Source organism: Zingiber officinale, chromosome 6B (genome assembly GCF_018446385.1).
Source record: "Zingiber officinale cultivar Zhangliang chromosome 6B, Zo_v1.1, whole genome shotgun sequence".
NCBI classification, from domain to species: Eukaryota; Viridiplantae; Streptophyta; class Magnoliopsida; order Zingiberales; family Zingiberaceae; genus Zingiber; species Zingiber officinale.
The window spans coordinates 118888600-118959803 of NC_055996.1; the positions used below are offsets into that span (position 1 = coordinate 118888600).

Below are 71204 nucleotides of genomic sequence, written 5' to 3' on the forward strand. Positions count from 1 at the left end.
GTTAGGATGATTTACTAGTCGACTAGTATGTTTTAGTCGACTGGTGGTTGAGAACCAATAATTCAGAAGGATGCAGAATTTATGGTTGCAGAGTTACCAATCGACTATCACAAGTGCCAGTCAACTGTACCAGTCGACAGTGTAGTCGACTGGCAGCAAACAAAATGTTTCTATTCTCTTAGCCCATGAAGACTAGTTGACTGATAAGTATGGTAGTCGATTGGTATCGAGCTGTTGGAGTATAACAGTCGATTTTTTCATAGAGGTCAGTCTGTTTGTGACTTTACCAATCGACTAGTAGCAGGAAAACAGCTTGGATGTTTTCCCTCGAGCTCTATATAATAGAGCTTAGGATGGCTGGCTTGGGTAATAAAATAGACTTGGTTAAAATCTATTAGAGTCTTCCAAGCTCTTATGTGATCAAGCGTGCTTGTGCGAGATTATGGTAAGGTTTCTCCATCCACAAGGAGTTACTTGAGCTAGCTGGGATTTTTCAGGAAATCATTCACTGATGGATCGGGATCGTCCACTTTAATGACAACCGTAAAGTAGGAGTTCTAATCTCCGAACCGCGTAAACGAACGTGTTAGAGATTTATTTGTATTTCTTTATAGTCTTTATCTTTCATATTTGTTGTTTTGTGTTTCCGCTGAGCTAACAAATGTAGGAAGCAAACGACGTGGATGATCGACTATTCACCCCCTCTAGCCAAGCATCAAGATCCCAATGATTAGTATTAAAGCAAGGAGCGCTCTTGAAGGACTAATCGTCTAAAGGAGCAAACGTTAGAGGAAGAAAATAGAGTCAGTAGGACCATTGGGATGGGATATCCGAATCTCATCTCCTTACGATGGAGATGATTTCGAGTATAGGAGGAAGTAGTTTGAGACTTGATTCCAAATGGATTGGAACCATTGGACCACATTGATTCCTTTCAAAGTTTCAACGGATAAGAAAGGGAAATGTCTCCAATCTCAATATTAGATTAAGAAACAAAGAAAATAATTGAAGATGAATAAAAAAGTAACTAGATTATTACTAAATTTATTATCTTTCAATATTACGTCACGTATGGATATGTATAAATATACTCATGACCTATAACATATGATTGCTCAATATAAAAATGGTATACAAGTCCAAGAAGCGGAGCCCAAGAAAACTCAAATAATTTTTTTTCTAATTTTAGATTGTGTAGCACTGGTTCACTAGAGTTGACAGCTTACGGCAACGTCTTCTCCCGCAGCAGCTCACGATGGCGGCGGTGGCCTCTTCTTCGGCGACAGCTCATGACGCGGGCCGGCGTCGCATGCGGGAGAGATGAAGAGTAGCCGTCACCCTAGCGGCCCCCTGATCCCAACCCCATAAAATTCTAGAGGAAGTAAATCACAGTTAATGTTGAGCAGGATAGGTGACTGGAGGTCGAAAGAATTTTTGGCACAGTAGATCAAGATTTTATCCCCGAGTGCAATTGACGACCTTCGACCCCACGACTTCAATGGTAAATTGTAAACATCTAACCAACTGATTCAGTCCGTGGGAGAAATGAAGAGTAGTGGCCCAGAACGTAGAAATGATTAATTTTAAATGATTAATTCTATTTATTTTTTATTAATTAATCTCCCCTCCTTCCCAAAGTAAAGATAATTATTTTCCTTCCCCTGCCCATTCATTAATTAACTTTTCCTCACCCATCCAACCAGAGTTTAACGACAAATAAGATTAAAATCACATCTACATTCTGATCAATACAAGTGTACTTACATTTTTCCGTTCTCATTTTTCTCAAACACAGAGTGGCAGACGTACAATAAGACTACGATGATTGGCAGAAAACACCTTTTGTTTCATCAATGATTAATTGTAGCGATAAGTTGCTTCACGATACATTCTTCAATCATACACGTTGTAAAAACCAAAAGAACCATCTGTACCGTGAATGAAGCTGCCGCTTGCACTAACAAGATGAAAAATAGCGTGTAAGATTATGCTCTTGTTGCATTCATGTTTTGACATCTTTTAACATTCCACCTTTATCAAGCTCTGCGACTAGATCTTTCAGTGATGGAACTTTACCGGCCAAGGTCCTGTACAATCTGGAATACCTGGCTCTTGTACCATCGGCGGTTCGTGCGAGGGCTAGCAAACTAATTGCTTCAGGCAATTGATCAAACACCTTTTTGATCTCCTCAAAACTAATATCAGCAAGAACAGAAGGCCTTGGAACAACTCTGATGATCTCACCGCCCTTGGGCTCATCCACACGCGCATCTGCTTTGATGACTAACTCAGAGCTAGAATTTGCACCACATTTCACAATGAAGGGGGCCGTAGAACCGGTGTTGAATTGTAACACATTCCACTGTGATACAACCTCTGCACTAGAAATCGAATCTGCTAGTGGTTGTAATGCTCGTGTTTCATCATCTAGGGAATCATCTCTTTCAGGGATCTTCTGCAAAATTAGGACGATTATATGTTAAACTCAGGAATTTGAATCATTGATCTTTACTGTCTTTGTCACTTCAGCTGATGTATTGATCATCTCCAACTCAGCCTTAAATTAATGTTCGCTAACAGACTTCAATACATCAAACCAATTGTAGAAAGGAATGATGAAATATAAGTGAACTCTTGTGCTCGACATACCTCGACAAGTTTACGAACATCTAAAATTTGCTTCTTAGCACATGGATGATCAATGTCAAGGAGTGATGGCATCCTCTCCAAAAGTTCATCCAGAGTTGCAAGCATCACTTTCCTCTTCGATTTATTAAGAAAACTTGTTGAGGTTTGTCTCATAATTTCCTGCAAGAAAAAAAGTAAATGTTTATTTTCAGCTGGGAGAACCACTATTATTCCTCCAGGAGGTAACCAGAAGTGAGAAAGGAGAAAAAAGGGACCTTGACTTCTTTTAAAATGGTATCCAACGAAATGAGAGATGCCAATCTCGCATCTTCAGCAGCTGTAGAAGGATTTCGGATAGGTGAACCCCCTTGTTCTTTTGTTAATAATGCTGAATCATTTCTCATTTGTTGCAAAATCTATGAAAGAGAAGCAGCAGAACTCAGATTTCTCTAGTGAGCAAATATTTTGAAAAAGGTAGCATGGATTTAAGAAAACCAAGCATGTATCGTCAAACAATTTGACAAACATGTTTTAGAGCAAATTAAGAACATTTCTTAATAACAAACATGAAGCACAATAATAGCAACATCATTATCAAAGCATGTTAGTCCCACTTGAACTTAGCTGCATAAAACTGATGCTCCATTGGGCTCCATCCTAGGGTATAAATCATTAGTGCAAAGACAAACCACAATATATTAGAGGTAATCATGATCTCAAACTGTCGATTGGTAAAATTAGCACAGTCAAAATATATCATTTTGACAGTCGGTAAATGTCACAATGTCACCCATGTCGACAATCTCGGTGGTATCAATTGCGACATGAAAGTTACTGTGATTGAACCTTTGCATTAAATTTCATATATATGGGTCACGAGGAGAAGAGAAAACACTATAAATAGGGAGAGGAGAAGCACCAATTGAAGCAGCACCAGCATCAACAGTGTCACTAGTGTCGAAAAAAATTTGATATGCATCCATATCTAATACTTGTATTTGTTCCAAGTATACTTGTCTCAATCACTTTCACTCTCAATGATTAACCATATATAAGAGATGTGGATAAATCAATTTTAATATCAAATGTCATAAGAACATTTGAAGATAAAATTTTGATTTAGTTAACTCTCTATGCTATACATTTGAAGATAAACAAGCTAAACGAATAGAAGAACTTTATAGTATTAAAACTCATTTAAGTTAATCTTGACATTAAGCATGTCAAACCATGACTATCACTGCAAACTCAACGATTCTGACACCAGAACTCAAGTAAAGTGCAATACTTTAACCTCCAAAGAAATTATTTCTCTATAGAAATCATGCTAAATTATTTTCAGCCATTGATACACTCAATATGCTATTAATTTCTTATTCTTTTCTAATTGGATAAAAATACAAAATTCTGGACTGAATTAATCACACTAATACAACAAGTATTTTTACATCTGCCACTGCCAATATTCATTCACAAAACATTAAATAAAGGGAAAGCCATTATTGAATCCCAGTTTTGTTTTTTTGGTAAGTTTTAATTAAGATAGGAAATTGAGTGCTTTAATACCTTTTTCCTCTTATGATCAACAGATTCCAGAGCTGATCGCAGCTTACTGACGTGGGCATGATCCTCAGCTTCCTCTGTTGCCAGAGTACCTGCTATATCCTGTTTAACAAGCATATAATGAGGAAAGTTCCAAGTAGGAAATTTACCAATTGAGAGAGAAATTGGAGTACTTCAACTAAGACTGATGGTTGAGCATTTTAAATTACTGAAATATGCACATTCATCGAGTATTAAAAGATGGACTGTGACCATGAATAACAGGATAAAACATGGAGACGTGTAAACAAGGATATTTCAAATTCCCAGTTAAAATTCATGTATAAAAAAGAATAGATACTCATGGTGCATTTGATTCAAAGAAATAGAACAGTTATTCTAAGGGAATGGAATGGACATAATATTTTATGAATAAAGATTCTTTGATTCATAGAAGAATAGATAAAGAATATCTAGCACTATGTTTATATTAGAAACATTATTAGGAATAGACAACGAGTTGTTTTGACAATGATAAAATAGCCCAAAATGAAATATTTAGTCAATTCATCTTTACGCTACCAATGATTGCCTGGTCTTGGTCCTGGTCCAGTGTTAAATGAAATATTTCAGGTGAGTAGACAATCACTTCAACCAAATTTGTTGACCTCAGTCAAACCAGTTCCAGCTCAGAAAAACACTATCCAAGCTACCCGAACTTAACCAAACCTCACTTTACTTAACTACCTTTGGACACATTCCTTATAGGTGACAACCAGCTCCTGAAAGAATGTAATTGGTCATAAAACTCTGGAAATATGCAATCATTAGTAAAGTAATAGTAGCACCTTTAAGTGTTGCAATTGTGATGAATAAACTTGTTTGGTGTATTCAGACAAAAGTTGGCCTAGAGCATCAGTACTTGGAGGCTGTGCAGTACCAAGACCGGCCATCCATCCATCCATAATAGCAGTCGACAAAAGTTCTAGTTGGCCAGTTGAACTTCCACTGACAGAATCAATACCCGCAACAGAGAGGAAATCATAATTCTCTGCAAGCCATGACCGAATTTGCCGCTGCAACTCGCCAGCTGGTGTATGAACAAAGAGAGCAGCAAGTGACTTATTTCCAATTGCAAAAGCTTTAGCCTCCTCAGTTATTTCCCGAAGCTTTCCTCCAGTGACATGCTGTCTCCATGTCTCCTACATTTATGAATTAAATAGTACTTAGAAAATGAAAATATGTCATCCAACAAACTAGACAGCAGTTTTTCCTTAATGTGAAAAAATCTGATACCTGATCAATCCCTCGAAGCTTCAAGACTATGGATGACAACTTGGACTTCCTTTCTTGCTTTATGTTAACCTTAAAACCATGGACTTCTTCAGGGAAAACAGTTCTCGAACCAGAATCATAGTGAACCAGAGACCTACTAGGACTGTTACCACGGCTGGAGCTATTATGGCCAGCATTAGCTTTTTCAAGGAATCGTTCTACCGAAGAAACCTACTAAAAAAGAGTGGAGACCAGATATAAAGGATTTTCACTGTTCTCAAGAAAGAGCAGTTCAGTTAGAAATTCTAGAGTTAATGTAGAAGAGAGTGGGATACATTACCTTGATAGACTGCAGCTCAGGTGATCTAGCAAGCAGAGATCTTATGTATAATATTCTGACACGTGAAACTAGCATAGTATCCATAACCCTCTTAGGTTCCATTTTGCGAATAAAGGAGAAAACAGCATCTCTGATCTCAGCAAGTATTTCGTGTTCCCTAGCAGCACCTGCTTTGATGACTGCAGCCAAAACCTGCAAGACAGTCTACGAGTAAAGACACTCCAGACGCCAAATACAATGAAGTACCAACTACCAACAATAAAAATACCAGCATAAGATAGAAAAGATGAACATTTATGATTATTTTACAGATTATGAGCCAAACAACTCATTGAATTTATTCATCGATAAATATATTTAATGTGTTAACTATATCAACAATATTAAAGAAGTAGATAACTCTATATTATAAAAAAAACTAATTTTTAGAGGTGCCAAAAATGAATCTGACCTAACAACCGGACCCAAGTGGACACGAAAAATATTGATTTAGGGTTGGGGGTTTTAGGGTTCGGGTCAGATCGGGTTGGACCTAAAATTTGATCCAGAAAAGAAATTTGGCTTGGGTTGGGTTCGGGTTGACCCGAAATCTGAACTCTGAGGTGTCTGACCCACATATTCTTGTAGTGAGCTTGCTCTGGACTTGAGCTTTCAAGACTGAAGACTTCCATTTTCTTTTCATTTGAGAAGTAAATCGTTGATTTTATTTTCTTCACCTTGGATTTTTCATCTATAAAGGTGAATTCTTTTGTTTCTCAAGTCAATACTTCATCCACATTTGATGTGTTTCCTTTTATTTCTCTTTTTTCATGTTTGTTGTCTCTGGCCCAGAAAAAGCGAACCTTGGTTTTAGTATGGATTTTATTGCTGGGACTAATTTAGTAATTTACTTCCTGGGATTTTTTCAGTTTTCTGAATTTTTTGAAAAGTGGCATGTTTAATTATCCATGGATGAAAAGGGTGGGGCTGTAATTTCTAGAATTTATCTCTCTGATTCTTAGTAGTTTAAGTTCCAGTAATACGTTTTTGTTTCCTGAAATTAGCTTTGTATTCAAGGTGTTTGAAACCGCATAAATTTCTTGAAGCTTCTGTTTGTTCCTTGTCACTATATTATATTTGGTTCATTTAGAAGGTGATTATAAGTATCCGGGTTGGTTGGGTTATTCAGTTGGTCCAGGTTTGGGTTTATAGTTTTCAAGTTGGTTTGGGTTCGGATTGGGTTGAAAATTTTTTTATAATACCCTTACTTTAACCCGACCTGAACCCACCCGACCATCCGAATTGACACCTCTACTAATTTTGTTCAGTAATAACCAAGACAATGTATACTATACTCTTTACATTAAGACTTTGGGGGACTACCCAATTTATACTAAGCATTGGACTATAGTTCTGCATAGGAAGGACAAAATTCACTACATAATTTGTGAGCAAAGATGATACATGCTGCATTAACAACAAGGATTTCTATAGGTTTATAGAAATAAATACTAGTCTAACATGGAACCAAGACAAAAAAAACTAGGCACAGACAAGATGCAGTTGACTCTCTCATGCCACCCAAAACATCAAACAAGCTATTACCACCTTTAGCGAGAGACACAGGCACAAATTCATATAGGTAGAGGAGACAAACTACTCTAGGAAATTCTAGGGTTTTAAGGTCCACTAGATTGAAGGAAGACGAGAAGAAAGATAGGAGGTTTTCATCTCATTTTTTTCCTTCTATTCTTTCCTCTCCTCTTCTTCTGTTGGCTCAGGGTTGCAAGATGACTAAGAAGAGAGGTGGGACAAAACGGACAAGTGAGAGAAAGTATATGAAGGAGAAGGGGGAGACAACACAAAGAGAACGAGAAGGGAAATAGAAATTAGGTTGGCGAGTATGATCTTGATCAGCATTGAGATGTATCGTGTAGGCATAGGTGATAAATTTTTATGAACACACTTTATCCATGTCAATAAATAACACATACCAGCATCAAAAGTTTATTAGCACCATCAGATATTGCAGCAAAACTCTCGAACTGGTCAGGATCAAAATCACCGAGTGCAACAGTAAGATATTCTCCAGCAGGTGTTGTCTTAATTTTCTCATTACTTGATTTTACAAGAGCTCCTGTATTTTCATTCTTATCCTGTGAACCAGGCAGTGATAGGGCATTGAGGGAAGGCAGTCTGTTGTTATCACCCCTGCCCAAATAGAAAGAATACATATATATTGCAGTCTTCAAAACAAGAACAGAATTTGAATGTGAAACGAACCTGTTCAAATCTTTTCCCTGCATGTCCACAGTTCTTCCAGTAGCAGGGCTCGACAGAATCTGCAGGGCCAAAAAAATTGAAGGCATTGAGATGGAATGATAGACCAAAAATAAAGTTTCTTTTGAGTTTATTCAGTTTGACAAATATTTATAATTCCAACCATGATACATTACATACCCCAAAGGTTGTTAAGATTGAGAACTTATTTAAGACAGCGAGAGGTTCACAGGATAGAAGTTTAAATATACAATTTTTTAATTTAAGAAAAATAATTTGTTTTGACAATGTCAAAATAATATGTTATCATCTTGTTACCAAGTCATATTTGTCCCATTCATTGGAATCGGCTAGTCAGCTATATTAACCCTAACCCAATGATTGAACTGAATATGATAATGCTATTATGTGGCAAAAAAAAGGTGAAACCGTCACCTCGGTGGCCCCTCCAGGATGGCCCCACACTTCTTGGAAGGGGATAAATCATGGGGACTTGACCAGCAACAGTAGTGCATGATATTAAAAGCAGTATTCGAAGATTTGAATATTTGATGTCCCCGATATTAAAATATAATACCAAAATTGATTGGCAAGCTACTTATGATCCAAAAGCTTGAGCTGCTAAGAAAGTGACCAATCTATATATTAATTTTCTTAAAGATATGAACTCGTCTCTACAGTCAATGTAAGGACATTTAATGAATAGCTCTAGTCAATAAAATTGCTCTCTTGCCAACAAGAGACACTGTGGTAAAGCATGTTATTGACAGAATGCTTTAGGTCCTCGATTTTAGTGCCTACACAGTTTGAATAGTACCAAATAACCCAAATGCCATTTGGAGTCTATTAGTCAAACTTCATTAGACTATATAAAACATGACTGAGACTTTAGATCAACCTCATTGAAATAAGTATAGGATAGAATGCCCAATTACTTGTCAAATAGATGAACCAAGCATCACTTAAATGGTAAAACATATTTGCAAAGTGACACAAAAGCTATATCACTTGATTCATGAAAGAAGTGCAGAAATGTGAATTTTTCTATTATGACGTACCGAATTGACTGACAAAAAAGAATGACGAAACTCTTAAGAGAAATGGAAAAAATAGATTGCAAGAAATACTACAAAAAGCTTTGTAAGGAACCTGAGGTGAAGAAGCAACTGATGATTTTTCTGTGAGCCTATCAAATAGCTTCTCATTCTCTTGATGCAATTTCTGCATTCAAAACAATACAAAATCAGAATTCAAGAGGATATTGGCAAACAAAGCAACAAAATAAATAAAAAAGAAAACCAAACTGAGTTAGCATATAATATAATAGAAAAGATAATCAAATACCAAATAATGCATCAAAACATGATATCCAAAATATTATTTTTCATCAAACAACTGAATCCAAAGCAATTCTCATCAGCATTATTCCACATCACCTAAATAAAAATATATCTTATTAACTGTCATGTAAGCATGGAGCTATAACTGAGGACAATAAATTAAACCAGTTTAATATACCTCAATAAGAGCATCCCTCTTTGACAGTTCCTCTTCAAGTTTCTTTGTGACCTGCAAAGACTCAGCAGTATCCTCTGTTCCCTTAGGAGTAGAAAGAACTCCAGTGGGGCTTATCTCAGATCTGCTAGTTGTATGAGCATCACTTGATTGGAGGGCTTCATTGAGTTGAGATTCGATACCCTTTAGTTTGGCCTAGCATGTGGAAGTGAAGACATTCAAGATTTTATAGATTCAAAAGTATTATTTTAGAAAACATGCAAAATCCACCACAAACTTCTTAAGATTCTTGATTGGAAAACTTTGGAGAAATTTTTTACAACATTATCTAGTACTTGAAACTTGCAACATGTTCATCACCAAAAGCTCTTAATGCAAGATATGTTGTGCTAATGTCAACAAAAATAAAGGGGCCAACAAGGCTCAATGACTCCAAAGTTTAAACCCAGTGATATTTCTCCTCCAGTTATGCACAACACTTAAGCCTTCACCGTGGCCACAAACTCTTTGCAGCAAATCATTCAACGATATGCAAAAACTCACAAATATAATATATTAGTATAATTGACCAGGAGACACATAATCTGTTTTCCTTATGTAAATTGTAAACTAAACTAAACCTTGTTCAAGTTATTGTTATTTTTTAAAAAAAATGAATTGTTGGAGAACCATAATTCGAAGGTAGCCGCTTTGTTTTTTCCATGAAAAAAAAGCTGTTCCTAGGCATGTTTAGTTGATGCAGTACTTAATTTTCAATTTTGAGCAAGCTCCAGTATGAAACTTGACGCGTTAGCCTAAAGAATGTTTAAGCCTAAGTAGAAAGTATGATTCTATGAGAAAAAAAGCAAATGAGATGAGTGGCAAAGGAAAAAAACAAGAAAAATATAGGCACATAATAAAATAAGTAGAAGTGGTAGAAGCATTTGCCATTTGGAAACAAAAAAGTTGTTAGACTCTGTACAGTCAAGTCTCTCATTTGGATCAGCAAGGTTAGACTCACTAATTCTGACAATGACAGTTTCGCCCAATATTTAACATGTAGAAAACACTAGTGGAAAGCAGAACAGGCACAAATAGGAGTCAAAGAAAAATAGCTTTGCAAAATCTGGCAAAAGATAAGAAGATAGAAGATGTGAATGCTAAAGGACCCAACATCAGAGCTAAACGTTCAAAATTGCAATCAGAATAATATGAAGGAATTGTTTCTATTTTCTGCAATCATTTAATATATCCAACATGAATTCAAGTAAAAGCATCAGTGATCAAAGATATTACTGGGGGAAAAAATAAAGATGGGTGAAGGAAGCTTCCCAACTTATATTATCATCTGAATGAAGATAAGGAAATAAAATACAAGATCATAAATCAGTTTTGTTTCAAGGTTTAAACCTGCAGTTTCTGAATGACTTGATCGCGTTCATGGATCTGGGTTTTCTGTTCTTGTTCGGATTGCAACAAGCGAGCAACCTGATTCCGAAGCTGAACATTCTGTTCTTCTTCAACCTTGTGTTTTTCTATCAGTGTTAAATTTTCTGCCTGCAAATAGAAACATGCAGTAGAACGTTACCAGTGGCTCTATACTCAACTGCATTAGCCATAGTAATCAAGAATTCGTTCAAACATGCACAAGTAGATATGCTAAAATGCAGTCATCAATGTCTGAAATGCACAGCAGGGTGTGAATCATCTAAGAATTCCTTAATTACTATCAAAAAATTAAAATTCCAACTCTTATTATAGGCTTTTTGATCCCACCCCGCATAAGATCCATAGTACTATCAAATCACATGGAGCATGGTAACCAAACATGGATTTGTTCGCTACCAACCAAATCCGACGGCATGGGAAATAAAACTCCAGTACAAAAGGAGGGCCCTTGCACAGGAAACTGAATTTGTAACATCAAGTACCAGCATAATGGTAACAACAATAATCATGATTTAAGGTACCAGTCTAACACCAACTTAGAGATCACAAAATGCCTTAAACAAAACTTCCATACTTCAGCTTGCTTGGAAGGTATAGAACTTCCATACTTCAGGTGTATCAAAAGTTGACTGCAATTTTTTGGAATCTAAACCATTTGATCACAACAAAATTGAACTTTGAACAACCACCGATTTGGAGATCAATCTTTTAAAAGGGACATAAAACCACAGAGACAAAAACCAAACCAAGACCTTTAAATCTGCTTGAACTGTCAAAGAAGCTTTCTGAGCTTTTTGAACTTCATTGAACAACTGAATGCATTGATCATTAGCATCTTTAAGAGCAAGCTTAAGCTCTGTGACTTCATTCCTAAGATCAAGAACTTCTTTTTCTTTCTCATAAAGTTCCTTTCGTGAATCATTTGCCTAGAAAATAAAATAATAATTTCATTACATAGCTCATCAATCCTATAACTATGGCAATTACTTCATAGTGTTCTTACCACATCTTTCCATTTCTTAATCGTATCACGATTACCAAGGTTCAATTCTGCATTTCTTGCTCTAGCAGAAAAGTTTAGCGTAGACAATGTTTTAGAAAGATTTGAAGCATTTGAGCAGACATGTGCAATCAGCAAGGTCTTTGAGCTACCACCTGCCACAGGAAAAGGCATAAAACGTCTAAGATTACATTAAAGAATTTGACAATAGGAAACAGAATGCAGTGAAATTAAAATGCAATGCAATGTGCACTGGTTCATCTTATTCATGGTTAATAGAGTAACTGTCATATGATGAAACTTTCTATTAAATGAATTGAGAAAGACACTCTTCAACAACATTATAAAATGGAGCCACAACAGCAGGAAATATTTGAATAGGATATGACATCTGAACCAAAAAGATGAAACATCCAATAGAGCCAATCCCAACTCAAAGAAGACAGAACATAATAACACCGTCTCAAACAGGCTTAATCAAAGTATTTTTATTTAAAAAAACACTCACTTTTTGTATGATCCTCCCCTAAGATAGAAGAATTCACAAAATATTGAGTATAAAAATAAGAATAAGCAAACAGATGATGGAAGGTCATAATCTAATGGTGAATGCTGAAATAGAAATACCGAGTCCATAAGGTGTTCAGTCGTCATCCCTTAAGCCAAGTGATGATTATAGGCTGATGATTAAACTAGTCTATTACACATTGACCAGCAATAAGGATATGACTAGGCATGTTTTCGCCCTACTGAATCTCAGAAGTTTATCATATCATTGTCATGCCATCAATCATAACTGGGGACTATATCAATGGGGTAATCAATCAGAATTGTCAAAAAAAAAAAATGTAAAGATTAGCATTGATTTTTCCTACATGAGTAATAATGTCATTGCAATTTTTTAAAGTGAATTGTTCATAATCATGTTGTGTATCTTATAGGACTGAGATCCCTATCGCTCCTGCTATGCTGCCTACAAACAGAGATGAACCTAGTTATGCTCTTATCCTAAATCACTTAGTCGATGAACCAAGGCAGATTGATCCTATCTAATGCAGAAAAGGGAATAATATGAATTTTAAATTTCAAGTTTTGGGTTGTAATAATTATTGGAACTATGTTTTTTTTTCCTTTCTTTTTGTGGGTAGTTTATCATTTGAATGGTAGTAAATTAATAGGGTTGTAATAATTATTGGAACTATGTTTTTTTTTCCTTTCTTTTTGTGGGTAGTTTATCATTTGAATGGTAGTAAATTAATAGGGGTAATTGTAGAATATTGTCACTTTTCCTCATTTTCCCTCTTCTTGAGGTTAAGGTTTCCATTGCATGCTATGTCACTATCCCAAAGGACCCAAACATGTAACCTCTAAAATGTTAGAAGGTCTATTGAGCAGGGTTCCATAGACAGAAATCCCATTCAGCAAAAAAAAAAAAAAATGTTCGCATAGACTAAAATCAATGCAAGGAAAGATCCCATACAAAATGAACTCCTAGGCCTGAAGTAGCATTATGTGCTCCCAAGTCCCAAATCAGTAAAGAAACTACAAACAAATCATCATGACCAAAATTGCAAAGATATCTTTCATGGAGCATCATATAAAATTTTGAAATAGGGCATACCCAGGGAGTCAGCAAGAATTTGGGTCATCCTCGAATTTTCAAATGGTATAGACTCTTTCTTTGTAGTCAATGAATTTAAAACATCACCCAACCTAATCAGTATAAAAGGAAAACAAAAATTGAAAATAAAAATATAATGAGTTTACATTCTTTAAAGTTCTAAGAAAACTTCAAACAAAGAAACATATGAACAAAAAGCATTTCAAACTTACGCAGAAAGTGACTTTGAAACATGTAAAAAGTTTGTTATATGATCTCCTGTAGCATCTTTCACCATAAAGCAATCACTTCCAGGTAAATCAACAAGCGAGAACTTGCTGTAAAGAGTCTCTCTGGTGACCCAATTGGAATACTGAATATGAATTGTAACAATCCTGGGGGAAAGATACAAGGTATGTATGAGATGAAAATGTCACTACAAATATACACAAACAATTTGCATAATTGATGATTTGATTGTAATTTAAATGACCATTTGACAATCAAAGAATTAAAGATGATTGACCCATTAAGAGAATTGAAAAGTTCGCAAATTTTAGTTAAAATGAAAACACTGCTGCAAAATTAACCACAGCATTGCATCTACCATCCAAATTACACCAACATATTGGATTGGAATTTTTTTTAACAGCTAATGTATTTGATTTTCATGGATAAAATTGAGATCACTCTGAACAGTTTTTACCATATTTAAAATGAAAAATTGATGCAAATATCTACATCATACAGGCTACAATCTTGAAGTCAAATACCACCGTTAGAACATGGCACGACTAATTTGGATGTTTAATGTAATGAATGACAATATTTCAACGTGGTCATCAACATGTATTTGTCCCAACTATGACTGGGGTCGGCTAAATGGAAATTAAAATAATAGTGTAACATAAAATTGCTGGTGTAACTGTTAGAAGACTGCAATCCTTTTTGGCTTGATTCATCTTTGACTTCCATCTCGAACAAGAGATATTCCATTATGAAGAGAAACAAAAGTGGTTTTCTCAACCACCTCCTCGATAGTAAGAATAGGAGCCTATTGAGCCCTATGGAAAGATGTCAAAATCCTCAAACATTTCAGTCCCCATAAGGAGAGTTGCTAGTGTTCAAGAAAGAGATATTCTAGCTGCCTGCCAAATGCTGCCGGTCATACATTGCAACGCAAAGCTGAGGGTGGTGTTACCTTCCGTGAGGGGCTGACCATGTCAAGCATCAGAAAAACATGAGTCTTTGGTATACGTTGCAACAAATGAATTTCTGAAGAAATGGCTAATTCAGAAAAAAGACAAATTGTGTTACAAAAGACAGGAGTGGCATGTGTAGTTTGACACAAGGAAACAGCAAGAGAAGGTCAGCAGTCAGCAGTCTTGGACTATATCTTATCCACTCGATCAAATATAATTTTTCCAAGTTATGTAAGATTTTGCAGATTAACTTAAGGTTGATATGGACAAATCTGAACCAAATTCATCAATAAACTCCAACCAAAAATGGTTCTCCCGTATAATAGGCAAATATCAACCAGTTAGGAAATAAATCCTGCCAAAACATGTTCATTTTTGCACAGATTCACAGTTGAACCAACCTGCTCCTAGCACATATAGAGTCACTCAACTGTGAATCTGAGATAACTATCTTAAAGAATCCTAGCTCAAGACAACTTTTATACATACAAATGCGAGATGATGGCTTTTGATAAATGTGCCCCTCGATTCTGCAGTGCAACTTGAAGTACTTTAGTAAATTCCAAAGGGTTGTCTACTTTCTCCTGCACTAGTTCCAAGGATGAATCCTGGCTGCTCAACTGAATGCTTGATGAAGTGCTTAAAGAGTTTGCAAGCAAATCTTGAACCTAGCAGAATATCAAAGGCAAAACAACAAGAAATTAATCTCATAAGAGAAATACATGCCTGCAAATTCTAGCAACTAGAAGTAAAGCCTGTGCTTCCTTAGAGCACTATACAAGGGATGAGAGGTATGGGTATAAAATGAAGGGGGAAGAGAAGTATCTTGCTTGCAGTAGTGCCAAAAGGGACAAGAATCGCTTCCTAGAATCTCATGTTGTTGGGTTTGTATGGCCCTTAAAGCTGATGCAGGCAGAGGCTGCCTATTCTGATTCCAGACACAACTTGCAAAGATTATGATGCAAAGACTCAAGAAGGATGATGTCAAAACAGAAGGTTCCATTGAGCAAGGGCATAAGGTTCCTAGGCAATAGAGGGGCTTCCCATCCGAGTTGAGTTGGGTTGGCTATTTACAAGAGAGAAATATCTCTTGCTTTTGTATTTCTCTCCTTAACTTTCAAACCTATGAAATAGTAAAAAAAGAGCTTCCCTCTTTCCCTTCTTCCCACGTGATCAGTTATGGATCACTAAAGAAGTGAGCTGCTATTAACATGAGTTCAAACATTTTTCTCTAGCTTGATGGTTCAATTTTCTCATCTAAGCAGATTGTAACAATTGGTGTCAAAATAAATGTAATCCTAAGCATGGTGAGGTGTTGAAAAGGTTGTCCTCCAAATTGTGTAGTCACCATTGGACCTCACATGTTGATGGGCATTCTCTTTTAAGAATTAAGATTTGATGGGGATTTCAAGCTTTAAGCAAGGAAGATTGAGACATGCCTCAGTTTAGTCATGCAGGAAGAGTTGTGAGCTGATAAAAAAAAAGCTATATAAGCTTCAATGAGTGAGTTACTATTGGCATGTTCTTAAGCATTTATGTGTTAGTACTCTATCTATGAAGGTTGTGCCGCCTTGTTTCATCTCATTCTCTCCAAGGAAACCTAGTTCCAGAGATAACTAGGAAACAAATGAAAAATATTGCAAATTGGAAGTCTTGTAAACCTGTTCATTATGAAGCTCAAAGGCAGTCACATAGAAAGTATACTGAAATGTTGAAGCAGTATCTGAATTAGAAAGATCAAAAAGCTCCTCAAAGCTGCGTAGGTATAAACCACGTTCATGACTAGATCCTTCCTGAAAGCAGGATCTGAATTAGAGATCAAGCAATGCATGCAAGCAATGTCAAACAATGTATTCAACATAAAGAATAACCTTTCAAACTAAAAAGGCAATGATGTCCTGTAATTACTATGGATGCTTGGAAACTGAACTAAAGGACGAAGAGGCTAGAGAAACAAAACTCAATCCCGCTAAACAACAATTTTAAGCTCAATATAGCAATGAGATTATGCAGCTACATAGGGAAATAAAGATTATGAATTGTTGATTATTTAGAGTAACAAAGAGAAAAAAATAAAAAAAATGTGTATGCCTAAATGGTTGGGTGATCATCAAACATCCAATATTTAACCAACTCAAAATGTCTTGAGAACAATCTTCCTTCGCAATGCATTCAAGTTTGAACTGTGCAACCACCATTCCTTCAGTTAATTACTTTCATTATCCTCAACCTAATATAAATAAAATAGAGCACTTAAGAAGCTACACAAAGACATACAATCTTATCTCCAAAGTGAAGAACATTGTGAAGGTAGTGGGAAGGGTAGGAATTTGCTTATTTCTCCAAGATGTAAGGTTTCAGCTATGTAATGCCATGCCATCCAATCCCAAAATCAGACTCTACCGCGAATGATGAATTTGTTGTCAAGAATGTATACATTGATTGTTTGTTTCTTCAACTTCTCCAAAGAATAAAAAAAAAAACACACTAGATCCACAAAGTACAAGCAATATGTACCAGTCCATAGAATGGCTAGTTTGCAAAACAAGGATACCAGGATTATACTAGAAATCTGGGGAACTAGGAGAAACCACATTCAATGCACATAAATTCAAGTCATAAGGGTGTGTTGATTCAGGTCACATTACAAAGTTTTACAATTGGTTCTGACCAGCACAAATCAAAACCTTGAGAGCTATATGTTGAAAATGTTTATAATTCAGCAAGGCACATGGTTACGCACAACTTATTTTGGCTTGAATTCAATGATATCGATTGACACAACAATACTTAATAGCTGAATTATGGTTTGATTTAAGTTTTTTAACAGCTTAAAAAAACTGAACAAGAGCACCTGGAACTTGAGAAGAAAAAATAAAATGGATGCTCTAGTTTTAAATGATTAAAAAATAGTATTAATGATTGGATATAATCATAGAAGGACCTTTAAAGAATGTATTGACAAATCAGTGTTTCATTCATTAAGAAGCAATTTACTAACCCACATAAAAGTCTAAATGGATGTTCACAAAGGTCAGAATCATAATAAATTCAACACATGCAGCTACTTTAACTTTGTTGTAAGCATATTAGGAGGAAACTAAAAGAAAGAAATAATAAGATCAGGAGGGGATCCAATGAAAGAAGAAAACCATTGTGTATGTCTTCCCAGAGCCACTTTGGCCGTATGCAAATATAGATACATTATATCCATCCAAAGCTGACTGCACAAATGGTTGAACATCACAAAAGAATTCCCCTGGAAATGTGCATACAACAAGATGTTATGAGGAGTCAGGTAAATGTGCTTAACATGCATGGTATAACAAGCTGAATGGAGAATCAAAATTAGCTAAAAATTGACTCTTTAAACTTTATATTTAACTTCTAAAAAATAATGGAACCACAAACCATAAAACCAGCTTGTCATGCTGGTTCTAACATGTGAACAATTAGCAGAAGTTGGAGGCTAGTAAATATCTAGAATAGAAACAGCATTTTACCTTGTCCAACATGAGGGCCATATACTCGATCAAATTCATAATCCTTCTTGGGATTGGCAAGTGAATCATCACAAGTGTTTACCCGGACTGTATATTCATCTGGAAGCTCAATTATTGAAGGGCCTTCATCTTCAAAAAGTGGCCTTATGCGACAATGCACTTTAACGTTTCCTAAAATAACAAAAAGCTCAAAACATAAGAAAACTGGAACAAGAAATTGTCCAATCTGAAAACAATCAGTTGAAATGAATTAATAGATATTTTATGTACCTTTGGCAGTCAACAAATCATTGAACAATTTTTTCTTCTCATTGATTACGGGAGTTATTCTAGCCTCACTTTCAAGAGAAGCTTGATCTGAAATAGAACACAGATTTAAAACTATGGGCCAATTTAGTTAAATATTAATTATAACCTATTCCACAAGGAAATTTTTTAACTAATACTCTCCAATATGACTTTCTAGTCCTAAAAGAGGAGCCTGATAAAATAGACAGCCATTTTAACCAAGAAATCAATTATACTGACAATACCCCGCAGAAAGGTAACAATCAAACAAACTAATGAAGACAAAATGGAAATATATATATATATATATATATAGACAGAAACAGTGAGCAAACATTTCTTAAACAAGTAGGGAAAATAGCAGGTTTAGGCTTACCTAATTTCCTAGCCCTGTCTGCAAGTACACCAAGATAGCGTGTAACTCGATCAAGTTTGGCATGAGAGTACTCTTTTAGATCAGTGGCTTCCTGCCTCAGTTCCAAGTAGTAATCTCTTGTGTGCTAAGAAGACAAGTTGACAACAATTATTGGTGCATTAGATATGGTGAAAAAATTGCATAAAATGAGACAAAAGGATCGAGTCATCATTTCCTTCACTAAACACATTTAAATATTGAACTTTTCAAAAGTATCTATGCAACCTACTCCGTAGCTAAAAATTCAACTTTCATCAGGTCGTTTTGGCTATCAATTTGATGTGTTCAAAATTTTAAGCAAATTTATTCCAAACTTAATGGTTTACCTTTCTAGTTTCTTAACGTTGTGAATTATCCATATAATTCTTCAATGTTCAAGAAACCAACCAACTCAAATTCAAGTTTGGTTTCATGTCACATGACGTAAAACTAATAACTTTGTTAAAGGAAGTGTGACTTCGAGTTTGGGAGGGGAGTTTACAAAAGAGGAAAGGAAGATAAATCCAAAAATAAAGGGAGGCAAAAAAACGAACCTTTACTTGTTTTTCCAGCTTCTGGAGCCGAACGGCAATCGACTTTTTCGAGGAGTCTGGGCGGGGAGTTAGAGACGGCTGCGAAGGCTGCGAAACCGACAATGGTCGGACCAGGGGTCGGGAGCCCCGGTCCTCGCCGACGTCGGCCGACCTTCTCGGCTCGAAGCCCGGCAAATCCCACGTCCACCGGTTCTTCGGCTCCGCCATTGCCACCGCACCTATTCCCTTGAAGAAAAAACAAACCCTAGATGCAAACCGCTGAGAAAAACAAGAGGATAGAATTGCAAAAAGGTGGGGTTTGGAAAGAGACGAGAGTGGAATAGGAAGGATAGCCGGGAAAGCAAGCGAGGCCTATCTATCTGTTCATCATGGAAGTCGTGAGACGATGAAACGAGGGGCAGTCGCTGCCATAACTTTTTTTTATTGGCTCAGAAACGGGATTGAGTTGGGTCCGCGTCCATTTGGGCTTGCATTGAATCCAAATTAGGGCTTGAAAAAAAGGTACGAACTCACGGCGATAGCTTTCGCCATGAATGGGGTCAGAGAAAAGGAACGAGAAGGACGAGACAAAAAGGTGAATCAGATGTGGCTGTAGACTTGCTTGCGTTTGAAGTCTATTGGAGGAGAAAGAAGACGACGGTTTGGTTCGAATATTTAAAGTAATATATTAATGTCTATAAATAAATCTTCTTTGAAAAATACTTTTAAAATTTAATAATTCTTTTTAAAATATTTAATTAATATTTTATTTCACTCTTCCGAAAAAGAAAAATGATATATTGAGAAAAAATTTCAGGGATAATTACATAAAATGATAGGGTAGAAAATGATAGCTCATTAATTTATATTTCTAATTTTTTTCTAAGATTTTTTTCCTCTATATTACTCTAAAAAAAAATATAGATATTAAGACACATTTCTTCGTTAATAAAACTGAAGAAACCATTTAACTTGAATACATTAAATATTTATGATATTGTATAATTATGAAGAAAAAATAAATATAACTTCCATCATCTCATCTATTTAGTTTTGTATCATGAATGCAAATTCTATTCCTCTATGTTAACCTAGGGACAAATTAATGAGGATATTGGGACAATCAATTCACTTTTTTACCACATAAATGCAAATAAAATTATTATTATTATTATTATTATTATTGATCTTGTCCGAAAGTCGATGAGATGGATGTTGGTATGTGACGCTCCTTCTGACATCCTATGGACTTTGTTCTGACATGCAACACAGCTGACGTCAGTGCCGAGTCAGGGAAGAGGTCTCCGACAATAGTCCTCCGACGCTCAAGTTAGTCTCCCTCGAAGAAGAAGAAAAAGCAGGTAGCAAGAAGACTGTAGCGCAATAGTAAAATATCGTATACCTTCGCTGATGCCTGGACCCCCCTCTTTATACAGGACTCCGGTAGTGTGCGTGCATCCCTCCCAAGGCGAGCATGCATCTCAAAGCTTCCCCTAAAAAGACTTGGCAGTAAAGTGTCTCTGACACAGTACCTTAACAAGACGAGTATATCTCTGAAATGACAGCGGAAACTTCCACCGTACGATCCTTTATTTAACCATGCCGCCTGTCAGTGGTACTAGCTCCCAAAAGGACGTCGAAATATATCCTGCTGTGTATGTTACTTGGCCGAACGGAATAGCCGCTCGGCCGGAGTTCCGCTGTCCACGTGCTATCCGTTATCGGGTTGAGCGGGATAGCCGCTCGCCCGAAAGTCCATTGTCCGCATGTTTCGTTGATGGGTCGAGCGGGATGGCTGCTCGGCCAGAAGTCCTCTGTCCGTATGCTCGGCTGATGTCGAATCTAATACTAGGTTGAGCGGGGTAACTGCTCGGCTGAAGTCGAGCTCTTGTCAATGTCATGCTTTGTTGTCTAGCTGAGCGAGGTAGCCGCTCGGCCGAAGTCGAGTTCCTGAGGTCATGCCCTGCTATCTTGTCGAGCAAGGTAGCCGCTTGGTTCGGCTTTTGCGTGTCATTTCCCTTGAGTGTCGGTTTGATTATTCCTTTTGTCGGAGAAGGAGGGTTAGAGCCTAATCCCCGATTTAGACATGAATCGTCCAACCGACCGATGTCATCCACTTGTTTACCGTCTTTACTTTGATCTTCACCATGATAGTAGGGTGGGGCCCTTCATCATCACCGCATCAATAATAATAATAATAATTATTATAATAATAATAATAATTATTATTATTATTATTATTGAATACATTAGGTGCCTAATTTTTTTTTATGCAAAAGACCACTGTGAACCAAAATATGACACATGATTTGTTTATTTGTATCTTACCGTGGGGTCACATTTTACTCCAAATATTGCTACTATTGTTTGATAATTTATGTGTTTAAAATTTACTCAATTAATTGAATAATTCTAAAATTGGACTATCTTCTTCTAACTAACCTTAATGCAAGCATTCTTCATTTAATTATATAATTTCTATAATTTTTAATTATCACACATAAAATACTGAGCATTTGGAATTCTATTGATTATGTAAAAAATGTAAATAAATTGAAAAATAAAATATACTAGTGATCATGCACACACGTCATATAATATATTGAAATCACATAGACCATTTTATAATAAAATTATATTAATTAAAGCATTTTAGCATTAAAATACTAAAATAGAGTCATTGGGATAAAGTACCTGACTTTTGAAAATCTAAATTATTTGGGTCTTTGAACTCTAGATCATTGATTGTTTCACTTGTGAAATTACTAATAAACTTTAGAATTATTTTTAGTGTGAATAGGAAAAAAATTATTAACTTAAATTCATTTTAGGCTTCACCAAAGTTAGTTAGTAAAGGGGGGATATTTTTAATAAAATAGTAAGATATACATAAATGTCGCAAAAAGTTAGCATAAGTTTATAAGAACTATTATAAATAATAGGGATCGTGCACGTATTACGTGACCTAGGTTCCTTATTGTGCAGGTCCTTTATTTTATTTTTTTAGTGAGATAAGATTTAAATATTTTTATAATTTTATACACCTCCAGTGGTACTTAAAAAAAATTGAGGTGAGTTAATTGCCCAACCAAATTATACTTGGCTCCGCCCCTAGTTGCGTATGTAATATAATACATGAACGTGTGTAAATAACAACCCCTTCTTCATAAAAAATCAATTTAATTCTTTATATCATATATTAAATTGATAAGAACAAATGCTATAATTAATCTTAGCCAAAAAGACTGTCCATAAATTGGATAAGGGTGTGCTAGACCTATATAATAATGCAATGCTAGGGTGATGCACAACAACAAGCTACTATAATGAACTCCCCATTATAAAAAATTAATTTAATATCATACTTGATCTTAATTAAAAAATCAAGAAAAGTATAATTTCTAATATCGTCGACTCAAGGTATTTAATACACCGTAGATGAGTCTTGAACTCTAAATCTTTTATTAATGTGTTTGTAAAAATTATTAATAAATTTTAAAATTAATTTTTTATCTAAAAAGTTAAAGGACATTAACATAATTTTATTTTAGACTTCATCAAAATTAATTAGTATTCTTAATAAAATATCAAGATGGTAAGATATGAAATTCCATAAAAATAAATTTGGGTAAAAAATAAAAGAATATTTTTTATTTTATTTTCATCCTTAAACGTCCTTATTTCAATATTGTTATAGTGTGTTTTACTAAAATTTTCAAATTTCATGAAAATGATAACTAATGAAACAATACCATATTGAAATACTTATTTATAACTTGATAACAAATATTTTAACTTAATTAAAAATCAATTTAACTTCGTTAAAATGCTCTGTAATTTTGGTAAAAAATGATATAATATATAAGAACGCCAAAATTATTATAAATATTTTTTTATAAAATTGCTGCGCGTCATAATAATTTTGGATAAAATTATTAGAAAACAAATGTGTTCAAATAGGAGCCGCTGTTGGGTCAAACCCGATCCAGTTCGCCTTTCCGACTGGGCCGCCATTAATCGGGCAGCAAAGTGGGCTAAACGGCCCGTCTCGCCATATAAATTTTGACCATCCCATGAATCGGGTCAGAAGCCGATTTAAGATGTCCGGCCAGTATCCGGTCCAACCGGTATATAAGACGAAGCCCGAAAAGCGAAACCCCAAAACCCTTCTTCTCCTGCCTCCGGTGCTTTATCTTCTGTGATAACTCCTCTGGCTGCTATGCCGCGCGCTTAATGCCCTCCCTGTTTCCAACTACGGCAACCTCCAAGTTCCGACATCCACTGCAGTAACACCGCCTACGGTTTCTTGTTCTGCCTCTCAGATTTGAGCTGGGAGTTTTTATACTTTTTTGTTGTTTATTCGTTTGTTTTGCTTCAAAGGGTTTGGACATCGAAACGTGTCGGCTTGAATGGCGCTCCAGATGCGTAGACTCTTCCTCACTAGCTCATTGCCTAATCACTCTCGGCTTACCTCAACCATGGTAATTCTGCTGGCTAGTATATTTTGGTTATGTGAAAAAAAAAGATTTTTCAGAAAAAGAACGTTTTTTTTCAGTGTCTTAGTGTTGATGATCGGAAATTGTCAACGTCTTTCAAAATGTTTAAAAGTTAAAATATTTGATGACTGTTAGAAAGTAACTTACCGCGCGTCACATAAAAAGAACCACTTCCTCTTTCTTTCTCCATACCTGTCTGTTGTCTTTCTCATGCGGTCAGTTATCATTTTGTCAATGTGCATTTACGTCACTTGCCAAATTATTTGCCAGGGAGCACACATACATTTGGTTTGCTCTATTGCCACTCAACGGGTTGGAATACCTGGTCACCCTTTCAATGCTAATTAATGTTATTTTTTGGTTCTGGTTTATCAGCTTCAATACAAGTTGGGGCAGAATTTTCCGCCGATATGCCTGCAAAATTCAGTTTTCTTCAACAGTATAAATTATGGGATGCATGCCCACCGTACAAGAGTGAGATTAATGTACAGTAGCATATCAAAATACAAAGAAGCTGCTACTACTTTTAAGCTTCTTCATTCAAATAAAGAGAGCTCCATTTTTTCAAGGATCGGAAACAGTCTCTCTTGTCAAACTCGACAAGCTGACAATTGTTCTAGATTTAGATACTTTTCTGGGGAACTTCTTATTAATAGATTATTTTCATCTAATATAAAAAGGAAAATTCAGAATAAGACAAGGTCAAACAGTGTTGGCAAAACACAAGTGTCTGGAATTGAAAGTAAAGGGAATCAAGATCCTTCAGCCAAGGTGTCTCGAGGAGCAAGGAAGCAAAAAAAAACCACTGCTACCAGTGACAATGTTGATGGAAAAACACATGCTACAGTATCAAAGTCATCTAAAAAGGCACCTGTTATTACCACCAAAATCACAAGTAAAACATCCAATGTTGGTGAGAGCAAAAAGGAGTCTGTTAAAGTTGTCAAGAAAAAGACTAAACAAGCAAACACCAAAACTCCCGTCAAGGATTCTAAAGTTGTCAAGAAAAAGACTAAACAAGCAAGCACCAAAACTCCTGTCAAGGATTCTAAAGTTGTCAAGAAAAAGACTAAACAAGCAAGCACCAAAACTCCCGTCAAGGATTCTAAAGTTGTCAAGAAAAAAACTAAACAAGCAGTGACCAAAACTCCCGTCAAGGATTCTAAGGCTCCTGAGACTAAAAAACAGGACAGTAGTAAAAAGAAGCCTGGACAGTCTACAATAATGTCTGTGAATGGTTTGAATGCCGCTGGAAGAGTGCTTAGTACAGTGGGTGGATCTCATGAAACCAATTCTACTTATCAGAAATCTTCAAATAAAGCAAAGCGTCAAAAAATTTTCACACCTCTTTATCCACCTTCAGGAAAATCAGTTGTGGTTGTTGAGTCTGCCACTAAGGCAAAAGTAATCCAAAAGTATCTTGGGGAGTCATACGAAGTGTTGCCTAGTTACGGCCATGTGAGAGATTTAGCTGCCAGATCCAGATCAGTAAGGCCTGATGATGATTTCAGCATGGTCTGGGAGGTACCTGCTGCTGCATGGACTCATCTTAAGAGTATTAAAGTAGCACTAAATGGGTCAGATTTCTTCTTTTTCTTCATGCATTCTTACTTTGTTTTCCTTTTTATTGTAGATATGTAGCATTTCCTCAATTCAAGCTGATTTTGATGTTTTGGAAATTACTGAAAATATTTTGTATCTAAACCCATGTTGCTTTGGTAGAAAGCTCCAATTATACATCGTCTCAATTAACACATAATCCCCAAAGATTTATTAACTACAATTGCTGCTAAATAGTGAATGTTGAAAATAGGGTGTCAAATGGAAGTATAAGATTGTCTATTCAATTGAAAGAAGACAATTCATATTAGGCTGCTAATTTGTGAATTACATGGTTCTGTTTTTGACCATATATTATCTGTTTTCACTCGTCTTAGTTCATTTTTTTCTCATATACTTGTGGTTTGTTTAGTTTCTGTCTCCCTATTTATGTTACTTCTTGATGCTATCATATCCATTTGTTGATGTAATTCTTCTAAATCTCTTCTACTATTGCAATTCACTTTAGAAGCTTAATACTCATCTACTTGCTATGTGATTAATCCGTTGCTAGTTTTATAATGTGATTAAGCTGTGGGGAAACCCTTGTAAGTGATCCAACCTTGTTCTCAAGATAAGAGATTTTATTTGTTTGTTTAGTTTCTTTTTTTTTTCACAATCATTATTCTACTTTTGCGGTAAAGTTTTCATGGCTTTAATTCTTTTTTCTCTTATGTTAATTTTGATTTTTAGAGCTGAAAACCTGATACTTGCATCTGATCCTGATCGTGAAGGAGAGGCAATTGCTTGGCATATAAATGAGATGTTACAGCAGCAAGATGCCTTGAATGAAGATATCACTGTCGCAAGGGTTGTTTTCCATGAAATAACAGAATCTGCTATCAAGAAATCATTACAGACCCCAAGAGAGATTGACATGAATTTGGTCAATGCATATCTTGCACGAAGAGCTCTGGATTATTTGATTGGTTTTAACATATCACCCTTGCTATGGAGAAAGCTACCTGGTTGCCAGTCAGCTGGACGAGTCCAGTCTGCTGCTTTAGCTCTGATATGTGATAGGGAAACAGAAATAGATCAATTTAATAAACAGGAATATTGGACAATTGATGGTGAATTTCAAGATGCAGAGTCAGATTCTGCAAATAGGAATACATCTTTCCTTGCGCATCTAACCCATTTAAAATCCAAAAAGTTGGATAAACTTTCTATAGGTTCTCACGAAGAGGCAGAGGGTATTGAAAAACAAGTTTCGCTCTCCAAGTTCAAAGTCAAAAATATAAAAACAGGCAAAGCTCAGAGGAACCCTCCAATGCCTTATATAACATCTACTCTACAACAGGATGCAGCAAACAAGTTAAACTTTCCCGCTGCATATACAATGAAGGTTGGTTAGAGATCTATGTCAGAATGATTTCTTGTTGTTAGTATGTTGGTCATTTCTGTTTAGTATCAATTTATAATATATTTTCCTGCATAAGTTAGCTTTTGAAATGACCTTTTTATTGAATGTCAATTACATTTTCATCCTTCTTTTCTTTGTTTGTTATGAAGTTCTCTTCCTTTTGTTATGGGTTATCATTTTTACTACTAGACTTGTTTTGCTGTCTACATATTGCATTGATTAGATGAGGCAAAAGAATCTTGTATCACAAATGGATGTAGATATACACCAAAAATTTTAGATAATATGTTGATTTAGTGAAGACATTGACTTTTTTAGGTGTGTTCCTAAAATATGGTACCGGAGAGTGTATGTGGTCCTTCAACCTTGTATCTCTTTCCTATTCATCTAGGAATCTGAGTAATTTAAAATGTAAGGAACCATATAAGATGCTAAATAGATATGAAACTATTTCACATAATCAATTACCTCTAACAAACCCGATGGATATGCAAAAAAAACTTATGTGAAAGGCATTAAAGTTTACTGAAGAAAACCTATGTTGCATGGATACGGGTACGAGTATCGTATCGAACACGACACGGATACGGTTATATGGTAAATTTTAAAAAATATAAGACACAATACGGCTAGGATACAATGATTATTAAAAAAAATTATATATATATATATATATATATAGTATTAAAAATTAAAAATCCTAGGATAGAAAATCATATTACATCAATCTTAATATCCATTACAAACAACAAGTAAACATAACAAAATATAAAATACCAAATCTATCTTAAACAAGTAAAAAAAATCAAACATCTATATCGGTCTCATCACCAACACCGCCTTCGTCAGGAAATAAGACTGATTCAGGTTCATCAAGAGACAATTAGCAATTTCAAGGATAGCAGCACCCTCCATGTCCATGGTATCAAATCCATTTGCTCCAACATCCCACATCTTACTTTCTCCTTCACTATAATGTGGACTCCTACTAGATAAAAGATGAAGATTATAGTGAACATATACCAAAACTTTCACTCTTTGTGGTATTATCTTGTTCCTCTTCAATGAGTGTATGAAACTGTACGTGCTTTCCCAACATCCTATTGTACAATATTTTTCTTTTGGCATAACAAATTAAAGAAGTGTTATACTGTTATTCCATTGCAAAATAGGCTGCACATTTTAATTTTTCTGCTAACAACAACAATTAAGAAGAAAAAACAGATTTTGGAAGGCAGCGATTTCAGAAATTCTGAGCAACGATATCAAAAGAAAAAACAAAACAGTAAACTTGCCAGAAACGGGAGAGTGGAGCGCAGCGGTGGGAAAGAGATCTGGCGGCACAAAGGGAAGCAACAGCAAGCAGCAGGTCCGGTGGCGCAAACAACAGCAGCAAACAGCAAGTTCGCCGGAGGAGGGAGGCAGACCGACATCCAGGGGCGACGACAGTTCATCCTTTGTCGACGGCAGAAACAAATAGGGGCTGCCCTTTTGTTTGTTCTGCGGCAGGAGAAGGTGTTTGTTCTGTAGAAGAAGGAGAAGGGGAAAGAACTGGGAGAAGAAAGAGAGGATTTAGGGTTTTTTAGGCCAAATTTGTTTTTATTTATTAATCAGTTTAAGAAATTTAGTATTTTTCAATTTAACCCTTGAAAATTTTATTTTTTGCAATTGAGCCCAAAAGTATCCAGAAACGTGTCTCATCAGTGTCCTAGCCGTGTCCTTGCCGTATCCGACTGGTCAATCTTTTAAAAAGTCGATAACACGATTTTTGCCTTATCCGACACGCGTATTTGCGTGTTGTGTCCGTGTCCGACACTTCAAAAAAAAAAAGTTAGGAGTGTCCGTGCTACATAACAGCAAACAAATAGCAAAATGTGGTGTGGTTGTAGGTAAGTATTCATGTTGTTTCATTTCATCTTCTGTGAACATTATAATTTGTTTAAGGTGAGCCTTAACTTCCAAAGAACACAATCAATGATCATTACCATTGATCAGTATCCAACATTTGCATGTCATTTGCCGCTTCATTTCTTTCCATCATTTTCATCTTTCTTTTTTTTCGTCTCAATTAGATCAAAAACTTACAACACTGATAACCTGTTTCACATTTCACCTTTGCTGCTTCTTCTGCGATGATAGGTGTAGAGTATGTAATTTCTTGGACAAAATTCTTTGCATAGTGTATAAACATATGATTGCACATAAAATACACTAAAATCTCAACAACTCCAATTGTCCCTCTCCCCTCCCTTCAATTGTCATATTTTCCTAATTACCTGTTTTGTTTGCCTTTATTTGCAGTTGGCTCAGAAACTGTATGAGGGAATCAAGCTTTCAGATGACGAAGCAACCGGATTGATTACATATATGCGAACTGATGGATTGAATGTTGGTATTTTTTTCCATTTGTATTGGACTTGTTCATTTTCTGACAGAGAGATTTATAAATCACCAAGATCCAAGTCACATTTCGTTAACTTCTCATATCTGATTATAGTAAGCTGAATTAGGCAATCAAGTGTAAAATAAACTAGCATTAGAACCAGGACTAAAGCCAGTGATTATACAATTCAGTTAAAATAATCACATAAATCCATGTTAAGTATATATTCTCCTTGTTGATAAGATTGTAGAAGGCATATGTGGATATAGTTGTTGCATTAGTTGCATGTCATGCTTTCATTCAAGTGATCAATGAACATTCAACTAATTGTGAATTCCAAACCAGCTAGATATCCTTTCTGGTTGATTTGTTACTGTTTGAATAGCACCATTTTTTTGAAAGGCATTTATATGTATTTCTTTAACAGTCAAATCTCTGGAAGATATTTTACTTTTCATTTTTCGAATTGCCCACCCTCTTTATTTTGCTTTCCTATTAACGTTATTGATAAAGCCTATCTGGCACCAAATGTCATGTTTTTGAAAGAAATATCTGACTCAATATCACAGAATGGTTGTTGACTGTTGAATAATTTTTTGCCTTTTTGTCCCAAGGTTTCTAATGAAGCTGCCGAGGATATTCTCTCCTTGGTCAAAGAAAGGTGAACCTACATAAACTATTAATTGACCTTCAATTGGTCTTTAAGTATTTATTATCTGTTTTAAGCATGCCGTGCCACATTTTGGGATTTTCAAAAGTTGTGCTAGGACACTTGTGGTTTAGAAATCTGACATTAATCAAAGATATGTGATAGAGTTTGTTCCGTGTTCACATTCTTTATTCTATTTTGATTGATATGAACGACAAGGTTATCCAGTATGCCAGTATTTGATAGGTGAGAATTCATCATAGAGGCATTGATACCCTTTCTATTATCTCATTGTATTCTCACCTTGTTTCATCTGAATAAAAAAGGATAGAATGAAATGTAATCAACACAAATGGTTGTTAAGCACTCAACAAACTCTGAAAGGAATGTGTATATGTAACAGAAGCATATTTGATGTTGGTGGGATATATGATTATTCTGCATTAGCTTATACAATAGACAACACTATATTTAGCGTATGTTTAATGATATAATTTAGCATAAGTAATTTATTTTGACCTCAAGCTATAAAGTATGAAGATAAATGCCATCTTTAGCTTATTTGAAGGAATTGTAAGCAACAGTAGATAGAACTTGCTAAATATTCCTCCAGTTGCTTCTCCAAACTGGTTGCACCAAGTATTCAAACTTGGACACATATGGTTATACTACTCAAATTCTGTCATGCTAACTGAGTGACATTTTGTTGTTTTCTTGAATTTTCTTTGACACAAATTTTTAGTCATTGTTATCCATTATAATCCTTTCATTGTGAAAATCAGTTCAAAATTACTGTAACCTTAGAGACTAGAAGTACATTGTTTGTTAGACAATTGAACCTTTAAAATTCTTTAATGTTAATAATATGAGAACTAATTTTCTTCAGATGTTATTTTTCTAGTGTGTTAATAATCCATCTATATTCAATAAGTGAGCTTTGATCTAGAAAGAACCAGGTATTTCTCTTGGTAAGGCCTACAGCTCAGAAATCCATGTTCCATATAGCTTCTCTCAGATAAATCTTCTAGTTTTCACTAGATTCCAAGGATCATGTCTTCTGAACCAAAAGTGATGTTATGTGCGGAGAGATTAGTCATTCAAACACTATGATAGTGATCCAAAATCTATGATAGTAACATAATTTTGTCTTCTTTTTTTTTATAATGCATAACTTTTGTAAGTGATTATTGTTCAATATCTTCACATTTGTTTTTACAAGATTTTTTCTCCACAATGTATCATTGAATGCTTATATCTCTGAAATACAGGTACGGCATAGAATATGCTTCAAAAAGCATACGCAAGTACTTCCGAAAGGTTAAGAATGCCCAAGAAGCCCATGAAGCTATTAGGCCTACCAGCATTCGGAGGTTACCATGTAATGATAATCAATTTTTGATCTAATTTGATTGCTGTATTTTACCTTATCTCTAGTTTACTGGAAATATTTCCATGTACATCCTAAGATCTATTCTACCCTTGATGATATTTTGTATTGCAGTTCATTTAATTTGAAAATATCTAGGATTTTTTGAATTGACCTGTACCAAAATAAAGTAGCAATTTGTGAAGGCATTCATTCTGATTAGAATAAGAGAAAGTTCATACATGCTTATGCACACGATTAGAAGACTGAGTTGTTTAATTTTGTATGCTGTTAAAGTAGGAATTTGTTATGGCACCTTGATGTCTTAATATGGATTTAGTCTCAGTTATCTCTTCCTTTGTGCTTTTTTTCTTTTATCAGTGCTTATGCTATGTTTTATATTTTATTTATGCCAGCATCTTTAGTTGGGATCCTTGATGATGATTCTCTAAAGTTATATACTCTTATCTGGAGTCAGTCAATGGCATGCCAAATGGAAGCTGCCAGTATCGAAACGGTGAAGCTTTTTTTCTCTGCTAACGCAATTATTCAATATCCATGCACATCTATGTTTGCATGTGTGTGGTGTTTGCCACCCTAATTCTTACTTTTCACTATACTGGGCTTAATTGTTTTTAATTTCTATGATGTGCATTTACTTTCTTTTCCTTTACTTTGTCATTCGTTTGCCTGTTGTAGATTCAAGTTGATATTGCTAACACTGAAGGAGGCATGTTACTTCGGTCAACTGCTTCACAAGTTGCATTCCTTGGATACCAAGCTGTATATGAGGTTTGTTCTGTATATTATATTTAGAGTCTTTCCTATCTCAGTAGGAATTTATTTTATTTTCGACATGGTTTCTTTTGTATTTTCATTTCAGCATGATGTGGAGTTTTCTAGGCCTTCCTTATTGCAAGTTTAGTTGAGACTGAAGTTTGAAATCGCATTTTGTGTTAGACTTCGGTCTTTGACTGGAATGAGATGTATAGGGCATGCCATGCTGGTACAAGTAGGCATGCTGAACCTTGAAAGAGAAAAGGGAAAGAGAGAATGAGAAGGGGAAACAAAGGGGCAGAATTGATCATGGAAGCTTCCCTTTGCAGAACGCAAATGCAATCTTGTAACCTCTGAGGAAGCTTTCACTAACTCAGTGGAAAACTTAATTGACCTCGCAAAAGCTTTGCTGTAGCTTCTTAATCTCGTGGAAGCTTTGCCAATCCTGTAAAAGCTTCATTGACCCCTTAGAAGAAGCTTCACCGACCTTGCAGAAGCCTCATTGACCTTGCAGAAGCATTATTGACCTCATGGAAGCTTTTTTGAAGCTTCACCAACCTTGTGGAAACTTCGTTGACCTCTGAGGACGACTCCAACTACATTAGCGAGATGTTCTACTCTTGAAACACCTAGCGAACTTGCAGAGCAGAAACACCTAGTGATCTTGTGACCTCCTGAAACACCTTTTGACCTCTGCGATAGCTTCACCGACCTTATGGAAGCTTCGTTGATCTTCAAGCAAGACTCTGGCTGTGTTCCAGTTGTCTCAGGTTGTTTTGTGCTCTAGTTAGCCAGCAGAACGAGAAAGTTTACTCATGCCGACTGAGACTGCCACATGTGCATATCTTGTTGTGCATAGGTTGCCTCTGAAGAGACCATGTGTATAGTTGTGTTCTCGTTACATAAGCCGGATGAATCCGAACTGTTCATGCTTTGGAACATGATTCATGCTACCATCAAGACATCACATAGGACAAGCAAGTTCTCTGGTGAATGGTATCATGAACTTGCCAATGTACCTTGATTAATTCAATTCTTTCTGATTAAGTTCAAGGGTAGTTAGTCTTGGTATTTTGGGGAGGTGGCCAATGCCATTCTCAAGTAGCCGAGTATCCTCTAACCGTTAGCACTAGGTAAAAAGCAGGCCAAAGTCTGTAGCACTGTCAGCATGGTTACTTATGACACTTCCGTACTTTTCTGGTTTGTCTAAAAATAAATTTTGTTTTAAGTAGTCAGCTGAAAATTCTGAATTAAGTTATTCAAAGTACATCCTTAGGAGATTAGAAGCACATCAAACACATTTCAAGTGATGTTTCATATGTAAATTGCATGATTGATCTCCTTTTTTAGTTTTTTTGCCTTTTTGTCTTTTGTTAGAGAATTTCAAAAATTTGTGTATACCAGGACAAAGAGGTGCAGCTTCCTGAAAAATATGAGAAAGAAGAGGATGCTAATGTTGCAGCTTTTCATGCTCTTCATAAATTGAAGGTATGTCCATAATTCCTTACTGCGTCTTTTATGTCTAGTGATCTCTCATCTCTGCATTAATGACAGACAATATAAAAGCAAGAACAAGGCATGTATCTCAACTATTTGAAATCAGTTTTTAGATCTTCCCCACCAATGAATATTTGGTTAATATCCATGCTCATATGGTTTTTCACATCAACTGCTGAGAATGATGACAAATTCTGTCTGATAGTGACGCTATTCGATTATGAATGATGTATGCTTGTTAACACTTTAATAATGTTGCTTAGTAAATGCTTCTCTTCTAGGTTCTTCTTTGCATATATCACTTTTTTTTGTCAATAGCTGAATGATATGCACTATGATTTCACTTAATGCAGGTGGATGATTTTTTAAATTTGCATAAAGTGCACTCTCATCAGCATCACACAAAACCACCACCACGCTATTCTGAAGGATCATTGGTTAGTATGGTCTACTACAAGATTGGGTTAATATTAGTTATCTTTTCCTATTATTTCTTTCTCAGTAATTTGCAAAGTTGGATTTTCAGTTTATCTAATGTTGCCAACTTTCCATTGTATATACTCTTATGAAGGTGAAAAAACTAGAAGAACTTGGAATTGGAAGACCATCAACTTACGCATCTACAATGAAAGTGTTGAAGGTATGATTTAAAGTGCCTTGAAAGTACGATTTAAAGTGCATACTATTGATGATTTCTTGGACATCTATATCTCATGTTTCCCAATTGAACTAGTGATATTTTCTATCAAAAGAGTAAGGAATTGAAAGAAGCTAAATTCTGGAGTTTAGCAAAGAAAAAAATTACAATTCCTTTGTGTAATATAAAATTTTAGTGGAAATACGAGGAAATATTCAATAATATCCTTTTAAATTACTTATTTGGTGACATTTGTGAGACTATTGATAAGGCAAGAGTGTTACTCTCCGAGTCATTGTATCTGATGTTATTAGTTTCTGGTCATGATTGTGTTGGCTCTCTGGATTTCAAGAAATATATCACTGTCTTTAACTAATTAATCATTGAGATGCATTTTGTTTGCTTTATTGGTTTTAATAATGGTCATGATTATTGAGGTAGGAAGTTTACTGGTTTCGGATATTGTTCAATTAACTATTTATTGGCCAATATATCAAGCAAGGTTGGTTAAATACCCTCAGTGATTTTGTCATTATGCATTGCTAGGAAGCATGCTGATATATAGTCACTAAGATTCTCTTTTTCACTCTATTTATTCTCATTTATGTTTTGCATAGAGTATGATTGTGTTATCATGGAAACATCATGTTCTAACTCACGTTAAGGCACTTGTTTAACTACAGATGGTTTTAGCAATTTTATTTTGTTGGGTCTGTCTCGGCGGTCAAGTGTTATATTTTCAATCTAGCATCTTGTGGATTGACATTTGAGATGATTGTAGCTACTCTGATTTGTAATACTAGGGAGCAACTAGAAGTTTCCATGGGTAATTGCTTCTGAGGTTTTATGTATCTATTAATTATTAACATGCCGTTCTCCTTCTGTATATATTTTTCCATGTCTTGATCAGCTATTGCCTTTTTGTTCAGGATAGAAACTATATATCAATGCAAAATCGAGCTCTTCTCCCTGAATTTCGTGGGCGCATGGTATGAGATCTGCACAGTAGTTAGTGCATGGTTAATTATTGTAAATTTTAGGAAGGCAAATTTTGATTGAGATCATTGCTATCTTAGTTTTTTATCCATTTCATCTGTACTGAATTGTGTTGATGGTCATCCTGATGCTATATAGTGAGGGACTTTGAGCTCTTTAACATCTGTTTGACTCCATGAGTAGACTGCCAAAATTTCTTAACCGAAAGGAATTAATTGCATTGTACAATGTTCAAATGCTACCTAATTCCTAAGAGCCTGAATCAGCCTCAAAGTTCCTTGCTGATCCGTGTCAGGTGGCATGTGATGCATGGTTTAAAGTGTCATGCCGAGACGGTCGAAACAGACAAAACATCTTGTCCGTTCGGCGACCGGCATCGGCATGACCCTAGCACCTGACCCGCGACAGGTGCGACGTGTTGTGCAACCCCGTGATCACAGCGGAGGGGTTGCTCGACCTTGCAATAGCAGCGAAGGGGTCGCATAACCCTTCCGCTGTCGTCGCCGAGGAGGCATCGTGCGACCCTGCGGTCGCTGCAGAGGGTTTGCACGGCCAACGCGGTTTTGCCGAAGGAGTCACACAATCTCCGCGGCCATGGCTTGTCGCGCAATCCCGCGACAGCGCCAAAGTCGTGCAGGCTCGCGAGTGGTGTCAAATTTCAGATTTTTTTTTTAATTAAACTTATTTTAATCAACTCCTAGTTATGATGGAGATAATCTAAAGAGACTTTATTAAATCTTAATAAAATTATTTAATTAATTTTATATTTCATTTATTTTAATTTAAAAATTATAATAAAATTTGTATTTATTTATTTATCTATTTCCATATCTTTTCCTTTTTTTAAAGATTATTTTTTATATTGTTTATTTTTTAAAATATTTATGTTAAGTATTTTAGTTTTTAATTAATATATTTTATATTTAAAAAATATCGAAATTATATCGACATCGCACGATATGGCACCGAAACCATATCGATCTAGTCCAGGACCAAAATCTCGGCACGGGTGGAAATTTTAAACCTTGATGTGATGTATTAATAGTATTAGCAGATATTTGATCTGAATAGAGGCCAATCAAGAAATAATTTAGAAAAAAAACATAGTAACCATGAGCAAGTCAAGATGATGTTTCTTACCATAAACAAGTTATACTTACCAAACTATTTCGCAAATATTTTGAACTTGGTGGATATCTTTCATATGGAGTTGATTAATACTAATTAGCTTTTCAAAACTTTTATGGACGCAATTATAGTTGTGTACTCAATCTCAGAATGATTATACGGAGTTATTAGATAACAATTTCAACAAATGGCATACCTGCCAAATTATCGGGTTAGATACATTACAATACACTAAATCACCAGCATGTTGTGCATATGTATTCCTTAATGTAGAAAAGAAAAATAAGAAAATGGAGACATGTAACTTGTCAACTCTCAACTCTAGTTGACATTTTGGGAGATATCAAATCAAGAGAATGCACACAATGACTAAGGAATTAGCATGGTTTATATTTCACTCGCCGATCGACACAACGCAGACACCAGCACACCACATAGCCTTGTGGATGCCTGCATGAGGCCCCGCGGGCGCACGAGGCTGAGTTTTGTTTTTCAATTTAATATTTTTTAGGTTTTTAACTATGCCGCTGAATGTTTTTTTTTCAATTTCTTTTTTACTATTAATTTATTTTTATGGTTTTAATGCTTCTTTCCCCTCTTAATTTTTCTCCTTCCCCATCATTTTAATTTTTTTATTCCTTTCATCTGTAAACACATGAATTTTTTATATTTTTTTTCTTATTCCTTTCCTCCTTGAATACATTGGAAAAAATTTTCTTCTTAGAATGATTAAAATAAATTAAATTTAATTTAATTTAAACTTATTTGATACTAATTATTATGTCTAGATTTTAGTTAATACTAAATTAATTTTTACTCAATCTTAATTTTTAAAATATTAATTTAACCTAATAGATATATTTATAGTAATCAAATATTATAATAATATATTTTTTATTTAAAAAAGTTACGACACAATACGATATCGAAACTGTACCGTTTCGGTCATAAATTGAAATTCCGATACAACAACAACCACCAAGCTTTATCCTACTAAGTGGGGTTGGCTATAGATTGAAACTTCGATACCGTTTGAAATTTTAAACCATGGGAATTAGTCAAAAAGAGAGCTACGTGGATGTTCAGTTCCTTTAATTGGGGAGTTTTTCATATATACAATCTCATAGGATAAGCCTCTGGTTGTTGCTTGTTAAGCATTTCTTTAGTAAAAAAAAAATCAAATATTACTAAAGCAAGTCTCTCAGCTTTGTAAGACCTTCTAGTCAGTTGTTTTACCTTTCTTCATGTTTCAATTTCTTTCAGATCCTGCTGTTGTTTGGTTGTTTGATATTCTCTTCAATAACCACAGGTGTCAGCATTTCTTTCCCATCATTTTTCAGAGGTTGCTGATTACAGTTTTACAGCTGACATGGAGAATGAGGTATCCTATTGTTTACTCTTCCAAACAACTCTCTTTAAGTTCTATGACTTCTTTGGCATTGAGTGGATAGGAAAAAGAAGATATGTTCATCTGAGACAATGTCATAAATAATAAAAAAACTGGCTCTATTACTGCTTATAATACTGATCCTAGAATTTTAGTTTTACATATATGGAATAGATATGTGTGCTCTCATTTTCTCATCTTGTTCAAACCAAATCTTTACTTTCATCTTGTGTAGAGTAATTGTGGATAAAACATAAGCTTCTGGAGCAATTTGTAGCTTTTGCTGTTATGTTATTTCATTTTCACAGAAGAATGTCAAATGGTGCTATTTCATTTCCTTTCAAGAGGGTTATCATCTTTAATAGTCACTCTTGTATATTTTTGCTGATTAAAACTAATTCTTTGCCCTTTTAACTTTACTACCCAAACCTTCCATAAAATTTTGCTGTAATTATTAGTATATCTGTTGTCTATTCATTGATCTAAAGGACCATAATTGTTTTTCTTAATTTTTGTGAAAATTGTTAACTGTTCAAGGATTTGGGGAGAATTAATTATTTGGTAGAATTAGAAAATAGAAACAGTTGGAATTTTATGTCTTTTACTAGTAGAACAAACTTAAAGATGGTAGCAAGTGTTTTATTTAACAAACTATAGTTAAAATGCATGTGCCTCAATGATATATAAACTTTTTCTCTATGAAATATTCATTGATTTCTTTGTATTTATTATGTCATTCTTCAATATTTTCAGTTAGACAATGTGTCTACTGGAACCACCGAATGGAAGGGCCTTTTGAAGGATTATTGGTTACGATTTAGCAAATACTGTGACCAAGCAAGCAATTGTAATTTCCTTGAGGTAGGTGTAGGCTATCCTGTTTTGATATATAACTTTTATTGATGTTTATCATTGTAGACTTCACTATCCTGCTTTTTCTCTCTTTATTGTTAATTATTGGAAGTTTTCATTGTGCAGTTGGAAAACATGTTGGAGAAAAAATTTGACAACCTATTATTTGCTTCATTGAGTAGCAGGAAATGTCCTAGGTGCATATCTTACTGTTAAGATGATCTTACTTTGTTATTTTTAGGTCCTTTGGCTATCATCAAATTTGTTGTTCATTTCTATCTTGTAACAACTAAAGTTTGGAATACTATTTGGCTTTAACTTTTGCAGATCATCTACTTCAATTAACATATAACTAAATGCGTCCTTGTGTACTATACAGTTGTTCTGTGGGGACATTGAAGTTTAAAATCAGTAAATTCGGTGCTGGCTTTTTCATTGGGTGTGATCAACATCCAAAATGCAAGTATGTCAAGATATTTTTTCTTTTTTCCTTTATGATGCTTTGCTTTGTCAAAAGATACGGAATGTGAATGCTAAAACAGTACCTTACATCCAACTTTTATAATTTTTTTTAGATATTCAATTAGCTTCAAACATCAGAAACTTAAGATTTTTAGTTAGCTAGAGAAAAAGTGTTGGTTTCTTTTTCCATGATCCAGCTGGTAGTTTACAAGAAGTGTAGCCAGTCGAATACCTTACTGCAGGAGAAGGCCCTCAAGAACCACATCTAGAATAGAATGAAGTGAAATCTGATGCAAAAATGATTATGAAAGTATATTTTATTCACAAATTATTTTGCTTCAGCTGCAGGCTGCAGCTATTTGTTTGAGGTACAAGTGTCAGGGGAATTAGTGAGAAATTGTGCAATCATTGTAGCAAAAAAAAAAGTGATAACTCTCACTTGGGCCCCTCCATAACTGCTCCACGCGATCTAGGAGGTAAATCAAGGGCTTCACTCAGCACTGAAGCCCTTGCATGGGATTAGGTGACCAGTGATGCATTTCACACACCCTGAGAATCAACGTCATGACCTATTGTAGCAACACCACGTGCAAGTATCAACTGTGCCAGCTCGTGGGGCAGAAATTGTGCAATTATGTGGCTAAAAAAAAGCGATTCGCTCGTTCCAGCGCTCCCGTCAACCCGTCCTTAGGATAACATGGAGGAGGTAAATCACGGGTGGCTACTAGTCATTAGTACAGTTGGCCAAAGCATGGAGGAAGGCATGCTCGGACATACCGAGTTTCGACCATAAGACCTCATGTAGCAACACCCCAAGCCTTAACCACTGCCCCGCCCCGAGGGGATAGAAATTGTGCAATCATGACTATGAGGGAGGTTGTTGTGATCTCTGTATGAGAAAAAAATAGGGGGCTCATGAATAAACAATGTGACAAAAGATGTAGATAGAAGAAAGAATAAGGCAGGTTGAGAATGCATGATGATCATTCAGAAACAAGCAACATGAAACACTCTGGCATCAAAGGACATTTGCCCATATTTTTATAAATTCTATGTTTCTAGTCACGATCAATCTAAATTCAATGTTTCTGTATTGAAAATGATGTCTGTCTTAATGAATCCATTTTCTACTATGTGCATAACTCGTGATTTCTGTAATTTTGTGCCCATGGTTTTCAAAGTAGTAAAACTATATTTTTTTAAACTTAATTTACAATTTGATGTCGCAGGTATATTGCAAGCTCACTATATAGCAATGATGACGACGACGACATTGACGAAGCTGAGAAGATAGACGTGTCTTTTATCCCAAAGGTTCTGGGATGCTCTCCTGGTTCTACTGAAAAGGTTTGTACCATTATGTTTTACCACATGATCTTTGACCTCCTTTGTTTCGTAATGTCCTTCCCCATGTATCAAAACTTAATCTGTGTTCATTGAAAAGAACTTTATTGTTTCCATTTCCAATAGATTTATTTAAAGAAGGGACCTTATGGATTTTATGTGCAATTGGGAGAAGATAGAAAAGGTTTCTCACCAAGAAGAGCTTCTCTTTCTGAGGTTTGTAACTGCATATTGGTAGAGAACTGTTATGTATGTGTTACTTAGATGTTTATCTGATCTTATTGGTTTCAAACCCTCATGTGATAATTTACTTATCCAATTTGTCCCTCTGGGAACAACCTCAAATGATGTTGATATGCCTGGATGACATATTGAGAAATACAACCATATGTCTCATTATGAATAATTATCTCTTTGATGAAGTTCTGGAAGTATCATTCTGCATCTAAATTTTGATTTCCAGCCGCAATATGGTTTCGGTACCATTTTGTGCCAGATCAACTGAACTAAATTTTAGTCCTATAACATCTTCTCTTAACTTGTTTACGTCCAGTATATGCAAGACAATTGAATAAAAATCTCAGAGCAACAAGTTAAATAATGACAAACATTTCAACTAGTGATTATACCTCATTGCTACCAAAAATGATTGTTATGCATCTGCATAAATCCTCAGTAGTTTGACATTGATATTTATATTTCTTGTCAGGGAATTCTTCACAACCTTTTTTGTCCTCTAAAAGCTCAAAATTATTCTGTTCAAGCTTGGTTTCATAATGTATTTGTTAATAATGCTACTTGTTTGGGACCTTGTTATCATGTTTTTGATTTTTCGCATATATTGTATCATGTAACAAATATGCTATTTTCACTCAAGGAAATTATATTAAGTCTATGAATTTTATTTTCTTGAACTTTTGAAACTCTTGGTTTTGGAAATTGAGACACATGGCATATCAAGTGAAAACTCAAAATTATCTATTTGAATCAAGAATTTGTTGGAATCTATCTACAGATGACCAAAGATTTTGCGTCTTTTACATTGGAAGATGCTATTGAGCTGTTCCAGTACCCAAAAACTTTGGTAAGCTTTGATTCAACCTTCATTCTCACTTATCGATTCAGATTCTCCACTTTGGACTATATCAAGCAATTGATGATGATTGTATTTGGAAAATAGGGAAAGCATCCAACGGATGAATACCCTGTTGTGTTGGCTCATTCAAAGCATGGGTTCTTAATCAAACATCGCAAAACTGTTGTCACCTTACCAAAGGTATGCCTATTTCTAACTGAACTAGTTCAAATCCCATAATTAAGCTGCTTTAGCTCTGGTTGTCACTAACTTTAGTTATTAAATTTCTTAAAACCTTCGATAATGATAAGTCATTGAAAATTGTAAGTCAGTCTGTTTTCTTGCCTTTATTTATTGAAGGGAAGAATTCATCCCTACTTGGGAGTTTACTCTCTTTTACAAAATGCCTGTTTAAACAAGCAGACAAAATACTAACATGACACGAGGCATTCCTACCATGTCATTCACTATTTGATTAGTTGAATTACTGGTGGGTATGGTTAGGTGAAAATTCAAAAGTGTATTTTGGGTGGACAGAAATAATTTTTCCGACATTAAATCTCAGTAAGTGGGAAATAGTCATCTTCCAAATGGCCAATATGCACTCCCTAAGTTTGTGTTTTAATACGTATTTGATGCAGGATGCTATTTGCATTTCTTAGGCACAGATGGTTTCTGTGTGCATGTTCCTAGAGAGATGGTATCCCATGCTCAATTTCTCACTTTAGAATCTGTAGAATCTGATGGCTCATTTGTTTCATTAGAATGGTTATTTATTCCCTTCGAGTTGAGTTCCCAAGGAAGAATCATTTCTATGTTTGATTACAAAAATGAAATGGAACCACTAATTACCTCATAATTCTTATTCCTTAAATCATCCTTCTTACCTACATGTATTCTTTACTCTTATTCCAAAGGACATATTCATACTTTAATTCTATTTTTTTAAAAAAAAATGTATTCTCGCTCTATTTGATTCTCTAAGGAACACAACTTTTATTCCCTATTTATTTCATTCCGTGAGATTAACACCCAATGTAGCATGATAGATCTATTTTCAGATGCTTATCAATAAATGTTTTCTTACCTTAATATATGTGTTCACTTTCCAAATGACTGTTATCATTTGCCATGCTCACAGAGTTTCACCCCCAAGACCATTACGTTGGAAGCCAGTTTGAAGCTTTTGTCGAGCAAGAAAGCAAAGATGAGTGGTCGGCGTAAAGGTAGCAGCACTAAGAAATCCAATGGAGATGGCTCCTGGTAATGAATGGAAGCATAGAACTTTAAACTCTTGTCCAAACACACCATGCGAGCTCATGAAGACAACACAACTCGATCAACTTTGTTTGCCGAGAAGCTTTGCCATTTCATTTTCCATGGAGGCGGCGGCGCATGTAGTCTTCCAGTAGTTTGAGACCGAGTGATGCACATTAACATTTTTGAATTGTTATTGCAACTCTGGCTCTCATGAGTTCTGTTATTTAAGCTGCAATTCTTGTTGTGCAGCAAAGAGATATAGAGGAGAGTTGCTAAATAGCCATCTTCGAAATCTTATGAAACTAGTTGAGTCAGTTCCACTTGTCATATTCGTTAACATTTTTTGTTTCCGTACTGTTCAATTTAATGCAAGAGCTTGTTGTTGTTGTTTTTTTGTTTTTACTTAAAAATAAAAACAAATACTTTCGAATACTTTAGAAAGTATTTGTTTTCATTTGAGTTTATTTTCATTTTAACTTGTTCGAGTGGTAGGTAAAATGGTAGAGAACCAATTGAATTTTTCAGTATAGGAGATTTAATATTGGTATATTTAATATAATCATATCAATATCAAAATTTTAATTTAAATGAAAATTTTAATGATATGGAATTGAATTTATACACTGGACGGATTGAATTTATTGTCTTTTATCATCATTAATATCCGATATATTTAGCCGATGGTTGACAACTAATTTGGGCTTTATTGTGAATTCAAAACGAAGTTATCCATATCAATCAAGCCCAATCTTGTCCATCTTAATCATCATCCGTCCATTCCATGTGTGCCCTAATTTATTAAATAGGTAACTTTCAAATGTCTACCAATATTTGTCTAAAATTTTTAAAAAATCACACGTCTTGATTACTGTTTTTTTTAAAAAAAATAAAAACTATTATCAACTATTTCAGGAGTGCAAAAATAAGTATTTTGATCATTTTGATGATAAAACAAAATTTAAGGTATTTTAACATTAATCAATTTAGAGATTTTGAAACATTCAGAAACAGTTGGGGGCTTTTTGATAATTACCGTTTCTCTATAGATATATATATGTTTACCAAGTATTCAATGGCAAAACCTCGAGTAAGCGGCGGCGCTGAGGACCAACCACCGCGAGAAGACGCCCACATCCAAACACATTGCCTCAGGAAGGCCACTTTTCAATTTCTTGTGTCCAAGATCTTAATTAGAAAATGCTTTCTTGCTTGGATGAGTGGATATTTACGATTTGTTTTTACCGGATCTGTTACTTTGTTAATCTTTTCGTCGACATTTTAGAAATCGAAGATTTATAAAGATATGGAGTAGCGAATTCTGTTTGGTCTCCCGCATAACCCGATTAGTTTATTTTTCCTCTCCTTTTTAATGATTTCGAATTTGATTGTCGTACTGTGCACTATTGGCCCCTTGCTGACAGTAGTTGTCTGCAAGGAAATTGCGAGAAATTGGTCTTTAGGTGCTAAATTAATTATTTGCCAGAAGAAAATTAGTTCATGGGTGGCTTAGATTCTTCATTCCCATGTATTTTTTTTCTGTCAAGATTTGGCTCAAAAAAAGTTTATGAATTCAACAAATGTAGAAAATCAATGTTTCTGTCATTGCCAAACAAGATTGATGTAAAAAATTTTAGATTCGTCTTTATTCATGTCAAATAGTTCCTTCACTATCTGACAGTTTTAGTTTTATTAGTCCTGTTACAAAATGATGTTCCTCGCCTTTATTAATGTCAAATATATGGCCTTTGTACTTCACCTTAAAATCACACTATTTTTTATTATTTTAGAGACAAAGCAAAAAGATGAGAGTTGGAGATCTGATGCTGATGTGGATAATTCTTTACCATTGTCTTCAAAGTTCTCTGATTGCTTTATCACAACATATCACAAATGCTAATGTACTTATTGCTTGATGATTTATTTTGGGTAAAATAAAGATTTCTGGTCTTTTTTTTGTTCCCTATGTTTTTTTATCTCTTATTTGAGAATAATGATCCCGTTGGCTGTTTACTTTTGTTATTCAATTGAATTATTCAACTTTTTTGCATGTCTCTTTACAGAAAGAACACGTAAATATCATGGACATATTTGTATTAAAGGAGCTTAAATTGTTTATTTTGAGTATATTCATCCTTGCTCTCATTTTGCTGCTTCCTGTCCTCATTGAGGGCAAAATCATTATGGTTTTGCCTATTATTTTCAATACTTTTCTCACTACTCTTACACAGGTCTCAGTTCTCACTAAATTTTAGCCACTTAATCCTCTATCCTTTGGTTGGTACAAAAAGTAAGAAATTACAAGACATTGCTGATGGCATTCTGTTTTAGTAGGAAGATACTTAATGCAAAAATGGGCTCTTGAGTTTTTATAAGAGAAGGGAGTATCAACTCTTTGATTTAGGACCATATATTGCATTTGATAGATGACTTAGTTTATTTTCTTCTATCAAGAGTTAGTGTCTATGCAGTAACATATGTTTTCTATCAGAGATTTAGTATGATTTTTTTTTTTTACTTTATCTTGAATCTAATTGAATATTTTTTTCCTTTTCAGAAGAGTGTTTTGAGTTTTCTGTTGGAAGTTGATTTTTTTTTTAAGAAGCTAGATGATGACAATTGTTGGTCTGAAGTAAATGTTGAAATTAAACATCACAATGACCTTCAAAGTTCTCTGATTGCTTCGTCATTAACTTGCAATGGGTTTGCGATGCAGTTTGAAACTAGGGATAAAATCTTAGAATTTATCTTAAAAATTTTAAATATTAATTCTTTTGTTAATTTTACTAGTTATTAGTAATTAGTCATTCAGGCCTTTTAAGAGAAAGTCTCTTGATTTTTTTAAAGTGAATTTTCAGCCTCCATGTAAGCAACTTTTTGGTTGAGATTCATTAATGTTATATTTGTTCTTGAGATAGTTATCTACTGTTGGCGCTGTGTCCATATTGTATCCATCTTTTAGATGAATTTAGATTAACTTTGATGTGGCATAATTTTTGTTCATCAACATAAAAACAGAGCAAAATGATGAGATTGTTTAATCTGAAGTTGATGTGGATAGCATTTTACCATGGTCTTCAAAGTTCTCTGATTTCTCTATCAGAACATAGTAAAACAATGAAATCAAATTAAACTCTTCATTTCTTGTTTCAGTGTTTTAGTTAAATTTAAATTTCTCATCTGAAGCAACCTCAAAATCAGATTGACAAAGAATTGAAATCCTGTTGGTTAGGTTATTTTGTTCAATTGACTGGTTCGATTGAATGCCTTCCACTGAGAATGGAATTGGTTTGGCTTTCTCGGAATTTCAAAACATTCTTTTACCCAGTTTAAAACATTGATCTGAATTAGATTATGTTTGTCATCACCTTAATTTATATCAATTATTTGAGTTTAGAATTATATCTTTCATTGATCTCTCTCTATGTAATGGGACAGATCTGATGAAGCTGAAGCCCCTGCAAGTTTGTTTTTTCTAGTGGACAAATTCAGTTCAGTGAAATGCTTTTCACTAATAGAATTGTATCAGTTTGCTTTCAGATTGGAAACATTGTTTACTCTTGTGTTCATCATCATCAATTGTTTCAACTATTTAGGTGATCTCTATCTAGTGTTGTATCTTCATATTTCATCAAATGATACTCAGAGGCTTACCTACAAGGATGCTCAATGTAACTAAAGTTTCCACGAGTTGGTATGGTAATTATATGAGTGTTTGACCTTTTTCATATTTGTGTTAGGGTAAAATGTTGTGATTTATTTGTTTGCATCTTGTTATGGGGTTGGTGATTGTTTGGCATGAGCGACAATTTCGTCAATTGTTAAATATAATTCGGGTCTAGCAATGACCATCTTATCTAGCTTATATTCAGTACATTTTAGATTTCAGATGATAGAATACCACATTAAAAATAGATCGGGTACAAGAGATAAATATTAAATATATCTAAAGAAGTTTTAAATTTTATCAGTTTATCTATAATAATTATTTATTATATTAAATTGCCTCACGGATTAGGGTCTACAAAAGTATGATCTCCCCGTGCAAAGGCGATCATTATTACATCATCGGATTCTGTCCAATATTGCTCACAAATTATTTTTAATGTCTTATTAAAAAATAATAATAATTCTTAGCATCATTGATTATTTCTAAGATGATTTATTAAAACTAATACAGGAGATAATAAATAAATACATTTAAGGAGATAAATATATATTTTAAAAAATACTGAAAATTTAAACTTTGTTAATTTATCTATAATAGTTGTATTTTATATTAAGTTGGATCCATATTAAATTGTCGAATTAGAGCATGATCAATGGGAGCTTCTGGTGGGTTTAAAGTGAGAAACCTCCCTCTCTCAAGCGACAGAGCCGCTCCGTCGTTGTTTTTTAATTATTTTTTATATTTGTTATTTAAAAAATAATATACACATAATAGGTAAGTTGAGAAGAAAGTAATTAAAGATAGACGTTAAATAATGACTACTTTGATAATCCTTGTTCAATGTTTAATTTTCTTTTAATTAAAAAAAACTATAAATATATCACGAACTCATATTTTTTAATTCATCTCTTCATTCTCTATTTTTTTCATCCTTTTATTTTTTATTTATATTTAATATGGACGAAAATTTCAATACTTCTTTTACAAATCTTTTGAATTCTTCAAATGGGAAAGAAAATACATTTTCTCAAAATATCTATATTCCTCCAAACCATGATGTCCAATATCCTTAATTTTTCTCTCACACATAATACCGTCTAAATTTTTAAAATATTTCATATGTTCCACAAGGTCTTTCAAACTTCTAAAGTTTTCAAAAATTTTCACTTCCCCTTCAGAGTAACGTCACTTCCCCTTCAGAGTAACGTCACCTCAGCTCCACTTAGTATGTATTCATATCCAAATTGGTCAGTAATGAGCAACCAATTTGGGGTGTGTTCTATACCTTTCATATTTTCACCTTCTCAACCACTAGTCATGTTTTTGAATGAAGTAAAGACTACTATCGATCCATCTATCAGCGACAAAGAACCTCTAATGTCATTGTCTGTTCCAACATCTCAATGGTCACCACACTCATCACAAGAAGAACGTGAAATTGAACCGGAGAAAGATGATTCAAAACGAAGATTTTGATCTCTTGATAAAGACATTGTCCTTGTAAAGTCATGGGCAACTATCTGTTGGATATTGGAGCCTTAATATCGGTTTTATGGAAAAATCGGAATGCCATCAATAGATAGAAGTCATAATTGACTTCAAAATTGAAATCTACGTTTCGCGTAGATAGATTTAGATTATTAATTTGCTCAAAACCGATTAAAGGTGAATGAGAAATTAATTGTTTAAAGTCGGCCCAAATAAACATTAATTACTCATTAATGATATATAAGGAAATGCATGGGAGAATAGTCCCACATCGGAAATTTTCGATGTGCATTCTTTGCTTATTAATGATGCTGTGTTAATGTGGTTAACTCATAAAAAAAATCAGGTGCTCTCTTCTCAGGGGCGCACCTGCTGAGCTCGCCACCTGCCACGTGCGTAATGGGCACTTTGTATGCGCACTTTGCACAGTGCTACGATTCCGAGACGTTCGTCGTTGTATCTTGGGAACGAATTGCTGTTATCCGTTAGCACCGTAGCGGAGCAATATCGTTTACAGAGATAGTGTCGAGCACTAGCCTCGACGATCCATATCAGTTTGCGCACTCCGGGAGATACCGGTTCCAACACTATCAACACTAACACAGTCATTGGTAATGGCTAGAAGGATCAATCTTTTTAGAAACTTATAGTTGATTACTACAATAAGCATCGATCCATTGGAACTATGAAGAGAAATTATCAGGTGCTAAAATCATATTACTATAAGTTTGTGCCGATGATAAATAAATTTTCTGCAATCTATAATAATTTGTATATTCATCGTCAAAGCGGATGGAGTGATGAGAATGTGTTAAAGAATGCATTGAATATATGGAAAGCTAACAATAAAAATATGGATTTCAAGTATATGTATATATAGAGGGTTCTCAAAGAATATAAGAAATATGCTCCATAATCAGTTGCTCATTCCTCTAACAAAAAAGCAAGAACATTGGAATCAGGAGGGAACACTTCAGCATCAAATTCAAATCTAGAAACAAGTGTTGATGTTGATAACTCTAAAGTCCGCATTCGTCTGATAGGGCAAAAAGCAACGAAGAGAAAAAGGCAAATCCAAAGTCAAAGAGTGCGACACAATGGAACAAATCCTTAATAAAGAATGACAAGATATTAAAGAATATAAATTGAAAAAAAAATAACTTTGCGAAAAATTGAGATATTTAATAAGGATTATGAAATTTTATGAAGGATACTAATGAGATGTCATCCGTATAACTTAGGATATATGAAAAAATGGTTGAAAAAAATTAAACAAAGACCTGATCAGTAAATGTGTTTAAGTTTATTTTTTATATATTATTATAATTTATGTTTTCTTATTTGATGAATAGTAATATTTATGTATTTTTTAATTATTAATATTCTAGATTTAACCATTTATATATTTATATTTTTTAAAAATTTAATTATATATATGATAAAAATATGAGACCCCATAGAACTTGTTGAGAGAAATGAAGAAATTTTTATTTTTAATGTGGCGTGATATTGAAACAGCTCTTGAGGCTGTGGATGCTGCTATATTCAATCTTTGAACTCCGTCGGCCAGTTGTTTTTCAGATAATGAATAGTTAATCGGATTCAACTTTTATACCCGATCGATTTCTATACCCGATCCGTATTTAGTTGCTATCCTTATATTTTATCTCACCCTAAAACGCTCACCCATTACCCCGCTTCTCTCTCGATTTCCTCTCCCTCCTTCCTCCGCCGCTTAACCTCCGGCCATCTCCGGTTCTCCGCCTTTTACTTGTCGATCTACTCTCTCACTCGATCTTGATTTCTTCCACCACTCCATCTCGGCTCCTCCCTCAACTTCCGTCCTCTTAACCTCCGGCCATCTCCGGTTATCCGCCTACTACTTGTCGATCTACTCTCTCGCTCGACCTCGATTTCCTTTGCCACTCCCTTACGGCTCCTCGACTTCCGTCCGCTGGACGCTGACTCTGGTCTTCTCGTCACCTCTCCCCTCCGACTGCTGCGTTGCTGCGCCTCTGACATCTATTCTGGGCATTTACCTCATGTCCTCAACATCGACGACAAGTAGGTTTTCTTCTTCTGTTCTCCCTTGGTCTTCCTATGCCCGCTTGAATTGTTGTTGGTGATGGTTAATCGGGATCCGCTTGTATTTATTTGGCCTGCAATTGATGGTTTGAGTAAATGGAAACATGCTTAATAGACATTTCAAGTGCTGATCCAGAATGCAAAAGAAAAAAAATTATAATAGTATGATCGTATACAACTATTACGGATTTTGATGCTTATTCATTGTCAATTGGGAAAGGAAATCTTTTTATTCTTCTTTTTTTCTTGTAAATCAATCTTTTGTTAGGGCAGTGAGCACGTGAAAGGAGCTGCACCATCATAAAAGGGAACAATTATAATAGTATGAAAATAAGTCTTAAAGAATTATAAAAACATAACATTTTTATATCTCAAGGAAAAGTAATTTAAATTATCTTTTGATAATAATATCTGTGAATAATATTGCACCGCGTTTGTCTTATTTATATTTTATCAATATAATGTCCAATTTATTGATGTTGATTTTTTGTGTCTACATCACTGATGATACTTCCCTGTAGACTTAATGTCAGCTCAAACAATAAATGCCATCATCCTAAAGTTGTTTTCTTTACATGATCAGGTTAGAAGTGTTGCATAGTCCTGATCTTCTGTAAAAACATTGGGGAAGGAAGATAAATAATAAATACCCAAACAAGATGGCAAAGAAAGGTGAGAAGCTGAGCTATATGTATGCAAACTAGCTACTTTTGATGCCCGTAGTAGGTCCATGTCTGTTAATTCACATAGTTGTATTCTCTTTATTCTAATTTTTATTTGACTAATATCATGGGAGTTATGCTGCCTTTTTGTTATTTGTTCTATTTGGACATCACAATATTAATATTATTCACTGTTGTCATCCTTGTGTAAGACTAGTTACATAATTTATTAGTTTTGGGAGGTCTTTTACTTGATATTGGTCCATCCAATATGTTTGGAGAACAGAATAGAAGAAAAATATAAAGCACCAGTGGTAAATTTCCTAAAGATAAAGGAATATGCTGCAAAAAGGACAAAACTTTTGAAACAAACTAATTAAAATAAATCAATTTTCTCAAGTTAGTTAACAGTTGGTAGTATGTAAAATTTATTTGTAAATATACAAACACTGTATATTCATATTTTTTTCATATCGATAGATTCTACCATAACTTTATTCATATAACTTCTTTTAGATTTTTCATTTGATTTTAAAGGTCCTGAATCATGATTTTTTCTGCTACCAGGCATTAGCCTAAAATAATTCAACATTGTTAAGTTGTATAGTACTAATTTGTACCTTTTAAGGAGAAACCAATTGTTCAAAGATTATTTTTTCTTAGTTAGAACTAATCTCTAGTAGTTACATTTGGAACCAGAAGCCTATTTCACATGAGAATTGTTTTAAAGAAAATTATTGTTGTTCTTAGCTAAAGCAATCTCATGTTGTCATATTTGGAATCATAAGCCTATATTCCACATGAGAATAATTTTTTTTTAAAAAAAAACTGAATTTACTTATACATAATATCCCTTCTAGTGTTAGATAAGAAATCTGGAAAAGAAAGAGAAGGGACCAAAAATCTTCTGCTTAAGCCAAAAAAGAAGAATCTTAAGTTAAAAGATCGAAAAGAAGCCAAAGGTGTTGAGGGAACTTTGCTTAAGCTTAAAAGGAAAAAGCTTAAGTTAAAAGAAGAACCAAGTCAACTAAGTTTCACTAATCCAAATGTTGGAGCTTCTACTGAGGTTGGAAGTAGTTTGAGCATTGTGGAAGGTAAATGTTTGTATATCCATATGTACTGTTACGCACCTACTTTAAAACGACATGTTTTTTTATATATTGAATTGCATCAGTTTGGAAATTGGAACTAACAAATTCATTGCTTGCTACTTGCAAAAGATGTTGAAAAGCCTTTGCTTAAGCTGAGAAGAAGGAAACTTAAGCTAAAGAAAGAATCTGTTATTCCAAATGTCGAAGGTGCTTCTCCTGAAGTTGATATTTTAAAAGGTATAAGTTTGTATGATCCAATTTTTCATGGTCTTGGGGCTATTTCCGACTTAATTATTGATGATCTTATATGAAATTAGTTTATTTTTAGTAACACATCTGATGCTTAGTCTGGCTCCAGTTTTTCTGTATAATGCTATCACATGATTATCTGCTAACTGTTACACAATTGATAACATTTTGTCTATTAAACAATGAATCAATTGATAACCATTGAGATCTCTTTCATACATAATGTTTTAAGATTAATGACAAATTTATTAGAGCCTTAGACTAAATTATTCTTTGACATGTGCTGTTAAGATTCATGACTACTAGCTGCAAAAGAAAAGCAATTTCTATAGTTTTTTTCCCTACCCACTCCCCCTCCCCCTCCCCCTCCCCCTTCCCCTTCCCCTTCCCCTCCCCCAACTCGTCCTCCACCATTATTCATGTATTAATGTGTCCTTTCTTAAAAGATGAAGCAAAATCATGTTGACAAGGCAACCATATGCTTTTTGCCATTTATTGCTATACATTAGATGTAGACATCAACACATGGACTTTCTAAACTCTAATCATGAATTCAATCAATTTCAAATTTGTAAAAAGTTCTTGTCAATTTATAGCTAAGCTTTGGAGTTGTGAATTGTGATAGTATGGTCAAGACTCGAGTGTTACTGGTGAATCTTATTGAATTGAAAGTATAGATATGTACCTTTTTGTTTGTCGATTGGAGTATATAGAACATAAGTGAAATAAATCCACGCTATTTGTAGAAGAAAGATAAATTTCTGAAAAGGAAGATGAAAAGGGTGAAATACAAAATATTTTGTGAAAATGCATCTAAATAAGGGAAAATCTGGTGAGCAACTTGAACACTTAGACATTTCATATCATTTGCTAAAGGGTCTATTTTACCTCTACATTTTGATTATTTTTTGACATATCAGTTGAGCATAGCTATAAATTTTTGTCAAAATGTTGGGAAAATAGCTAAATGTATTCCTTCAGTAAAAATGTTGCTAAATGGTCTATGTTTGACCTCTTAGAAATGTGTTTTTGGATAATATATTCCCGTGTTCCACCAGTATTTGCTTTGCTATTGTCGTACTCATGCAGATTCTATTTTTTTCTTTTAGTCGCTCAGGCATCAGGAAATGACTCTCCAGAGTTTGAAGGAGGAAACAGGGCTGTTCGCTCTGCCGGTGACGAGGAAGTGTATTTTGTTAAAAGAGTCAAAACTAGTGAGATTCCCTAGCTCTAAAAGAACCTACTGGAATACAGTGTCTAAATGTGCTTGTATTTATTTTGTTTGACAGAAAAGGTAAAGAAGTCCAAAAGGAGCAAAAAGGATGTTGATTTTCTTGTATCAAAGAGCAATAGTAAACTGGAAGCCGAAAAGGTTCACCAGAGATCCTTGGTGGATGAAGATTGTTCTAGTGGAATGAAAAGTACCTTGTTTTCTTTCTTTTATTTTGGTCATATAGTGATATATATGTGTGTATATGAATGAAGAGGAATGAGAAGTATATTACTTTATTTAATTTGGTCAGAAAATGATTATATGCATGCATATGCGTTATAGATATGTTTTCCAGTATTTACTTTTATAAGTGAATATGCTTCCGTAGGGAAAAGCATAAAATTTGAGAGCTTTTTGAAATTACTTACTGATAAATAGTTTCTGAGATAATGTGTTCATATTTATTTTGTTTATTTGACAGAGAAGGTTAAGAAGGATGAAAAGAGGAAAAAGGAGAATGCTCTTCATGTATCAAAGAACAATAGTAAACTGGGAATTCTCAGTACGGTAGATGCTGAAAAAGTTGACGAGAGATCCATGGTGGATGAAGATTGTTCTAGTGGAATAAAAGGTATATTGCTTTCCTTGTTTTAGCTTGGTCATATAATGATATATATATGTATACATGTTACAGATATTTCGTCCAGTATTTGTTCCTACAACTGAACATATTTGTGGAGTGAAAAGCATAGAATTTTAGAGTTTTAATTGCGTAGATGTATATTTTATGAGATAATAAATTCATTTTTTTTTTATTTGACAGAGAAAGTAAAGAAGAATGAAAAGAGTAAAAAGGTGATTGATCTTCATATATCAAAGAACAACAGTGAACTTGGAATTCTCAATACAGTGGATGCGATAAAGGTTGATGAGATATCCTTGGTCGATGAAGATTCTTCTTGCGGAATGAGAAGTATATTGCTCTCCCTCTTTGACTATGGCCCTATAAGGATATATATCTATCTCAGATGTTTTTTTCCCATTATTTGTGTTCACTATTCTGATTCACAATAATTGCCTGGAGCTAGAGAGTCGGTTGTGTGGTTTATTTGTTCTATTATTTTGCATTCTCATAGGCAGAAAACTGTATTTTACCTTTGCAGTAAGTAGTCTTGTATCCATATCTCAGAATATGGCTGATTTGACTCCTACTTTTTCAGAGTGGATTAATGACTACAAGCAGAACAGACCGGGCTTGAAAATACTGCAAGAAAGAATTGATGAGTTCATAATTGCTCATGAAGCACAACTAGAGAAGGTATTTTACTTGGCTACTCACTCTATTGCTATATGTAAACTAGATATTCAGGTGTTGGGTTTGCCCGAAAGCTTTTCACTTGCTTGTACTTTGTTGTTCTTTTTATACATCATTATATATCTACTTGGAGCTTTGGCAAGACATTTGACATTTGTGTTATGTGATTTGCAGGAAAAGAAAGAAAGAGAAGCACAGGCTGCAGAAGGAGGATGGACAGTCGTGGTCCACCACAAAGGCAGGAAGAAAACAACTGATCCAGAAAGTGGAATAGCTGTGGGTTCGGTTGCTCAAGCTGCAGTGCTGGATAATATGGCTAAAAAGAAAACCAAAGTTGCGGAAGATTTTTACAGATTCCAAAAACGGGAAGCGCGGAGAAGTGGTAAGTTTGCTTCTCCTTGTTTTGTTTAGCTTAAAACTAATGGTGAGTTTGAAAAGTAAGATTTTGCATCTTTGGAAATTAGGACTGCACCATCATCTAATCTGACATCTTATATCTGGTTAAGAACCTTCAGATGAATGGATTTTTCAGCTCATCCTTCCTGCTCTTTATCTCATCTTGCCATTTCTTTTGCAGAGATCATGATGTTGCAGAGCAAATTCGAGCAAGATAAGAAACGTATCAAACAACTGAGAGATGCAAGGAAGTTTAAGCCTTATTGAAACCGGTTACAATTTCTGTTGAAAAAAAAACGGAGTAGGAATTTTTTCTTGAATGGAACTCCAATGCAGCCTAATTAATGTGGCATCGGCTTTGGATAATGTATTTGTTTTTGGGTAGACTAATTATGGTTTATCTTTATCTAATGTGTAAGCAATATGTGACTACTAAAAATATCAGTTAATATTTTTTTTCATATATTTATAAAAATTAATTAGATTTTATTGTCATTGGGAAAATGTTTTTATTGTGTTTGAATATATTGTAGTTTATGATACATTTTTATAATAATTTTGGATATAAATTTATCAAAATATTCAACTCATTAGAGATTCACTTTTTTTTTTCATGAGCCCAAGGCACAAGTTGGGCGGGGCCTTGACATGATCTGACTGTTCTCGTCTAATGTCTAGCACAGCCCTTGATATGTCGGGCCGTGTTGACCCACGGTGGTCCTGAATGTATGATACCGCTAGGCATGAGAAATTGGGTGTATAATTTGACTTGTTGGCATCAGAACACGAAATGCTAGTACTTAATTTTAGCTTAAAAACAGTCCCCCCGGGGCGTGCCTGACGGTGCGGTAGCTAAGATATGGAGTGTTATTACATAAGATATTAGGGTCAAAATTTAATGTGTTTGAGTATATCTTTTTCCATGTCTTAGCTATTTGTATTAATGATTAATAGTCATTCATAATTTACATGGTCTGTGTTGACCTAAAAACAAATTGACATTGTACTAAGGGTTGTAAACAAGTCGAGTCAAGTTTTGGGGTATTCAAGCTTGTTTGATAAGGTAACCGAGCCGAACTTAAAATGAATTAAGCTTTTGAAATGAGTGTTCAAGCTTGACTTGGTTTATTTTTTATGAGCTTGAACTTGTTTGAAACTTGGTTCATTTAGATATTATCAACCTCTCAATTCAAAAAATTGTGGAACCGCAGCATCAGCGGCCCTCTAGAGCCGGTCCTACGGATATGGAGGGAGGTAAATGCAGGTACACAGGTGGAAAGTGCATGGCGGAGACATGCACTCAATTCAAGCTTGGCTTCAGCTTGGTTCGAGCTTGATTCGTTTAGATGTTATCAAGTTTGAATTAAGCTCGGTTCAAGCTTGATTCGTTTAGATATTATCAAGCTCTCAATTCAAGCTTATTTGATTGTTTGAAACTTTTAATTGTTTGATTGATTATTGAATTTGATAATTTTAATTAATTTATTTATTTTATTATTTATTTAGCATATTGAAAAGAGTTTTATTAATGAATATGGTTCATGAACATTGTTCACGAACGTTATTCACGAATGTTAATTACAAGCTGAACACATATATGTTCAAACTTGTTTATTTAGCTTAACGAGCTGTTCAAACTTATTTGTTTAATTAATCTTATATATATTGAACGAACATAAATAAACTTGTACCAAGTCAAATATCAAACTTATTCACGAATGTTTTGTTCAATTATAATCCTAAGGATACTAAACAAATAACCTTTACCACATAATTTTAGTTTAAAATAAATTGAATACGTATACAAGCACCTGATATAATAATTAAATTTAAATTTAAAAAATGGTACATTGGAACCATAATTGCAAAATCTACATCAATACTCCCGCTATTTTTTTTTATTTTAAACTTTCAATTTTCTGTTTCTAAAAAATAGAAAATTTGTTCTTATATTTATCCCTAGATTTACATAACTGCCCTCGCCAAGCGTAATTCTCTCCGTAGAACTCAACCGACAGACCGTCCGTCTATTTAAACCCACCTCAAGTCGAGAAATTCAAAGTTGAACCAGAAGAAAAACGACGGTGATTTCTTTTCCATTGCTCAAATTTCTGGTTGATTCGGTACTGATTAGTAAGTTTTTTCTTCGATGCGAGCTTTGGGATGATGCATAGTTATTTGTTTGGTGGTGATTTCTTTTCTGTTGCTTAAATTTCTGATTGATTTGCCGCAGATATACTAAGATTGATCTATGGAAGAGGTTCCGGAAATCGATTTAGGGTTTCGAATGTGCACTATCTGCGGCTTGCACGGCAGTTCTGCCACAGAAGGCCTCTGCTTCAAGTGCTATTGCTGCCGCTTCAAGGCGGAGCACGCCGGCTCGGCTTTATCCTCCTCCTCCGCCTCCCCCTCTATGGCGGTCGTTGATGATTTTTCTGAATCCGCGGCGGCGACCGTGGTAGCGTGGCGGCGGAAGCCGAAGCAGTGTCATATATGCCGGAAGAAGGTTGGCCTTCTGGGGTTCCGGTGCCGGTGCGGGGAAACCTACTGCGGTCAGCACCGCCACCCGGAATTCCACACCTGCACCATCGACTACAATCTGACCGGAAGGAAGCGGATCAAATGTGAAAACCCCTTGCCCGACCCCCAGAAGCTGTCCACGATTTAGGCGGCCTTCGCCTACGACATGCTCCCCGAGATACTGTTGGCCGTCGACGTCGCCGGCGTCAAAGGTTCCCTTAACGACGGATTGATATTTGATTCCCTTCCCTTAGGCGCTGTGAAGGTTTTTTGTTTTCCTTTTTAGAATTTAGGGTTTAAAAATCAAGATCACTTTAATGTTTTCAAACTCGTCATTATTATTATACATCAATCTGTCACTCTCAGCTCTGGCTTGTATTTTATTTTATTTGTCCCCGGGGTCATGATAATAGGATATTTAGATTGTCTCCTAGATATTCATAGTTTGAACCCCAACTACGACGTATTTGTAACAAATTTTCCTCCAAATAGAGGGCGTAATCAAAGGATGTTGGACTTCTAGATTGTCCGCCGCGTGCGCTTCCCGATTTATCCTGGTGGCCGATGGAAAACTTTTGTGGGATCAGACTGATCATCCAGAGATAATCAATGAAACTAACTGAATTATCATCATTTTTTATATTTTATTTTATTTGAAAAAATTTGTCTTTGAAATGCAAGAATCCCTTCCAATTAAGTTCCAACGTTTTGAATTTTGATGGGCGCCACAGCATCATCATCATTATTAATGTCTATTGTCTCATGATTATGATGTACTGATAAGAACATTTAATTATCTTTTAAGTATTTATGATTTTTTTCTTTCAAATGGACTTGTAGTTAAGGGATGTTAAGGTTTTAAGTTATTTGTCATGAATATTTTTTGATTTATTTTAATGATTAATTAAAAATTTTCGTCTCAATGTTACCTTTCTATATAGTTGAGAGGTAAAATAATAAGTTTTGAAACTAGAATTTCCGGAGAGATTTTAAAAAAAACAAGAAATTGAAAAAATTTATATACTTTTTCTGTTAAACATCAAATTGACTTTTAAATCTAGAGACAGTGATAAGTGAAATAAAAAAAAAGTCGAGAAACTCCAACTAGACTTTGTTTTCTCGGAAGATGATAAATGTATGGAAAGAGAGAAGCAAGTGAAAATAAGAAAAAGTATTGTCTGAGTTGAATCTAATATTTGATAAATGAATGAAATTTTAAGCAAATTTTAAAAACAGACACTTAAATTTAATTTTCTAAAAATATTTAACTGTTTATTCTTTCATTTGATCGATCGCTTTTGGATGGAAAAAAAAACAGGTTTTTTTTTAAAACAATCATTCTTAAACATGTGAATTTATTTTCTCAAAATCCTTCACCGCGCGTTGAACGCCATGTGGCCTTTTCGCTGAATGCTTCGACCTCGGCCAAGCCGAAAATGAAAGCGACCGCGACAAATAGAATCGTTCAGCGGCCGGCATTTTCATCAAATTTTGATTTTCTCCACAAGTTTAAACAAAATTTAATGCTCAACTTCCTCTCCTCTTCCGGTGCTTCCGAGGTTGCTCCAATCATCATTACGAAAGGAGAACCAGAGTTGATGTAGAGGGAGAAAGAACCCGAGAGCCACTCTTCTCCTCCATGGCTCCATCTCATACGAGCTAGGTACTGCAACTATTTACTACTGATTTAATTCTTTTCTAGTTGCTCTTCTGTTTGCAGATTTCAAGTTTGTACTTTTGATTTGTCATATCCCGTTTTTCATTGGAACTTGTATCTTTTACTCAAGGTTTAGGTCGAGAAACATGTCCAACCTTTTCTTCTTGTGTTATCTCTCTCACACTCGCTTTTTTATGTTTATCTGGGTGAAGCTTACTGAGCTAAGAGATTGCAATAGTTTGATAAAAACTAGATTATTGATTCTTATATCTTGCTTCAGAAATCTTGTACTTTGGCAGTGAATTTTTGTAATTGAAGTTTGCCCTTTAAGGGCAACATAATTGCCTAAGAGTCAGTTTTGTTACTTCATATGTAGGAATCAAATCATAAAATTCAAGTGTATTTTTCTTTCTGCAAGTTGTTTCTTGGGATCATTAAAGAAGACACTCAAACAATCTAATCTATTGGGCAAGTGGATTCACCCCTTACAAACCCTATAAATTTCTCAAAATGGGATTCACCTCTTGATACAATTATGCAAGTCCTCGGTTTATTCACTGAATTTGACATTGGCAATATAACAGACCTGTCATCTGAAATCAAGTTTACCCTTGAAAAAAAAAACAGTGTATTTAAAGGAATCCTTCTATATATAAAGATTTAAAATTCTTTTCTTCCTTCTTTACAAGCAGGAAAATGATCTTATTCTCAAGGATCATGTTGACAAAAGGTTAGGCATCTTATCACCTCCCTAAACATTATGCTGTTAAATAAATTTTCAGTTTTTTGTTTTACCATTTTGTCTGATGCAATTATATATCTTTCGCGTAAGCATAGGTATATGGATTGCTGTCGGGTCGATTGTCGTCATTGTGATCCTAACATTAATTGTATCATGGCGCTTATTCAAGAAAAAACATCCACCAAATCCATCTATTTCAGATGAAGGTATACAAGTCGTCTTTGTCACATATGAAAATGTGGTTGTGAAATTGATCTAAATGCACTAAAATCTTGTTGTATAGAAACTGCAACCTCCAAGGTACTCGTATTCAAGGAAACAGGATGTCAAAAAATGTCAATTAGGGAAATCTATGCTGCTACAAATGATCTAAATGCATTAAACTTCATCGGCGAGGGGGTAGCTGGTAATTACTTCTGCCCATATATACATTTCATTTTCTTCGAAATGAAGTTAAAGATTTTTGAGTTAGAGGAAATGAATTTTTTAGAACAAGGCTTTGCATTCCAGGGAAGGTCTACAAAGGTCTGCTCTCAAATGGCTGCCATGTGGCAATCAAACACATCAAGGATGGATATGGAGAGACTTTCATGAGGGAAGTCGCCAGCATGTCTCATATTCGTCATCCAAATCTTGTTGCTCTGTTGGGTTTCTGCAAAGAAGAGGATGAATGCTTTCTCGTCTATGAATTGAGCACAAATGGAAATCTATCCGAGTGGCTCTTCGGTAACGAGTCCTTGAAAAGCTAATTCATTATATCTCCTTGGCTATTCGTCTGGGCTGCTGAACACGAACCCAATGTTGCAGGAAAAGATAAAACTTTGTCATGGACACAGAGACTTGAGATTGCGATCGGTAGCGCTTGTGGCCTTTGGTTTCTTCATACCTATCCAGAAGGCTGCATTGTTCATCGGGATGTTAAGGTTGGGTTTAGTTTTGAACTGACTGATCCGATTGAGATTATAAACTAATTCTAATATTGGCACTCGTTGATCATGCCACCCCAATGTTTTGCAGCCAACAAATATTCTTCTTGGTGCTGATTTGGAAGCCAAACTCTCTGATTTCGGTTTGTCGAAAGTGGTAGACCTTGGTGCTTCTTTTGTGAGCTCAGAGGTGAGAGGAACCTTTGGTTACGTTGATCCTGAATACCGTCAGAATCACCGGGTAAATGCAGCTGGAGATGTGTATAGTTTTGGAATCGTCCTCTTGCAACTTCTCTCGGGGAAACGAGCGATCAACATGAACTTGAAAAAGCCAATGCCATTGAGCAAAATGGTCAGTTCTAATTCCTTCAATTTGCTGCTTTATATGCTCAATAGCATGATAAACCTTCGCTTTTAATTTGACACTCTCGTGGTAGCATAAACTAACATGTACATGTTTGATTCATGACTCACTTCTCTCGTAATTCTTCGGTCAATAGTTGAAGCATTCGATTTTATCTTCCACAGTCAAACCCTTGTTGACTTGTTTAAGTCAACCCAATCTGGTTGTGTTAGTTCTATTGACAATGGCTTGTCTAGGATTTAGTGGTTATCATCCACACGGGCAATGGCTCAGTTGGTTCACTAAAAGTTCTTAGCAGCAAATTTTTACCAGGAAAAATATGCTGATAAAAAAACTTGTTCACCACTCAGTGTCGAATGCTTACAGAAGGGGGTGCCCTTTCGAACTGCGCTGACCCGAAACTTGAAGGAGAGTATTCACCCGAAGCGTTTGAGCTCGCTCTCAAGCTCGCTCTATCTTGCCTTGCACACAAACAGCAACGACCGAAGATGGCGGAGGTTGTAGCGAGTTTAGAAAAAGCATTGGAAATCTCGAACAGAACAATGGAGATGTCTGCTGTAACTAATGCATATAGTCTTACTGTTAATTAACAGAGAGCACCATCCTTGTATTGTTACGTTGCTTTATCAAGGTTTAAGTACAAAGTTAAGCAAATATTTTTGCAGCGTGTGCATATATATAGTTTTTATATGTTGTATATCTCTTATATCTATATATATATATATATATATATATATATATATGTTTCGATCGATCAGATGTTATAATATATAATTGTTGATCAATGCATCGTATTATAGAAAAAATGTATCGTTCTTTTCTTTTAATATATAATGTTTTAATTTATGTCACATTTGTCAAAAACGAAACTCTTGGGGCGACTTAACCAAGGTAGTTTTCCAATCACATATGTAGTTTTATAAATGTCTAAAGAACGTAGTATCTCTGTTTCTGTAACAAGGTTAAATATCTTTAATTCCCGTATTTTTTATTGACGAGTAGTATTTTGTCTCTGTATTTAAAAAATAATATTTAATTTTCTTTGACTAACAATCGGATATCGGATATAAATTTTTTTATAAAAGATAATTATATCTTTATTTTTTTATCATTTTTTATAATAACTTTAAAAGAGAAAAAAATACATTAAATTGATGATTATTTCATTTGAAAAAAAAATAAATTAATCATTATATCATTTGATAAAAAAATACTAAAATTACCGATATGAATTTTTGTCTATATGAATGCATTCCATTCGCTTTTCGTCAAGCTCTTTTTGTATTTTCAAGAGAGTTCTTTATTTCTTCTATTAAGTATTGTGATTTTTGAGTGTCATTCTTGAATTTTTGGAAGGTGAAATTGTTGAAGTCTTATGTTTCTTCTATTTCATTTATCCATCGGAAGAATCCATATCTATCATTTTTATACATGCAAATAGTAATTGACCCCTTTAGATATTGTTATTCCCGGGTAGCTTCTGGAGTATACAAACTGATCGTCGAGGCTAGTGTTCGACACTATCTCCGTAAACGATATTGCTCCGCTACGGTGCTTAACGGATTGTTGCAATTCGTTCCCAAGATACAACGACGACGAACGTCTCGTAATCGTAGCACTCCGACTTCCGAGACCAGCGAACCTTCTAGTAGACTTCTTGGACTCTTGAATGCACAAGATGAGATGAATGCTTGAGGAAGAGAAGAGAGGATTGAGTGAATATTCCATCATCTGGAGGGTTCTATTTATACTGAAAGAAGAGGTTGAGTGTCCTTTGGGTGAGTGGATGTGTTCCTTGGGCTGGATCGATCTAGATCATCCATTCTGAAAGGTTGTAACCCTTCACCAAGCCCACTTCAATCTCATCCATCAAATCTGAGGAGTTGCCTACAAAGCGCCCATTGCGCCCATTGCGCACGTGCGCACGTGGCGGGCTCACAGGTGCGAGCACCTGCTCGCCCTAGGCTAAGGGAGCACCTGTCCTTTTATTTTTGTGTTAACTCCATTAACACATCTTCATTAATAAGTAGAGAATACACATCGAGAATTTCCGATGTGGGACTATTCTCCCATGCACTTTATTAATGAATAATAAATGTTATTTTGTGCCGACTTTAAACATTAATTTCTCATTCACCCTTGATCGGTTTTGAGCAAATTAATAGTCTAAATCTATCTACGCGAATCGTAGATTTCAATTTTGAAGTCAATTACGACTTTCAACAATTGATGGCTTCCTTCCTCAAAATCGTTTTGGTCCATTTAAGGCCCCAATATCCAACAATCCCCCACATGAATGGAAATTAATGCAATGCGTGTATGCATGCTGACACTTTACAAGAGTCCAATCGATAAGTCACTGCATCGGGAGAGGTAGCTTGTGGCTTTGAACCTTCCGTAGTGAAATGTTATCGAGTATACTAGGCTGCGCAGTGAACGTGATGTCTTGAACTGCTCAGCTGTTGGTGTATACTTAGACAATAACACCCACACATAGATCTATCTCACCTACTTTAGGTTCTCATGGTTGGTTCCGTTTCGGCCATGGATACCATCTTGGATTCATGAGTGTTTCATTGAAGCGGCATGTCTTCACACTCACATAGGTGACACTTCTATCAAGAGTATCCTACCATACTCCACCTTATCAGGTATAGAAGTCACTAAAAACATAAGCTTAACCTCACTACATGAGGTAGGACAGCACAAATTCATCCTAGGATTGGGATAGAGATAAACTATCGAATGTGCTGGACCACAACTTCTGTAACTGCGTTGTCCCATTGAACCAAGATCTTGGGATCTCCAGTCAACAAGGTTGGGTTACCGCTACAGTCGTTTTCAGTTGTAGATTTTTAATCTCATTCCTCTTGATGAGTAGTAGTATACTTGATCTCGACTCAACCCCTTCGTTAGAGGATCTGCCAAATTATCTTTGGACTTAACATAGTCGATTGCAATCACTCCATTCGAGATCAACTGTCTAATGGTATTATGTCTACGACGTATATGTCGTGACTTCCCATTATACATATTACTCTGTGCCCTTCCAATCGCCGATTGACTATCACAGTGGATTAGTACGACAGGCACAAGTTTCATCCAGCTCGGAATATCTTCCAAGAAATTCCGCAGTCATTCAGCTTCCTCAGCTGCTTTGTCTAGTGCTATAAACTCGGATTCCATAGTTGACCGAGCAATGCAAGTCTGCTTAGTGGATTTCCAAGATATTGCTCCCCCACCGATCGTGAATACATATCCACTAGTGGATTTGGAGTCTTTTGTATCTGATATCCAATTAGCATCACAATATCCTTCAAACATAGCGGGATATTTTCCATAATGTAATCCATAGTTCATAGTATATTTCAAATATCTGAGAACTCGCATCAATGCTTTTCAATGGGTGTCGTTTGGATTACTCGTAAAACGACTCAGTTTGTTGACCGTACAGGCAATATCTAGACATGTGCAGTTTGTGAGATACATCAAACTGCCTATTATCCGAGAATATTCCAACTGCGATATGGTCTCACCATGATTTTTCGCAAAGTGTTGACTTAGATCCATAGGTGTTTTCACTGTAGAGAGATCGTACGCATTGAATTTTTTCAATACAGATTCTACATAATGGGATTGTGTTAAAACTATCCCTTCTGATGTCCTGAGAATTTTAATTTCCAATATAACATCTGCTTGACACATATCTTTCATATCAAAATTTCTGGTCAACATTTTCTTTGTAGTCATGATTACATCATGATTACTGCCCATTATTAGCATGTCGTCTACGTATAGACAGATAATTACATAGCCTTCAGGTGTGTTTTTGACATAAATACATTTGTCACATTCATTTATTCTGAATTCGTTTGACAGCATTACTTTGTCAAATTTTTCGTGCCATTGTTTAGGCGCTTGCTTAAGTCCGTACAACGACTTAACAAGTCGACACACCTTTTTCTCATTTTCAGGAGCCATGAACCCTTCGGGTTGCTCCATATAAATTTCTTCTTCCAACTCGCCATTTAAGAACGCAGTCTTAACATCCATTTGATGTATTTCAAGGTCATACAGTGCTGCAATGGCTATTAGCACTCGTATGGACGTAATCCTTGTCACCGGTGAGTATGTATCGAAGTAATTATGGCCTTCCTCTTGCTTGTACCCCTTGGCTACAAGTCTGGGCTTATACTTGTCAATTGATCCATCAGCTTTATACTTACGTTTTAGTATCCACTTACAACCTAATGGTTTATTACCAGAAGGAAGGTCTACTAATTCACAAGTATGATTATTCATGATAGACTCATTTCACTATTGACAGCTTCTTTCCACATTGGAGCATCGGGTCTAGAGAGAGCTTCACTTAATATTCTTGGTTCCATTTCTGACATGAAAGTCATGAAATTTGGCCCGAACGATTTCTCAACTCTAGCCCGTTTGCTACGACGTGGCTCTTCACTTTGATCGTCAATAGTCCTTTTATAACAGCTAAGTTCGGTAAGGTCATTTTTGTTTGAACTTTCGTTGTTATCACTTTCAACGTTTCCCTTTTTATTTGGGAATACGTTTTCAAAGAATATCGCATTCCGAGATTCTATGGTTGTTCCCACATGTATATCAGGAATGTCTGATTTGTGAACTAGGAAACGATATGCGCTACTATTATGGGCATATCCGACAAATACCGCATCGAACGTTTTAGGTCCGATCTTTACTTGCTTTGGTTTAGATACTTCGACCTTTGCCAAGCACCCCCACACTTTCAGGTATTTGTACGATGGCTCACGGCCTTTCCATAGTTCATATGGAGTTTTATCATTTTTCTTATGAGGGATTCTGTTGAGAATGTGATTTGCCGATAATATTGCTTCCCCCCCACAAGTTTTGAGGTAAGCCTGAATTTATTAACAAGGCATTCATCATTTCTTTTAGTGTCCGATTTTTACGTTCGGCAACACCGTTTGATTGAGGTGAGTAAGGCGCCGTTGTTTGATGGATAATGCCAGATTCTGTACAAAATTCATCAAACGGTGCACCATATTCTCCACCTCTATCGCTTCGAATTATTTTAATTCGTTTGTCAAGTTGGTTTTCAACTTCTGTTTTATAGGTTCTGAACGCCTCTAGGGCTTCGTCTTTACTTTTTAAAAGAAAGACATAACAGAACTTTGTGCAGTCATCGATAAAAGTAATAAAATATTTTTTACCTCCTCTAGTTTGCACAAATTTCAAGTCACATAGATCACTATATATCAACTCTAGAGGAGTTGTTGTCCTTTCCACCGAATGAAAAGGTAGTTTCGTCATTTTCGCTTCCACGCACACTTCACATTTGTGTGTTCTGTCAACATTGACGTTTGGTAATAATTTTAATGTTGACGAGACGTTTGAGATTATTATTATGCACATGTCCGAGTCGATCATGCCATAAATTAAAACACTCAACAACATAGCTGGAAGCATTTATTTTATTACCATCAAAATTTCGGAGTACAGGCATTACAACCATTTTGAATAGACCCTTTTCTAGGTACCCTTTTCCTACGAAGACACCATTCTTCGTAAGTACAAAGTTGTCTGACTGGAACACTAGCCTAAATCCGGCCTTGACCAATGCCGCTCCAGAAACTAGGTTCTTACTGATGTCGGGAACATGGAGTACATCAATGAGTGTTAGCTTCTTTCCGGATGTCATCTTCAGAACAACCTTTCCGAGTCCAACAATTGGCGACGTCGTGGAATTACCCATATAGAGCTTCCTGTCATTTATCGGAGTATACTTGGAGAACATCGCCTTATCGGAACAGATATGACGAGTTGCTCCAGTATCAATGAACCACTGCTTCGGGTTGGTATCCACCAAGTTGGTTTCAAATACAACCGCAGTGAGATCCAAGTCCTCAAGAGAGGTTGCGACATGATTCGCAGCATCCTTTGGCCCCTTGGTTGGCTTCTTTGGGCGTCTGCAGTCCTTGGCCAGGTGTCCTGCCTTTCCACTGTTGTAGCAGGAGCCTTTGAACTTCTTTGCTTGAGCCTTATTTTTGAACTGCTTCGGCTTTTTAGCGTTCGGCTCGACCAGGTTGGACATTTCGTCTATAGTCCACTTGGTTCCTCTGGAGTCGGATAACTTTCGATTATCCTCCTCTATTCGTAGCCTCAGGATCAAGTCTTGTAGCCCTATCTCCTTTTGCTTGTGCTTTAGGTCATTCTTGAAATCCTTCCATGACGGAGGGAGCTTCTCAATTACCGCAGCAACTGCGAATGTCTCGTTCAGCTTCATGCCTTCGGCGTCCAGATCATGCAGTTTTAATTGCATATATTGAACTTGAGATGAGACGCTTTTTGAGTCCATCATCTTGAAATCCAGAAACCGACCGACGATGAATTTCTTCAATCCAACATTTTCGGTCTTGTATTTCTTCTCAAGGGATTCCCACAAAGATTTCGCCGTCTCCAGAGAACAATATACGTTATATAACATGTTGTCCAAGGCGTTGAGTATATAATTGCGGCACAGAAAATCTCCGTGAGACCATGCATCGCTAGCAGCCTTACTACCTTCCGTAACGGCTGGCGTGTCTTCGTGCAAAAACCGTACAAGGTTTAGCGTTGTTAGATAAAACAGCATCTTCTGCTGCCATCTTTTGAAGTCGGTTCCGGTGAATTTCTCCGACTTTTCTCCGTGCGGAATGGTTGTCGGAATGGCGGTCGGAACGACCCTCGGAATGTCGTTGGTAGCCATATCAGTTTGCACGAAATATCGTTTACGACTGTTATTCCTGGATATCTTCTGGAGTATGCAAACTGATCGTCGAGGCTAGTGTTCGACACTATCTCCGTAAACGATATTGCTCCGCTACGGTGCTTAACGGATTGTTGCAAGTCGTTTCCAAGATACAACGACGACGAACGTCTCGTAATCGTAGCACTCCGACTTCCGAGACCAGCGAACCTTCTAGTAGACTTCTTGGACTCTTGAATACACAAGATGAGATGAATGCTTGAGGAAGAGAAGAGAGGATTGAGTGAATTGAGTGTATATTCCATCATTTGGAGGGTTCTATTTATACTGAAAGAAGAGGTTGAGTGTCCTTTGGGTGAGTGGATGTGTTCCTTGGGCTGGATCGATCTAGATCATCCATTCTGAAGGGTTGTAACCCTTCACCAAGCCCACTTCAATCTCATCCATCATATCTGAGGAGTTGTGACCCTCAGATCCCGCCTATTGTCATCGACCATCGGATCTGGATCCATTGATTCGATGCTTCAGATCAAGTCTCATCCCAAGCCGTCAGATCGTTACTCTTTGCGATCCAACGCTCTAGATCGCATCACAAGCGATCCATCATACCTATTTGATCAACGTTGATCAACTGTAGCCATCCATTCCCTAAGTTAACTGTCCAGTCATCTCCCTTTGCCCACGAGGATGCCGCATAGGTGCTGCCACGTCAGGTACGAGCCTGACACGTCACCCGAGTGCCACCTGGAGCATAAATTTAAGCTCCTCAATGCTTCTCGCGACGATGCAAAGTGCCCATTGCGCACGTGGCGGGTGGCGGGCTCACAGGTGCGAGCACCTGCTCGCCCTGGGCTAAGGGAGCACCTGTCCTTTTATTTTTGTATTAACTCCATTAACACATCTTCATTAATAAGTAGAGAATACACATCGAGAATTTTCGATGTAGGACTATTCTCCCATGCACTTTATTAATGAATAATAAATGTTATTTTGGGCCGACTTTAAACATTAATTTCTCATTCACCCTTAATCGGTTTTGAGCAAATTAATAGTCTAAATCTATCTACGCGAATCGTAGATTTCAATTTTGAAGTCAATTACGACTTTCAACAATTGATGGCTTCCTTCCTCAAAATCATTTTGGTCCATTTAAGGCCCCAATATCCAACAGATATTAGTGGTTTTAGGTTTATGTAATATATTAAGATATTTGAGCACTAAGTCATTAACTTTGTAGTCACAATAGCCTATATAAATTTTCTTCTTGGATTTTATAATGTGCGCATTGGTGTAATTTTGACATATCAACATTTTACTCCTACTTCATTGTATGTCACATTTGATGATGAAAAGGAAATTTTTAATGATGAGCTTTGTTCCATCTTCATTTGATTTTGGTTCATCAAGTTAGAATTCTGTTTCTTTTTTGGGTATGGAAGGGTGGTGGAATTAGTTTTTTGCTGGTTATCCCAGAATTTTTGTTTTTCTATTGTTTATGTTGATACATGTATAAATTTTGTGAGGATTTTTTTTGAAGGATATAATAGTCAATTCAATGTGTTTCTCTTTTCTTGAGGCTATTATTAAAAAAATGATAAAAAAAGATAATGGTATAATTATCTTTTATAAGTTTTTTCACATATAACTTTTGATAAAGGGGTTAAAATATTATTTTTTAAATAAGGGTAAAATGTTACTCAACAGAAAATATAGAGGGTTAAGAGTATTTAGCCTAAAAATAATTTTTCATTTAAAAAAAAATTGTAAGAACCTCTCTCTTCCTTTTTACTATTCATAAAAAAGAATTATGAGTCCAAAATATTTTGAACATCTCTTTTCTTTTTATTTTTCATATGAAAAAAATTCCAAATCATTTTTAATGTGTTGTTGATTTTCAAAAATAAGTAATATGATATTACTAAAAATTAGTAACATAGTGAAAAGAGTGTAGTTTATTTTCAGAAATCGACAACAGAAGATTGATTTTCTGTGTTGCTAATTTTCGAAAATCAGCACCACATAGTATCACAGTAAATCAACCACGTGTTGTTGAATTTTGAAAAACAACAACACATAGCAATACGAAAAATCAACCATGTATTGCTGATTTTCAAAATTCAGTAACACAAAGATGATTCCCTGTGTTGCTGAATTTTGAAAATAGCAACACAACACAGTGATGTTGATTTAAAAAAAAACAATAAGGTTATTGTTGACTTAAATTTTAAGATATCATAACTTTTGACTATGATTAAACCATGAGACACATAATATATCAAATCAAATTTCATTCAGAGACATTCGATTTGATATATTATGCACCACATGATTCAATCTGAATTAAAAGTTATCACCTCTCAATTTTTACCCTACTACAATTTTGATTTGACATATTGTACGCTTCCCATGATCTCATGGTATTTTGATCGAAACTTACTAATGGACCTAAATAGGTCCGATTACACGCATTTAAGGTCTTATGGATTTCTAAGATTGTAAGGAGTTCAACGGTGCCTTCCATTGTTTATTTTAACTTCTCCAGAGGCGTTAAAATTATTATTAGAAGTATCAAGCAACTTGTATGCTGGGTAAATTTTGAGAGATAATAATTTTTTATTCAAATTGAACTATGGGACACACAATATATCAAATCGAAAATTTCTGAATGAATTTCAATTTGATATATTGTGTGTCCTGTGATTCCAATTAAAAATTATGGTTTCTAAATGTTTAAGTCAGCAATAATGTTATTGCTGATTTTATGAAAATCAACATATTATATTATGTTAGTTGTTGATTTTCAAAAATCAATAAGACAATGTTACTGAAAATTAACAATATAGTGAAAAGTGGGGTTGATTTTCTAAAATCAATAACATAGAGTTGATTTTTTATGTTGTTGTATCGTTAATTTTCAAAAATCATTAGCGCACAGTAACATAGAAAATTAATCATGTGTTGCTGAATTTTAAAAATTCAGTAACGCATTAAAAAGTAATTTAGAATTTTTTTTGGATAAACAATAAAATGGATAGAGAGAGTAAGAGAGATGTTCCTAATTTTTTTAGATGAAAAATTATTTTTATTGGTAAAAATGTATATTCACCTATAAATTGTCCAAGCTCCTCTTTCATCCATCTATCCTATTTATTATTTTTTAAAAGTATTCTTTACTTGACTGTTAAAAGTGATATTAAGTTATTTGATTAATGACTAGTATTAGAAAACAACTGTATATCAATTTTTTTATAAGAGATCATATAACTTATTAAAATTATATATATATATATATATATAAAT

The 71204-nt window shown here is 35.1% G+C and overlaps 5 protein-coding genes, 1 long non-coding RNA gene and 3 other non-coding genes across 12 annotated transcripts; 8 read left to right on the plus strand and 1 right to left on the minus strand.

Moving 5' to 3' along the window:
- Positions 1 to 1705: 1705 nt before the first annotated feature.
- On the minus strand, positions 1706 to 20129 carry LOC121989240 (kinesin-like protein KIN-14L). The gene is made up of 23 exons (XM_042543155.1): positions 19529 to 20129; positions 18957 to 19080; positions 18563 to 18649; positions 18293 to 18463; positions 17942 to 18048; positions 16451 to 16582; positions 15279 to 15457; positions 13821 to 13982; positions 13609 to 13700; positions 11991 to 12142; positions 11740 to 11913; positions 10949 to 11095; positions 9563 to 9754; positions 9194 to 9265; positions 8048 to 8106; positions 7759 to 7975; positions 5786 to 5977; positions 5467 to 5676; positions 5019 to 5372; positions 4195 to 4293; positions 2904 to 3044; positions 2650 to 2808; positions 1706 to 2455 (listed from the first exon to the last, which is right to left on the minus strand). Exons 1-23 carry the CDS (start codon positions 19733 to 19735, stop codon positions 2003 to 2005), a joined length of 3882 nt encoding a protein of 1293 aa, XP_042399089.1. The 5' UTR covers positions 19736 to 20129; the 3' UTR covers positions 1706 to 2002.
- A 3510-nt stretch (positions 20130 to 23639) lies between these two features.
- Positions 23640 to 43171, plus strand: LOC121989241 (DNA topoisomerase 1-like). Of its 3 annotated transcripts, none has more exons than XM_042543157.1 (22): positions 23640 to 23793; positions 23888 to 23988; positions 24379 to 25580; positions 26296 to 26950; positions 29270 to 29356; positions 29966 to 30012; positions 31269 to 31378; positions 31783 to 31883; positions 32066 to 32158; positions 33548 to 33631; positions 33994 to 34077; positions 34212 to 34280; positions 35207 to 35266; positions 37711 to 37782; positions 38542 to 38649; positions 38767 to 38837; positions 39020 to 39103; positions 40332 to 40449; positions 40573 to 40662; positions 41462 to 41530; positions 41627 to 41722; positions 42663 to 43171. In XM_042543157.1, exons 2-22 carry the CDS (start codon positions 23917 to 23919, stop codon positions 42786 to 42788), a joined length of 3498 nt encoding a protein of 1165 aa, XP_042399091.1. In that variant the 5' UTR covers positions 23640 to 23793; positions 23888 to 23916; the 3' UTR covers positions 42789 to 43171. The 3 variants fall into 3 exon arrangements, with proteins under 3 accessions (XP_042399091.1, XP_042399090.1, XP_042399092.1); XM_042543156.1 differs by having other exon boundaries at positions 23642 to 23808; XM_042543158.1 differs by having other exon boundaries at positions 23675 to 23775.
- Positions 43172 to 43869: 698 nt separating this feature from the next.
- LOC121989242 lies at positions 43870 to 46535 on the plus strand. Its single transcript, XR_006114211.1, has 2 exons — positions 43870 to 44707; positions 46217 to 46535. It is a non-coding gene; the product is annotated as an uncharacterized LOC121989242 (long non-coding RNA).
- Positions 44575 to 44652, plus strand: LOC121993448. The gene has a single exon (XR_006115291.1). It is a non-coding gene; the product is annotated as a small nucleolar RNA R160 (small nucleolar RNA).
- On the plus strand, positions 45382 to 45461 carry LOC121993449. The gene has a single exon (XR_006115292.1). It is a non-coding gene; the product is annotated as a small nucleolar RNA R160 (small nucleolar RNA).
- On the plus strand, positions 45797 to 45874 carry LOC121993446. The gene has a single exon (XR_006115290.1). It is a non-coding gene; the product is annotated as a small nucleolar RNA R160 (small nucleolar RNA).
- Positions 46536 to 49618: 3083 nt separating the features above from the next.
- Positions 49619 to 55442, plus strand: LOC121989244 (ribosomal RNA-processing protein 7 homolog). Of its 2 annotated transcripts, XM_042543159.1 has the most exons (11): positions 49619 to 50000; positions 50605 to 50693; positions 51544 to 51777; positions 51904 to 52011; positions 53133 to 53237; positions 53313 to 53444; positions 53718 to 53867; positions 54060 to 54209; positions 54457 to 54554; positions 54726 to 54933; positions 55129 to 55442. In XM_042543159.1, exons 2-11 carry the CDS (start codon positions 50681 to 50683, stop codon positions 55212 to 55214), a joined length of 1284 nt encoding a protein of 427 aa, XP_042399093.1. In that variant the 5' UTR covers positions 49619 to 50000; positions 50605 to 50680; the 3' UTR covers positions 55215 to 55442. The 2 variants fall into 2 exon arrangements, with proteins under 2 accessions (XP_042399093.1, XP_042399094.1); XM_042543160.1 differs by lacking the exon at positions 51544 to 51777 and having other exon boundaries at positions 49620 to 50000.
- A 1756-nt stretch (positions 55443 to 57198) lies between these two features.
- LOC121991461 (zinc finger A20 and AN1 domain-containing stress-associated protein 4-like) lies at positions 57199 to 57615 on the plus strand. The gene has a single exon (XM_042545460.1). It carries the CDS (start codon positions 57199 to 57201, stop codon positions 57613 to 57615), a length of 417 nt encoding a protein of 138 aa, XP_042401394.1.
- Positions 57616 to 58980: 1365 nt separating this feature from the next.
- LOC121990587 (probable receptor-like protein kinase At1g30570) lies at positions 58981 to 61787 on the plus strand. Its single transcript, XM_042544697.1, has 8 exons — positions 58981 to 59130; positions 59817 to 59854; positions 59962 to 60072; positions 60150 to 60272; positions 60377 to 60592; positions 60674 to 60789; positions 60884 to 61144; positions 61507 to 61787. Exons 2-8 carry the CDS (start codon positions 59821 to 59823, stop codon positions 61744 to 61746), a joined length of 1101 nt encoding a protein of 366 aa, XP_042400631.1. The 5' UTR covers positions 58981 to 59130; positions 59817 to 59820; the 3' UTR covers positions 61747 to 61787.
- The last annotated feature ends 9417 nt before the right edge of the window (positions 61788 to 71204 follow it).

Excerpts from the sequence above, each read along its gene's own strand:
- LOC121989240 (XM_042543155.1), bottom strand. The coding sequence starts at position 19,735 with ATGGCGGAGCCGAAGAACCGGTGGACGTGGGATTTGCCGGGCTTCGAG. Across the intron at positions 15,458-16,450 it reads TTGAGCTTCATAATGAACAG|GTTCAAGATTTGCTTGCAAA; the intron begins GTTTACAAGACT and ends ATATTCTGCTAG. Across the intron at positions 13,701-13,820 it reads GTTTCAAAGTCACTTTCTGC|GTTGGGTGATGTTTTAAATT; the intron begins GTAAGTTTGAAA and ends TATACTGATTAG.
- LOC121991461 (XM_042545460.1), top strand. The coding sequence starts at position 57,199 with ATGGAAGAGGTTCCGGAAATCGATTTAGGGTTTCGAATGTGCACTATC.
- LOC121989241 (XM_042543157.1), top strand. The coding sequence starts at position 23,917 with ATGGCGCTCCAGATGCGTAGACTCTTCCTCACTAGCTCATTGCCTAAT. Across the intron at positions 30,013-31,268 it reads CTCTCCTTGGTCAAAGAAAG|GTACGGCATAGAATATGCTT; the intron begins GTGAACCTACAT and ends TCTGAAATACAG. Across the intron at positions 41,723-42,662 it reads CTGTTGTCACCTTACCAAAG|AGTTTCACCCCCAAGACCAT; the intron begins GTATGCCTATTT and ends CCATGCTCACAG.
- LOC121990587 (XM_042544697.1), top strand. The coding sequence starts at position 59,821 with ATGATCTTATTCTCAAGGATCATGTTGACAAAAG. Across the intron at positions 59,855-59,961 it reads AAGGATCATGTTGACAAAAG|GTATATGGATTGCTGTCGGG; the intron begins GTTAGGCATCTT and ends GCGTAAGCATAG. Across the intron at positions 60,790-60,883 it reads TTGTTCATCGGGATGTTAAG|CCAACAAATATTCTTCTTGG; the intron begins GTTGGGTTTAGT and ends AATGTTTTGCAG.
- LOC121989244 (XM_042543159.1), top strand. Across the intron at positions 52,012-53,132 it reads TGAAGTTGATATTTTAAAAG|TCGCTCAGGCATCAGGAAAT; the intron begins GTATAAGTTTGT and ends TTTTTCTTTTAG. Across the intron at positions 54,555-54,725 it reads ATGAAGCACAACTAGAGAAG|GAAAAGAAAGAAAGAGAAGC; the intron begins GTATTTTACTTG and ends TGTGATTTGCAG.